Below are 72,089 nucleotides of genomic sequence, written 5' to 3' on the forward strand. Positions count from 1 at the left end.
TTCTAAGTTCTAGGGGACTGATGACCATAGATGTTAAGTCCCATAGTGCTCAGAGCCATTTGAACCATTTTAACCATTTCTTCAGTAGCATTTATTCGCGGTTTGAATACTATACTTCCGACAGAACTTAAAGACAGAATCACAACGTATGTAGACGACATTCTTATTGCAGAAGCTAACTGGTCTGAATACAATCTTATTCTTGAACAACTGTTGCAAACTTTTCGTGCACAAGGACTCACAGTTAATCTTAGCAAATCGCACTTTGGCAAAACTTCTATAAAATTTCTTGGACATGTAATTTCAGCAGAAGGCATTGCGCCTGACCCGGAAAAACTTCAAGCTTTACGTGACATTACTGTTCCTACGACGAAGAAACAACTACGGAGCTTTTTGGGTTTAATTAACTTTTTTCGTAAATTTATTCATTACTCTGCTTTAGACACCCCTAGATTATGTCAATTGACGGGTAAAACACTATTTGGTCCTGGGATAGCCAAGCACATTCTGAATTTGTTAACCTGAAAGAAGCTTTGTTGAATGCACCACTTTTATCACATCCAGATCTTACTAGAAATTTTTCCATTGCCACCGACAGTTCTAACACCGCTTTAGGCGTACAAATTTTTCAGGAAATTGAAGAAGATGGTACTACAGTAATTAAAAACATCACCTTTGCTAGTCGCATTCTGTCACCTGCTGAACGCAATTATTCTGTTACAGAACTTGAAACATTATGTGTTGTATGGGCATTTACGAGATTTCGGCATTTTCTTTATGGAAGACATACGACCGTTTACACAGATCATAGAGCTATACAGTTTTTACTTTCCGCTAAATTTCCACACGACAGATTAAGCAGATGGAAACTTTATTTACAGGAATTTAATTTTACAATTGTTCACATTCCCGGTACACAAAATATTGTAGCAGACGCACTATCCCGTTCTCTCAGCAACAATCAGCAAGACATCGCAACCAACTTCTGCAAAGCAAATTTCAGCGTCATGTACATTCAACAAGTTGCATTTGAAAATTTCATTTCGTCGTCGTTACGAGACATAGCACAAGAGCAGAGTAAAGACAACTTGTGGAAAGAAATTAAACACCTTTGGCAAGATAGGAATAATGTTACCATCAGAAACCATTACACTGTACGCAATGACATTCTGTTTCGCCGCTCTCATCCTGACAGCAACAATTGGTTATTATGCATTCCTGATGAACTGATTAACAAATTAATATGGTATACTCATTTAAGTTATGCACATTACGGAGCCAGAAAATGTTTTCTAATACTGAGACAGAACTGTTATTTTACCAACATGGAGAAACGTATTCGACGAGTTTTAGCGTCATGTAAAATCTGCCAGAAAGCTAAGTCAGTCACAACTTCACATATTCCTCCATTACATCCCATTGTACCTGTTAAATTGAGACACATGGCTGCTGTAGACATTTTTGGTCCGATTCCCAGAATTAATAGAGGTTTTTGCTACATCTTTGTCGCTGTTGAACTCACTTCAAAATTTGTTACCTTCACTCCGTTACGCAAAGCTACTGCTAAATCTGTTTCGAAAGCATTTATAAAACATTTTTTATTTCATGTAGGGCATGTATTGAAAGTAATTTCCGACAATGGATCACAATTTCGATCTGCTATATGGACATGTACGTTACGAACAAGAAACATTTCTCCGATCTATATATCCAAGTATCATGCTTCTTCGAACCCTTGTGAACGACTAATGAAAGAAATTGGTAAACTATGTAGAATATACTGCCATAAAAAACATATTGATTGGGACACACACATACTCTCATTCCAGGATGTAATTAATTCCATACCAAATGAATCTACTTTGCTATCTCCGACTGTTATACTGAAAAATGTTGAACCGCCTAACAGAATTAAAGAATTAGTATCTTTTCCTACATCTCGTCGACTACGACACCATGAAATAATTGACATTGCACTGAACAACACCAAAGGTGCCGCAGAGCGCAGGAGAAGACAGCAAAAACAGGTTTGTACACGCCGTGACTTTCACATTGGACAGAAGATATTAGTACGTACACACTATTTATCTGACAGAGGAAAGAGTAGATGTAGTAAATTTGAGCTTCTATATGCAGGTCCATATCGAATTCGCAGCATTCCTCACCCCAATGTAGTGCACGTCGAAACTCTGAGAACCAGAAAAAGTAAAGGCAATCACCATGTCTCCAATATTAAACCCTTTATTGAATGAACATACTTTATGATTTATCACACTGTAATGTCTTTTCCTGATTGTTATATGACCAATGATGCAATTATTTATATGAACACTTACTGATGATTATTACATTTTTTCTTGGCAAGTGCCCGGCAAGGTAAGGTTAGCAGGTCGCTTTTCTTGTCGTTACACATCAGACCATGCACATTTTTCCAGATAAACTTACACATTTTATGACCACTTATGCAATTATATCTATGTGATTACTTACTGATGATTATTATATTTTTTCTTGGTAAGTGCCCGGCAAGGTAAGGTTAGCAGGTCGCTTTTCTTGTCGTTATATATCAGACTGTGCACATATTCCATTTTTCATGTATGTCTGTTTTCCTGTTTCTTTGTATGCACTATGAAATCTTTAAGATATAACAAACACCAGTTGACTTTGACATTTTGTCTTATGTTATCTCAACATCGAGACTACTTTACTACTTTACATTTTTTGCTACTACTTTATGATACTCTGTGTACATTTTTGCACCTGCACACTGTCTATGTTTTTGACATATTACGTTTTCCGTCATGCTATGCTGTATGCTTAATTATATCACTAGAAACCAGTTTTTATTTAATGGGTATATGATTTAAATGCAAGACATTAATCATTGTTCATCATTTTCAGAAAGCAATAACGTGTAAAATAAATAAATGAAACAAACCACAGTGGATTACTATGAAATGGGAATTTCACCTTCGGAATGAACGAAAGAAGATGCATTACCTCGTCACGAAGACTAAATGGATCAGAATTAACAAACATTAACATGAATATACTATACACATCGTATGATAGCAGTCTTAACTAATTATTTTTCTTTCAGAATACGAGGCGATTGATGCAGGCTGTCAGACAGAACTACACATCTTAGTTTTAGTGATGAAAAATGCTAGAAATAAGGAACTCTATACCATGAATAGTTGTATGAAGTAAATGGTAATATGAATAATGAATAATGAATAATGAAGTGTCTTTTTGCAGATGATAATGAATGATGATGAATAGTGATGAAGAATATGGTAATAAGAATAAAGAAGTTTTTCTTTGCAGGTGATGATAATAATGAAGTTATGGTGATATGAATAATGAAGTTTTTGTTTACAGGTGATGATAGTGATAAATTTTATATGGCCACTAAACGCACCACTTTTAAGTTTTTCTTTGCAGATGAGGATAATGCTGAAGTTTATATATTTACTGTTAGTTAAGAAATGCTATGTAGATATTTAAGTACTTGTTGCAGTTCGTTTTGACAGTATGTCTTATGTCGCATGGGATAATGACTGAAGGTTTTGGAAAGGACAGCTAGAGTACATATATATTGAATACACATTTCATTACCTGTTAATTCGAAGTTCACTACTTTTCAGCATAATATGCGTTTCTTCTTTCAGCTTAATAATCCATTTTGTATTTTTTCCAGGAGAAGCTATTCATGAAATTAATGTGCTATAAGCAGTTAAGTATTGAACCTGTTCTAGTACTTGCATTTTTTTTACCCATTTGTGTGTGTCATTCATGAATGTGATCACATATACTCTACTTGTTTCATAACCTTGCTACAGCTGACTCATGACGAATGACGTTACTAATCCTTATTTGCAGCAATAAGTTAAAAGCAAATATTTTTATGCACCAGCAATTAATTATCGATCCCAATGCAATGCATTGCTAGCACAAAAAAATGTATTACCAGTCCCAAATAATGCTACCAGTTTAAGACAGTTCTGAGTAATACTGAATGATGTTTTCTAATTACAGACCTTGAGTAATAGTTACGGAGTGTTACATTTTAAATATGTCATATGTCACTTGAATTATGAGTTCTGAGTAATAGTAAATGATATTTTGTAATAATGCATACATGCTATGCAAATAATTTCTGTAAATAATATTTTTGTTGTACTCTATAAATGCTATGCTAATAATTAACTCTCATTTTGAATTATGACTTCTGATGATTTGTAACTGGCCAATAAGTGCCAATAATTATTTTAAATATGTCGTATGTCACTTGAATGATGAAAAATGTTTTGTACTATTCAATACTTGCTATATGTTTAGTAACTGGCCAATGAATGCTACTGTTTCTTATTTTAATTTTGTATTATGTCACCTACATGCTATTATATATGAATACTAGTAGCTTGATGCTACACTCATTAGCTCCTGTTTTGAAGGATGACTTCTGATGGTTTGTAACTGGCCAAAGAGTGCCAATGATTACTATAACTAGATGAATTATGTAAATGGTATGCCATTCATTAACTCTTGTTTTGAATTATCACTTTTGCATAATGCATAAAAATGGTTTGTAACTGGCCAATGAGTGCCAATATTTACTGTCACCAGATGAATTATGAATAATATTCTGTAATACTCCATACATAGTACAGAAATATTTAGTAACTAGGCAATGAGTGCCACCAATTACTCAAATCGGTTGATAGACTAGTGTAATTCTCAATGATGCCTAGCATAAGACTTAATGTCCTTCATCTTCTGACCTAATTACCAGAAATTACTGCAATATACGTTTGTCCTGTCTATCCTTATGATCATGGAGCACTATATTTGGTTTCTGCACTAATTCTACGTTGGTGAAAGAGTATGGTGTTGACACATCATGGTGTCCACCACCTTGAACAATGGAGATGTTATTATGGTTCCACTGTTTGGTGTACCTAATGTACTACCAAAATGATAACATTGAATATTCATACGACATTTCAGTGTCTTGGCTACACTGATTAATACTTCAGGGAAGAGAACTTCAGATTGTCTCACTTGGTGTTGTGCTTCTGTAGAAAGATATGGACTTTCAGTGCAGCTACGTGCAACCTACTGTGCTACAACCATGGTGCAATCCTTCTCTTTCCTATCCTAGTTCTTGTAAAATGGTAAAAAAATACTATAGTGCGTATGCACTTTATGTCATTTGTTAATATGTTTTGTACTCACTGCGTGTACATTTTGTCATTGCTAGGTATGTTCTGTACTACAGTGCGTATTCACTTTATGTCATTTGTTAAAATTACTTGTACTCATTGCGTATACATTTTGTCATTACCTGATATGTTCTGTACTACAGTGCGTGTGCACTTTATGTCATTTGTTAATGTGATTTGTACTCATTGCGTATACATTTTGTAATTGCTTGATATGTTCTGTACTCAGTTCATGTGCATTATATTTCATTTCATGTGTTACACGTATATATATGTATATATTCTGTGATTGTAAACTTAGTTAATTAAGAAAAATTTGTTGCTCATGGCAAGTCCAATTGACTCACCATCGCTGCCAAATTCCCCCCCCCCCCCCCCCCAGTGGAGGGTTATGTAAGAGGTATGCGCTGCCTGCGATATGCAAGGTATAAAAGAATCGCTGACCAGAGAGCAGTGTTGACTGAGTACGAACTGTGCAGCAGTAGCAATTAGTTGTTGCTAGTCGCTTGTCTGAGGTTGTCTGCGTTTGTCAGTCCTGTCTGGTGTATCATGTTGGCTGAGCCGGTCGCGGTGCAGCGATGCGGGAGCCTGAGTATTATTGTATAAGGTAAAAAAAAAAAAAGCAGCCTCGCGCATATCTAGTAATATTATGTAAACTCCCATGTATATCTTTTAAAAATGTCCTAATAATAACAAGCATTCATTTCAATTTAAAGAATTTAATATTTTTTTAATGCATGATCACTCTGATTGTTGCAAAAGAAAAATCATTTACTTCCTTTCATAAATAACAAATGTATAGGCCAGCATTGCACAGAGCTGTGCCGGAAAAAGCTATTGTAAGAGCAGATAGTTGGCGACTTTATCGAGGTGAGAATTTTTGCTTTTTATTCAGAATGATCTTACAGGGCCATGACGCAGCACTGCTGTCGTCCAAATTTTACCAGGTTACTGAATTTATTTTTTATTACGAGGTTTAGGAATTTATCTGTTTCGAGCTTACATTAAATGAGAAAAGAATTTTGTGGGTATATTAAATGGGAACCAGTTTTGTTCTGAGGTTACACAAAAATTAGAATCATTAACCAAATAATATTTATAAATAAAATTTTGTGGGGAGGTTACAAGGGCACAAGTTCCCAGTACAAAGACCTGCGCGCATCCACAAAAGATGGTGTTATGGATCTGGTGGAACAGCAACGGTGTGGTGTACTACGAATTGCCTCCCCGAGGTGTAACTATCACTGCTGATATTTACTGTCAACAACTAACACGTCTTGGGCATGGTGTCCAAGAACAACGACCAGGAAGACTGCGTGCTACTTGACAATAACGCCTGCCCGCAGTCTGTTAGACTGACAAAAAACGTAAGTTGGGTTGGGAAGTCATTCCGCATCCACCTTATTCAGATGATCCGCGTCCTTAGACTTTCACCTTTTCCGCTCTCTATCGAACAACCTTCAAGGAACTTCCTTTCCGGATGAAAATGCGCTCCGAAAATGGCTCGACGAGTTCTTCACCTCAAAAGCACATGATTTCTATATTCGCAGGATAGAAAGTCTCCTCAGCGTTGGCAGACTGTTGTAAATGCTGAAAGAGAATATATTATTGATAAATAAAGTCTCTGTTATGTGTATATACCGCTTTTTTGAACTTATGGAAAAACACTACGAACTTACGCACCAACCCAAAGCTTTCCCCTTTGAGTACCAGTAGTTTCTGCCTGATACCACCATTTCATTTTTATTTTTTTTAAGTCACAGTGCTTTTAGCGTGAACCACCGACGCTGTTGCAAGCCAGACGTCTGTTAGTACACTGACGTACTTCCAAGACTATAGTGTACTCTTTTTTTGTGGCCGTGTTGGGGAGATAATTGACAATGAAACTAAGTATATTTAAATTTATTGTAACGTAAATTAAATTAGAGTTTGTTCTATTGTTTTTGTGACTGATTTCGAAATGAAACCACTGGTTCAGTATGTAGGTTTGATACAAACTTTATTAAATTTTAGGCCCATTTTTGCTTTTTATTCAGGACTATAATTTGTTTTAGGCATTATGAGAGCATGGTTGTTCCGAGATGCGGGACTGTGTCTAGGAAAAATGATAATTTGCTTTCAAATACATCACATTAAATGATGAGTGGTTGAAAACTATATGTCCTAGTGGTTCCACAGTGAAACCACCTTACTAAAACATTTGATAGTTTACTTTTGGCCATTTTCTTCTCTTATTCATTGCTTACTACGATGTAAAGGTTAATTTTGCCAATTTGTACTTTTCTTCGTTGCTTACTATGATAATGAGGGTTACTTTTGTTAAAAATCTTAGGGATGTATATGTTTTCATGTCGTTGGCACTCAAAGAGTTAATGTTTCGAAAGGAACCTGATTCTTTCCTTTCACTATCTACAGGTAAATTTTAATATGGTTTACCTGTCTCTCACTGGACTGTGACAATAATTCACGCTATGGCAATATAATCTTCGGCCCACTTTTCCGCATGTGCTCGACGGCCGCATAGGCTGGTTATTAATTTTAGTCTGTTTCCTGGTTCCGCAACATTGAGCATTGAGTGTGTCATGCGGTTTCACTAAGTTTTTAATTTATTGGCTTTCAGGACGTGCCTATGCATCCATCTCAACAGTATAATTTCAATTATGTCGATTCGAACCTAAGGACACCACAACACCCAGTCCCCGAGCGGAGAGAATCTCCGACCCGGCAGGGAATCGAACATGGTCCCCTTTCGTTAGAAATTTGTTAGAAATGCTACCGAGTGGACATTTCACCCACCTGACGAATATCCTTCCGTGTATTATGCGCCTTGTTCTATTATTGGATTTCAATGGTTATTTCTGTTTACAAATTTATTCACTAGTGTTACCCTGTATTTATATCGATAAATTGAAAAGTATCCAATCATCTATAGGTGTTAATCACTCGTGATATAGCTGGTGATGACACGTGTTATAATTTCTGGTGAACTTGCCGTTCCTGTATCTATAGATGTGTATACATGTGGTTCAGAAGCTACATTTTCCTAGTGAGTCCCAATTGTTTTTTTGGTTTTTTTGTTTTTTTTTCCTTTTCATTACCGCAGTTCAGTTTTGAAAACAACATCTGTATCACTATTTGGTTCGTTGTGTATGAGAAGGAGAGAAAATCTGTTACCACCTCCTGGACCTACAACCTACTATACATATGAAATTTGCAGTCTACACGTTCCTCTTGACAGGCGATGTTGCATGTACTATATCGGTTCGCATACTGATCGAGCATGAGGTCAGAGTCAAGGATTATGATTAACTTAATTCGCTTATTGTACAATTGTCGTTACGATTTACGTTACCATCACTGAAAGTGTTTCCTTGTTATTAAGTTTCCGATTCAGGTAATTTATCTACAATTTCTTGGTCCTTTCTGATTCTTGTTGCAGGCACGTGGTACCATCATGTATTTACTGATTAACCTGCAATACTCCTATATGGTTTTTTAAATAATTTATTGTGTACTCTACAGTGTGTCAACCTTTACTATGAACGAAGCGCCGCCTTGTATACACAGAATCAGCCTTTTCGTATTTTTGTAGTAGCAATTACCCAAAGAAGTAGCAGAAGTTTAACCAAAGAGTTTCACTGAGATTAGCCATTTGTACGTTACCCAGTGAGTAATTAGGTTTCATGGGATCAGCCAAAGGAAAGCAGTTTCAGCCATCCATAAATAGCAAGGCCAGTGTGTTTCAGTTTGAAGACGTGAGGTCAAAGGATCCCACATCTAGGGAACAGCTGGATGTACCAGTAATTAATACGTCATATCCCATAACTTTTCCACTGACTTATCATTTTCGCGAACTAACTGTTGTATTCTGATGAATTTTTTTCTTTCTTTTATACTCTAGGCCTGTTCTAACGCACTTATTCATCCAGTTCCTCCAGTTCACGTCGTATTAGCCAACAATTATTTTACCATTTGCAGGGTAATAAGGAAGAGCAACCCATTATTGTAACGTTACTAATACTACTGCCTACGTTTCCAATAAATTACATAAATTTGCTCCGTTTTGAAGCAGGAACACCAGCTTTCATCCAAAGCTTTGATAGCTATCTTGTTTCATCTCATGTACAATTAATACAGTTTTGGAGCAAGCGGATACATTTTTGTGGCAGCGGATCGGTATTTGGTGACAAGTAGATATATCTTTGTACCAAGATGATACTTTTATGGGATTATATACTCTCGTCGACAAGTGCACTTCAAGCAATAGTGCCCATATGTTTCTCAACGAAGTGTGCGAATAGACACTCTAAGACAGAATACGACGCACCACAAAGGAATTATCCGAAGGGGACGGTTTCGGTAGATGTACATGTGCAGACAAACAAATGATTACTGTGGTATCGATAGCTACGATGCCACAATGTAGGTTGGCATTACGAGAGCGGACGAACAACGCCGACCACAGCGCCCTCTAGCCTACGCTGTGGAGCTCGACGAGTACCGCTCCACATTCAGCCCATTTGATCACGAGTAGACGACCAAGCAACACTGTTTTCTATTTCATAGAGGGGGAGCCACTACAGACTTTGCCTTTGTAACTTCTAGTAACTGTTAGCTTCGATACATAAACGGCTTCGCACCTACTTGCTCATCTGTACCAAAAGTTAAGTAATGTGTTGTATATGTTTATACACCAGTAAAGGTGCTTTAACTTTACTTGCAGTACCGAAGTACTTCACCTTTTCCTGCTCCTACTCTCGTCCTTCGCTCTCGCCCTATTTTTGCAGAAGAAATTCACAGGAGCAGATACAGAAATTACGATTTCAAAAAAACTGCATGATTTATCCGAGAGAAACAGTTTCATAAATTTAGCAAGTCACCAACGCATTGGTCCACTTCTACCCCTTTGCAAGCAGATGTTCGGTTTGGCTTTGACTGGTAGTCTTTGGCTGTCCTTCTGAGAGTTATCGTGCCAAATTCTGTCCAATTGGCGTCGAAGTCCCGAGATGGTTGGAGGTTCCTGCCCATAATGCTCCAAACGTTCCCAATTTGGGAGAGATCCGGTAACCTTGCTGGCTAAGGTAGGTTTTGGCAAGCGCCAACACAAGCAGTAGAACTCTGGCTGTGTGTGGGTGGACTTTATTATATTGATGAAAACTCAGTCAAGGATGGATTGTCATGAAGCGAAACAAAACGGGGCGCACAATATCGGCGATATATCACTGCGCTGTAAGGGTGCCACAGACGAAAATTAAGGGGGTCCTGCTGTGAAAAAATTGGCATGCTAGACCATCACTTCTGGCTTTCGTGCTGTATGGTGAACGACAGTCAGGCTAGTATCCAACCACTGTCCGCGACGCCTCCAGAAACGTCTACGCTGGTCATCAGGGCCCAGTTCGAAGTAGGACTTACTACTGAAGACAATTCTACTCCATTCAACGTTATTCCAGGGCGAAGAAGTATCTGGAGGCGTCCCAGGCAATGGTGGGTTTCAATCCGACTGTCGCCCACCATACGACATGACAACCAGCAGTGAAGGTCTAAGGTGCCATTTCTTTCCATAGTTATCATCTGCGGAACCCTTAGGCACGGCGATACGTGTACGATATTCTACGCTCCATTTTGTTGCCCTCTATGGCAAGCCATCCTGGGCTACATTTCAGCAAAATAATGCCCAGTCACATATGGCGAGAGTTTCTGTTGCTTGTCTTTGTAACTACCAAACCATACCTTGGCCAGAAAGGTCACCGGATCTCTCCCCAGTCGAGAACGTTTGGAGCATTATGGGCAGAGTCCTCCAACCATCTCGGGATTTGGCGATCTAACACGCCAACTGGACGGAATTTGGCACCATGTCTCAGGAGGACATCCAAGAACTCGATCAACAATTCCAAGCCAAGTAACTGCTTCCATGTGGGCCAGAGGTGGGCCAATGCACCATTTTCTTGCACAATTTGTGAAGCTCTTTCTCTGAATAAACTATCCAATTTTTCTGAATTGTAGTCATTTGTTTGTCTATACATCTATATCATATCTAGCAGAATGTCACAACAAGATAAGTCTTGTGGGAAAAATTAAAATGCTCAGTTAGCAAACTGAGTCTTACCGATGCCTTATTGGCATTTGTGTCGCATAACGCTTGTAGGAACAACCAAAACACTCATTCAGCTCATTCAGTCTTGCCTATGCCCGTCTGTTTTCCATGTGACATTTGATGCAGAAATACTGCAACCTAGATCCTTTGGGTAAATACTTTTGAAAATGACGCAAAAACTTTTTAAAGCATTTGGATAGTTTTGAGGATGTTCAAGATGGCTACAAAGTGATTTTCATTTTAATCTTCCATTAAGTACTTTTAGATGTGAAAATATTACAAGTTACACGCTTCACGTAATTTTTTAGATAAATGCTTTTGAATATGACACAAGAAGATTCACAGCGTTTGGACACTTTGATTTCGGCCAAAAATACTGCAAGTTGTAGCATGTATGTAAATTTTTGGATAAATTCTTTTAAATATACCAACAAAATATCAGAGCGTTCTGACACTTTTTAGAACAGCTGGAAAAACTGCATTTGAATCCTTCTGCAATATTTTGGGTATATGATTTTGAGTATGGTGTAAAAGAAATTGAACATTCGAATACTTCTGAGCACAGCCAAAAATACTGCAAGTTATACCATTTACATAATTTTGCGGTTGAATGTGGGTCAAAGAAAAAGTTAACGACCACAAATAGTGCAAGCAGTACCCTTTACTTAAGTCTTTGGATAATCCTTTTTGCATATCACAACGTTTTGGACAAATTCTTTTGAATATAACGCAAAAATTCATAGCGTTCGGATAATTCTAAACACCGCCACATTCATTGCAACTTATATCCTTAACGTAGGTTTTTGGGTAAATTCGTTTGAACATGGCACCAAAAATATTATAGCTGTCGGATATTTTTGAGTGCAGCCAGAACTAGTACAAGTTACATCCTTTACCTAATTTTTGGATATATACTTTCGAACACGTCACAAAAAACAGAGTTGCATAATTATGTGCACTTCATAAAGTACCATGATTACTGCTACCTACGCCATTTATATAATTTTTGGTTAAATATTGTGTGTTTTGAAGACGATAGTTTATGGAGTTCTGGAGGAACCTGAGTGATTTTTTTAATGTGGCAAAAAAATTCAGAGCGCTTGGATACTTTTGAGTTCGAACAGAATGTCTATAATATAACTGGGTTTTTCATTTTAATGGTCTTAATGTACTAAGCAGTGATTGCCTGTCTCATTTTGGCACTTTGATTGACTGGAAAAGAGGTAGGAATAGAAAAGGGGGGGAAGGGGGAGGAGGGAGAGTAGGTCGGAGCAGTGAAGGGATGTGGTATACAGGAAGTGGGAGAGGGGAGGGCGTAAAAGTGGCAGGGCTTGCCACATGATGTCATAGGACCCGTGACCTCATCACAAAATGTAAACAAAGTGGGTCAGAACATAGAATACAAGGAAGTATCACTACTCTACCATAAGTGACAAACATTCTTCATTCCCTCATGTCACCTTCCGCGACTCGTATAATGGGTGTGAGAACAGATCATTCTGTTAGCCATATGGTGTTAATCGAATCATGGCATCCGCATTCTGGAGTGTTAAAGGAGGCGTTACCTTGCTGAACAGTATGCAGCTGTGACATGTCGTTGACAGATGATTAGACATTCCAACATGTCCCAGCATCGTTTGCCTATGAGGGCGAAATGAATAAATATACCCCATTTGAAGATATAAGGCATGTTCCAATTGTAGCGAACTAGCAAGAGATATTGATGGATCTGATTCGCAGACGAAACTTTTCCGTGTTACTGGGAATCAACGGCTGTGTTTTTGCAACAATATCAGTCTGGATGCCTTGCCATTTTCGGTGTAAAGAGGTAATAGCCAGTCCCTGTGGTTTCTCGGCTCCTTAATGAGGAGATGCTCACAAAGAGATTGGCTGCTAATATGAAAACAGTGAAATTCTGAGAAGTCTGTTCCGCCAAGCCGTTGCCACAGTCCTGAGCGCATCACTACTCATTCGTACAATGTGGAATTGTTGAGCATCGGCAGTAACTCTGGCGGCTAAAGTATACCTGACAGCGGTATCCACTCTACAGTAACTGTTCACATGGTATCCTCTGATAAATCCGTTCTCCGAAGCTTCCCGGCGTCCGCACAACATCCAGCAGCCATACTCGACCAATACCTTTAGCTGAGTTAAAAGGAGTGACCTGTCCCCATCATGTCGTCTGTCTGTAATTCGACTGTTAATCTGTATTGTTTTTTAAATCACACAACTCTCACATGTGTATAACCTCAATGCTTCCAGTTAAGACACGTGCGCCACTTTGCTAACTTTAAATGAGTCAGATATACTCTTTGACTTATTTACATTGTCTGAACTGTATTGCGAAAAGTGTCTACCAACTTATAGTTTCCAAGAAAGAATAATTTCGATTGCTTCATTATTTTTTTTAAAAAAAAAAAGATAGTTCAAGTTACTGTGGTCCCTCATCGGCACTCGGAGTATATAAATCAATCTCATGAACCGCTGGAGCCAATCTACAGAGCAGTGCTTGTAAATATGTTGAAAATAGACGACGCCTTACAGCTGCTATTCACAATATTGACGAACACAGCACACAGGCCGGCTTCCTCCCACGACGACAAAAACAAAAACAATACCGTGCTTTCCAGAGAGACGATAATAGAGTTGACCAATGACGAAAATTACACTTACGGAGTTGTTTATTTTTTAGGTCAAGAAATTTTCGTTTGATCTGATACCATCTCCCATTTTGCCCATCTTGAGCTAATCTCTTCATCGTAGTATATTAACTACACCAAAAGCTCTGGATGATCTAAAATAATTTAATTTCTGATTGTCCTGTCAGGTTTTCTCCTCTGCTGCTCCTTCCCGTTCCAAGTTAACCGCTCACTCATTCATGACCAGTTGATGCAATAAATCCCGCCTGCTTCTAGTTAGGATTTCCTGCCGATTTCCTTCTGAGCATATTCTCTCTAGTACCTCTTGTTTTCGCACTTGGTCTATTTAACTTTTAAAACACATACACAGAGCAGACGTTCTCATATCAATCCCCAACTCCTACTTTCTTGCTTTCGAAATAGCATTTTACGATCAGTTGTGTCTCACCTGTGAAGTAATGCAAGCTTTCTTCAACATAAACAAGAAATCATTTGTCATCCATCCATTAGTAGCAGCTGAATTTAGTGGTCCCTCCCATATAGAGAATGAACCCAACCTCCACCGATAAAATTTCGGAGGTTGTTCAGGGAGTCTTTTCTGAATACTTAGGTATAACGGCCCAGTGGTCTCTTGTGGCTCCTTACAGAGTAATAGCATTTCGTTTGATTTCTTACCCACATTTATCTTTCTGCCTGTACTGTGCTGAAAATATGTGCATAACATTGCAAATGTCAACGATACGCGTTGTGGGTCTTGTATGGAAAAAAAACATGTCCCATTCACTTGCGATACTTGCTGGTGGCAACGGTAAAGCCCACTTCATAAATGGTTCAAATGGCTCTGAGCACTATGGGACTTAATATCTGAGGTAATCAGTCCCCTAGAACTTAAAACTACTTAAACCTAACTAACCTTAGGACATCACACACATCCATGCCCGAGGCAGGATTCGAACCTGCGACCGTAGCAGTGGCACGGCTCCGGACTGGAGCGCCTAGAACCACTCGTCCACGGCGGTCGGCAAAGCCCACTTACTCTTGATCGTCAAATTTGTATTCAGTACTGCTAGGTTCTCTCTAGGGTATGGTTTTCTAGCCGTGTTCGTTGTACCGTGAAAGTGATAAACACAGTATGTCATCTTAGGCAACTTATAACACTTAAAACACTTGATAATGGCACTTTGAAGCCGAAATCTTGATTGTGTAAGTGTAAATGTAACACTGTAAATAAACAACAGTCTAATGGCGGTACTGACTCTAAAGAAGTACGGATAGGTTTACTGCTGAAGTGTCGCCCGGTACGCAGCTCGTGTATGGGTTGGAAACTTGAGACTTTTTTGAGACAGCATACGTAGGAAAAACTTAGCACCTGTGCAGTGCAGTCCCATCCAAAGAAAGAGTGTGTAATCAGTCATAATCATGTTTCCCATCACGGGTTAATATGGCAAGCCTAATTACGATTCCAGTAATAGTAATCACAGGCATATTCTATGATTAACTGACAAGCCCATAAACTTAATCGGCAAATTTATACATTAATATCAATTGTCCTTAGTCACCTGGACCCACCAGTGTGTAGCCTAGGTAGAGGGCAATCGGATGGTTGGGTAGGGATCGTTTTTAGAATCTACGATTCAATTAAATTCAGAAAGCCACGAGATGGCGTAAATCAGTAAGGCTTGGAACCGTTGCTTTCAGATTTCACGTGCAGTCACGCAGACGCATATGTGAATGTTTTGCTGCCGCGGTCGTTGTCCTGGGGCCACGACAGGTTGCCCAACCTTAACGCCAGGAGGTCCGGGCACCCTGCGTCGACCAGAAGCCGTAGGAAAAGTCTTCACGGCAGGTCTAGTAAAGCTGACTGTAGGGACTGCATTATCTCGGAGTTTGTCCGATTCGAGAAAACCATGGAAAAACGCTCTCCGAGCTCATTCCCATTGTGGATGTGTTCCGTCCCCTTACACCGTTGCATAGTCGGTTCCTCATTCCATTGCAGACAACAATGCGGAACTCGCTGCTATATTTACCCACCAGTGGCTTCCATTGCATTGGAAGCAGGCTTGTGTGAATTACGTCGCTTTCCAATAGTACGCGCGCGGCTACTACGCTCGTGTTTATTACGCGATTACGTGACTAGCACCGGGAGCAGATGGTACCACGCTTTCAGCGTTGCTGACGTGGTAATAACTGTCGCCCCCCCCCCTTTCTCTCTCTCTCCCCCCCTCTCCCCTCTTCTCCTCCACTTACCGTAAGCGATTCTTCACGTGGGCGATCACGTGCCAATAGTTCACCTCGTTCCAATGAATATAAGTCTCTAGCATCAGGATGCTCTGTCATTCTTTGTTTTATAGTGTTACTATGTAGAAAACTTTCCTACAGAAGAACGGGTTACCGACCTGCAATCCATAACTGTGGGCTTATTTTGTTCCACAGAGTAACAGTGTTGGCTCGCATTTAATCTGTTTTTGACGGTGAGTTTACATAGATTCCTTTAACTTTTTTTGTCTGTCAGTTATTTGTAGGCTCCCCTCTGCCACTTTAAACAACATTCTGGCAACAGAAATACCTGTTGCACGAAAAGGTGTCCGATGTCTCCACTCTCAGGGGTCAGAAGATTTGCAGGGAAATTATAACAGTCAGGACTGCTGACTGTGTACTCAGTTTGCACCTTTTCAGAGTATTATAGCGCTACAGGTTCACAGGGTGCCGTGGAAAGAAGCAACATGGGGTGTCCCCGCAGCGACGTCAACTCCATCACAGTACATTTGGGTCTGTCGGAGTGTTGTTGCACTATTATGTGTCTTGTATTGAATATTACAGGCTTTTTCGCTGCTCTCAAGAAAGTTTCACATAAATGGTAATAACTGGGGAAACAAACAACGCAAATCTTAATTACAGTATTACTCTATAACGAGTCAACGAAGATCACGGATCCCTGATACCACAATAGCAGATGTCCCTTGAATAATCTCCGAAATTTTGTCGGAGTAGTTCTGCACTAATTTTGCAGTGAAACAATTGTCAAACAAACTGAAGCGCTGTTGAAGTTGTTAAGTTCTCTTAAAGTGTGCTTTGCCATGTTTTAATGCTACTGCTGAGGGGGAGGAGCACGCTACAGATTACTGATGCTGCACACACCACAGTGCGTCCTCCCGACCCAGGTCCACTCTAAGCCGCGGCCCACGCCCGGCGTTCGATCAGCACATGTGGCGTCCCGACGTGGCAGCCGTCTCCGCCTCCGCCGCCGCAGCCGCCGCCCACGCCAACGCCTAACATCTGGCGGACGGCCGTGGGCAGACGGGCGTCGCGCCGCTGTGACGTCACGCGTCGATACACTGCCGCAGCGGAGGCGGGGCCGTGTCAACGGTCTTTGGTGAACAGCTGCTAAGCAGAAGCGTTAATACTACAACTGGACTCCAACGGACACTAAGAAAAACTGCCTAGCTTACTCACTAGCATGATACAGTATGGTCTGTTGTTTCCTGAGGTAACACGCAAACGAATATCCAACGTGTGTCTCCTTTTTTAATTATCTACGTGCATTTGTACCATCGAAATCATAGAGTAATTTAGCAAACGTAGATTATCATGTCACCCCAAGGTGTCCAGCGTCCTGTAGAGTACATGCAACGACGAATCGCGGCCTTCATCTTGCACAGAGACCATAGTATCAGTACAAATCTCTGCACGAACATATATCACACTCAAACGCATTATGCTACCAAACATTATTTTCCCGCTGTACGTTGTACTGCCGTAGTCATACGAGAGCAACATTTGTATTTTTAACGTCCATTTGATTGCATACTACTATCTTGGAAAAAAAACCCTCGTCAAGTTTCGTACAGCTTGTCCCAGAACTCCCTGAACCCCTCTTGCTTTTGTGCAATTGGGGAACTAAATAGTTCCTTTATTGGTACCCTGTCTTCGAGCTCACGAAAATCATTGTTGCTGATAGCTTACATCCAGCTTTCGTTCCATAGATCCAAAAATAAGATGATTCTCCTTAGTGTGGAACATGTCAGAAAGACTAATACAAAAAACCTAGAACTTTTGAATATAATACTCGCTTCATTGACCCCTTTGTCAGAAGACTGTAAAATAATGTGAATACGTTGCAGTAAGCTAGAACTGCTAATACTTACAGAATTGTTCAAAATGTTCAAATGTGTGTGAAATCTTATGGGACTTAACTGCTAAGGCCATCAGTCCCTAAGCTTACACACTACTTAACCTAAATTATCCTAAGGACAAACACACACACCCATGCCCGAGGGAGGACTCGAACCTCCGCCGGGACCAGCCGCACAGTCCACGACTGTAGCGCCCAAGACCGCACGGCTAATCCCGCGCGGCCTTAGAGAATTAATGCACTGTCAGAGTGAAACATATTTATGCACTTTTAATAAATTTATCATACACAAAATAACTAATCCAGACTGTTGTGACCAAGTGCTGTCAAAACTGAAATCTGATAGGCATTTTTACTTAAGCTGGTCTAACAGTCCCTGTTCGGATATTCATCTATACAGTAGAAGGAGTTGCCTGTCAAAACGTGTTTCAAACTCTGTTTAAACTGCGCTTTATCTGAAACCAAGTTTTAAATGGTTTTTGAAAATTCATTGAAAATGTGTGTTAATGAATATTGTACACTTCTTGTACCAATGTAAGTGATTTTAGATAGATATGTTCTTATTTCTAGTACTAATACTGTATATTGAGCTATTGATTGGGAATAAAGACATATTATTTGCAACAAATTTCATTAAGGAATAAATATACTGAGAAGTAGTGGTTAGAATACCCAATTCCTTGAACAGGTTTCTGTATGATGTTCTTGAATTTACACTACAAATGAGTCTTCTTATACGCTTTTGCATTCTAAAAACTTTTGCTTGGTTTGATGAGTTACCCCAGAATACGATCCCATACGACATAATAGAAGAATGTAAACGAAGTATGAAACTTTCTTTATATTTACATATCCTACATCTGACATCATTCGCATCGCAAATACAAACTTGTTTAGGCTCTTCACCAGTTCTGTGGTATGCCCTTCCGAACTGAATTTATTATCCACTTGTAATCCCAGAAATTTAACACTGTCCAACTTTTCGATCCGCATCTCTTCATATGTTATAAACACTCTGGGAAGAAATCTCTTAGAGGTTCTGAACTCCATATAGTGGATCTTTTCAAAGTTTAATGACAGTGAATAAACTTAAAACCATTTTTTGATGTCAGTGACAATTTGATTAGCAGCCATTTCTAAGTCTGTACTTGCCTTGCTATTTATTTCAATGTATGTATCATCCATGCTATTTATTGCAATGTATGTATCATCCCCTACCACCATGAACCATGGACCTTGCCGTTGATGGGGAGGCTTGTGTGCCTCAGCGATATAGATGGCCGTACCGTAGGTGCAACCACAACGGAGGGGTATCTGTTGAGAGGCCAGACAAACGTGTGGTTCCTGAAGAGGGGCAGCAGCCTTTTCAGTAGTTGCAGGAGCAACGGTCTGGATGATTGTCTGATCTGGCCTTGTAACACTAACCAAAACGGTCTTGCTGTTCTGGTACTGCGAACGGCTGAAAGCAAGGGGAAACTACAGCCGTAATTTTTCCCGAGGGCATGCAGCTTTACTGTATGGTTAAATGATGATGGCGTCTTCTTGGGTAAAATATTCTGGAGGTAAAATAGTCCCCCATTCGGATCTCCGGGCGGGGACTACTCAATAGGACGTCATTATCAGGAGAAAGAAAACTGCCGTTCTACGGATCGGAGCGTGGAATGTCAGATCCCTTAATCGGGCAGGTAGGTTAGGAAATTTAAAAAGGCAAATCGATAGGTTAAAGTTAGATATAGTGGGAATTAGTGAAGTTCGGTGGCAGGAGGAACAAGACTTTTGGTCAGGTGGATACAGGGTTATAAATACAAAATCAAATAGGGGTAATGCAGGAGTAGGTTTAATAATGAATAAAAAAATAGGAGTGCGTGTAAGCTACTACAAACACCATAGTGAACGCATTATTGTGGCCAAGATAGACACGAAGCCCATGCCTACTACGGTAGTTCAAGTTTATATGCCAACTGGCTCTGCAGATGATGAAGAAATTGATGAAATGTATTATGAGATAAAAGAAATTATTCAGGTAGTGAAGGGAGACGAAAATTTAATAGTCATGGATGAATGGAATTCGAGAGTAGGAAAAGGGAGAGAAGGAAACGTAGTAGGTGAATATGGATTGGGGGTAAGAAATGAAAGAGGAAACCGTCTGGTAGAATTTGGCACAGAGCATAACTTAATCATAGCTAACACTTGGTTCAAGAATCATAAAAGAAGATAGATTATATAATGGTAAGACAGAGATTTAGGAACCAGGTTTTAAATTGTAAGACATTTCCAGGGGCAGATGTGGACTCTGGCCACAATCTATTGGTTATGAACTGTAGATTAAAACTGAAGAAACTGCAAAAAGGTGGGAATTTAAGGAGATGGCACCTGGATAAACTGAAAGAACCAGAGGTTGCACCGAGTTTCAGGGAGAGCATAAGGGAACAATTGACGGGAATGGGGGAAAGAAATGCAGTAGAAGAAGAATGGGTAGCTCTGGGGGATGAAGTAGTGAAGGCAGCAGAGGATCAAGTAGGTAAAAAGACAAGGGCTAGTAGAAATCCTTGGGTGACAGAAGAAATATTGAATTTAATTGATGAAAGGAGAAAATATAAAAATGCAGTAAATGAAGCAGGCAAAAAGGAATACAAACGTCTCAAAATGAGATCGATAGGAAGTGGAAAATGGCTAAGCAGGGAGGGATAGAGGACAAATGTAAGGATGTAGAGGCTTGTCTCACTAGGGGTAAGATAGATACTGCCTACAGGAAAATTAAAGAGACCTTTGGAGAAAAGAGAATCACTTGTATGAATATCAAGAGCTCAGATGGAAACCCAGTTCTAAGCAAAGAAGGGAAAGCAGAAAGGTGGAAGGAGTATATAGAGGGTCTGTACAAGGGCGATGTACTTGAGGACAATATTATGGAAATGGAAGAGGATGTAGATGAAGATGAAATGGGAGAAACGATACTGCGTGAAGAGTTTGACTGAGCACTGAAAGACCTGAGTCGAAACAAAACCCCCGGAGTAGACAACATTCCATTAGAACTACTGACGGCCTTGGGAGAGCCAGTCCTGACAAAACTCTACCATCTGGTGAGCAAGATGTATGAGACAGGCGAAATACCCTCAGACTTCAAGAAGAATATAATAATTCCAATACCAAAGAAAGCAGGTGTTGACAGATGTGAAAATTACCGAACTATCAGTTTAATAAGTCACAGCTGCAAAATACTAACGCGAATTCTTTACAGACGAATGGAAAAACTGGTAGAAGCGGACCTCGGGGAAGATCAGTTTGGATTCCGCAGAAACGTTGGAATAGGTGAGGCAGTACTGACCCTATGACTTATCTTAGAAAATAGATTAAGGAAAGGCAATCCTACGTTTCTAGCGTTTGTAGACTTAGAGAAAGCTTTTGACAATGTTGACTGGAATACTCTCTTTCAAATTCTAAAGATGGCAGGGGTAAAATAGAGGGAGCGAAAGGCTATTTACAATTTGTACAGAAACCAGATGGCAGTTATAAGAGTCGAGGGGCATGAAAGGGAAGCAGCGGTTGGGAAGGGAGTGAGACAGGGTTGTAGCCTGCCCCCGATGTTATTCAATCTGTATATTGAGCAAGCAGTAAAGGAAACAAAAGAAAAATTCGGAGTAGGTATTAAAATCTATGGACAAGAAATAAAAACGTTGAGGTTCACCGATGACATTGCAATTCTGTCAGAGACAGCAAAGGACTTGGAAGAGCAGTTGAATGGAATGGATAGTGTCTTGAAAGGAGGGTATAAGATGAACATCAACAAAAGCAAAACAAGGATAATGGAATGTAGTCGAATTAAGTCGGGTGTTGCTGAGGGAATTAGATTAGGAAATGAGACACTTAAAGTGGTAAAGGAGTTTTGCTATTTGGGGAGCAAAATAACTGACGATGGTCGAAGTAGAGAGGATATAAAATGTAGACTGACAATGGCAAGGAAAGCGTTTATGAAGAAGAGAAATTTATTAACATCGAGTATAGATTTAAGTGTCTGGAAGTCATTTCTGAAAGTATTTGTATGGAGTGTAGCCGTGTATAGAAGTGAAACATGGACGATAAATAGTTTAGACAAGAAGAGAATAGAAGCTTTTGAAATGTGGTTCTACAGAAGAATGCTGAAGATTAGATGGGTAGATCACATGACTAATGAGGAGGTATTGAACAGAATTGGGGATAAGAGGAGTCTGTGGCACAACTTGACAAGAAGAAGGGACCGGTTGGTAGGACATGTTCTAAGGCATCAAGGGATCACAAATTTAGCATTGGAGGGCAGCGTGGAGGGTAAAAATCGTAGAGGGAGCCCAAGAGATGAATACACTAAGCAGATTCAGAAGGATGTAGGTTGCAGTAAGTACTGGGAGATGAAGAAGCTTGCACAGGATAGAGTAGCATGGAGAGCTGCATCAAACCAGTCTCAGGTCTGAAGACAACAACAACAACATGTATCATCCGCAAACAAAAAGAACTTAGCATCTGACAATGTAACAGACGTGTAGTCATTAAGGTACACAAGAAAAAACAATGGACCCAAGATGAAAGCTTACGGAACATTATATGTAATTAATTCCCGGTCAGATGAAGACTGATTGCTTACCCCACAGGTATTTCGCAACTTCACCCTTTGTTTCCTCGTAGTTAGGTAAGACGGGAACCATTTCGCGGCACCGGTGGTGACACCATGATATTCTAATTTGCTTAAGAGGTTGCTGTCAACCACACAGTCAAAGGCTTTTGACACGTCACAAAAATGCCAGTAGCCTCTAATTTGTTATCTAATGGATTAAGTACATTCTCTCTTTCTCTACATCGGAACCCTTAATGAACCCACACTGCGACTTGGACAATACGTTATTTGCAGTCAGATGCTTAAGAAGACACAACCTGTTGAAAAAGCCTGAAAAAGTGATACTGAGTCGATAGTTTGACGGTATCTCTTTACCCATCTTCTTAGCTTCAGCCAGTCCTCAAATGTTCCGCTGATAAGAGACTGATCACACAAAACAGCTTAAGACAGAATTCAACTCACATGAGCACTCTAAGATTAACTTCATTGACATGTTATCATAACCACCAGAATACTTTGATTTTAAAGATTTTATGGTGGATGCTGGTGCTTTGGGAGACATGATTGTTCATTTCCATTTTACTGACGTTATTTGTAGAGACTGGTCTCAGATTTTCCATTGCACTGTTTATTGAACCTAATAAACCCAAGGTGTCAGTGACAGAAACAAAATTCTTGTTTAAGGGGTTTTCCAAAACTTCATGCACTTGTTACCAATGTCTCATTTATTTTTAGAGCTATCTTTTGCTCTTCTGTTTTGGTCCCACATGTCTCTTTCTCCACTATACCCCAACAGTTTTTATTTTGAGGCCAGATGTAATTTGTTTTTCTTATAATAACGCTACTTAGATTTCTGAATTACTTGCTTCAGTATTTTGCAGTATTCTTTGTAATGTGTTATAATGCTAACATCAAGGCTGTTTCTAGATAGTAGATCTAGTATCCTTTTTGTCCCACATGATATTTTTATTCCTTGTGTAATCCACGGCTTATTGTTAGACGTCTGTTTGAGCTGAGTTACCTTTATGGGAAAACAATTTTTAAATTAGGTAGTAACTATATTGATGAATGCTTTATATTTTGTGTTTGAATCAGAGGTATTATAAAAACCTATCCAGTTCATGTCTTTCAGCAGTCTCCCAAAATTCTCAGTTTTTTACTGATTTATTTTCCTACTGTACTCAGATTTAGTGGTTTTATGTCCTGAAAAGGTTCAACATTTAACACAAGATGTTGCATGTCATCATCAGATAGCCCATTTACTATTGGTTTTGTGATATGTCTTTTATCCCTAGATTTGTCCACAAAGATATTATCAGTAGAAGTATCAGGGCATTTATATACCCTAGTTGCAAAGTTCATAGTAGGAATTAAATTAAATGACAGTGTTAATGAATGCAATAATATTTCTCTGACAGCACTTTTCAATAAATTCACATTAAAGTCACCAGCAACCTTTATTTCTTTGCTTTTGACTATGAGATATCCGATCCCGGTAGCTGAGTGATGCCGGCATGGTAGCTCAGTGTGTTCGGTCAGAGGGTTAGCTGCCCTCTGTAATAAAAAAACTGAGTGAATGCATCAACGACGAACTTGAACGGATGTCTTGGGACGTCCGCCCTGAACAAATGCAACGAACAATATCGAACAAAATAAGATTTTAAAAAAAAGTTGGTGGAGCGGTGGACTGTAGTGGTCTCTTGCACAGATATCCATAGGTCGCTGGTTCAAATCCGGCCCGAAAGAACATTTAAAAAAAAGTGGTCAGCGTGACAGACTGTCAATCCTAAGGGCCCGGGTTCGACTCCCGACTGGGTCGGAGATTTTTCTTTGCTCAGGGACTGGGTGTTGTGTTGTCCTAATCATCATCATTTCATCCCCATCGAAGCGCAAGTCGCCGAAGATGCGTCAAATCGAAAGACTTGCAGCCGGCGAACGGTCTACCTGACGGGAGGCCCTCGTCACACGACGACGACGACGACTGTGAGATGGGACAACGGAGTTTCCAGATATTTTATGAAGAGGTTAAAATTTTCTGAAGGTGCTCTGTAGGTACTTACTATTACAGGTCTTATTATGGCACAAGCTTCTAAGTGCTGCTCTGAACAAAATTTATTACTATCAGTATTCTTGAAATTAAATCAGTTTCTGACAAATGTGGGAAATCCTCCGTTCTCCATATTTTCTCTACAGAAGTAAGATGCTAACTTGAATCCTATAACATTTAACATATCTATATACGATGTTCGGAGAGGCATATTATATCATCTGATCTGCTCAACTCTAATTCTTCAACGTAGGCAAGCAACTCATTAAACTTACCCCTCAGTCCTCGGATATTCTGATGCAATAAGGATAACTGATTTTGTGCACTGGCTGAGTTACAACTAGATGAACTTCATTGTTTTGTCAATTTTTGATTATCTCCAGTTTTACTCACGAACGTTTTGCATGAATTGTGTACATTAAAGTTTACTTTCTGGCTTTGTGTTTTATCAATGTGCACGTCATTTTCAACAAATTTTTGAACATGTTTTGTTTCTGTCGTTCCCTACCCTAAAGAAATTGCTGTTCTGTCACTTGTATCAACAGGTACTTACGTGATGCGGCTCGCCCTTCAGTTATCTGCCCTTAGCCCAGACAGTTTCCCTTTCCCATTTGTGTTGAGATGGACATTCCTATCATAGTCCCACCTACTCATAGTCAACAGGAGCAACACCAATATGAGACCGCATATCTGATCCAAGCAGCCGTTCCACCTCTAAATTAACTCTACTAACAGAAGAGTTTAAATGAGGCCAGTCATGGTGCCTCAGAACAGATGCAAGCCAAACACCTATATGTCTCGTTGCTGGAGCTATCTTTACCAGGTCAGCTTCAATTAAATAATTAGGGTTCCTGTCTATGCTGTTACCTGCCCTGCCCACTATTACTGTGGTTTCTTCCTTTGTGAAGTTTTTGCAAAGTGAACCTATATCCTCTATCACCTGACCCATACTTACACTAGATTTAAAAACACTTGTGACCGGTAACCTGATCTTAGTTCATCCTACAACAGTTGGCCAACACCTCCGTCATGTGAACTCTCTAACAACAATACTTTCTTCTTCTTCACAACTTTTTCGGACTTATTACTTCTCAAACACTTATTGAAAATTTGTTTTGTCCTGTCTACTCCTACATCTACTTGTGACTCATCATTTTTAGACTATGACAACAGATCAAACCACATTAACAACAAAACTGTCTGAGAAAGCCCTATTACTATTTCTTCTTTAACCTGTTGCCACTTCCCACCTCTCTTTTCCCTTCTCCCCCTTTTACGTTTCGAGATTTTGTTTTGCCTTATCTTGTTCCGCCTGAAGGACAGCGCTCTTCTCCTCTTCTTTCACTGTCTTCATATCTCTACAGCAAATCCTACACAACCAATGAGCATTGTTTATTTCTCCAAATCCCACGTCACTACAGTCACCCACATGAAATAAACTGCAATAACCCTCACATCACACCCCAGAACCAACAATCATACGGCAAGTCATACACTTCTCACTCATGGCAGAGACATTTCAGCTTTAGTCTAAATTAAACAAAAATAACTTCCTGGACTACTCAAGTAATATGTTATATTTCTTAGAAAGTTTAGACTTAAAGTTTGGATACTAATTCGGAACTTCCGAAGAAATAGAAACTATTAAATCTGTATTTCGTATGTGACGAAACGAAAGTAAACAAGAAACCGAGCCCACGCTATATGAGCTTTTCACTTATTTCCCATCTTTTCACTTTGGATACTTACTAGAGAGCCAAACTGATAGCGTGTAAGGATGTACTGTCAACACAAATCGTACTGTATTGAAATAATCATGTAGCTTACAGCACTCGATAACGAAAACAAAACCTAGGCTAAAATTCGCACCTGTGAAATGTTTTCTTTTTCCGAACAATACGCAAGTAATAGTGAAACCGTCAACATTTACTTATATCTGATATAATGCTAATTAATTTTGAGTACATTATGGAAGAGAACAGTGATCAATGTGTTACAAGTATTTACTATCAAAAACAGTCTTGATCACAATTTATTTATTACGGTGACCGGTTTTGACCACTACTGTGGTCATCTTCAGACCAATGAGTAAGACCAATGAAGATGACCACAGTAGTGGTCGAAACCGGTCACCGTAATAAATAAATTGTGATCAATACTGTTTTTGATAGTAAATAATGTTGCCTAAATTAATTGTTATTACACAATTAAACATTTATCTTTATGAGAGCTCTGGATGTACACGACTCGTCAACCGAAGATGGTACTTGATTCCTTCTGATAGCTTGTTTCAGTATTCCATTGTTTGAGTTATGAAAGCAAGGCTGATGTGGGCGGACTCAGTTACACCACTGTGGAACACTTAGTGGCGTGTGTGTGGGTGAGCGAACGTACACAGACGGTAAACAATGATAGGGATTTCGTATGTGACGAAACGAAAGTAAACAAGAAACCGAGCCCACGCTATATGAGCTTTTCACTTATTTCCCATCTTTTCACTTTGGATACTTACTAGAGAGCCAAACTGATAGCGTGTAAGGATGTACTGTCAACACAAATCGTACTGTATTGAAATAATCATGTAGCTTACAGCACTCGATAACGAAAACAAAACCTAGGCTAAAATTCGCACCTGTGAAATGTTTTCTTTTTCCGAACAATACGCAAGTAATAGTGAAAGCGCGTCAGATACGGCTTTAGTAAACTCCACGTCGTACAGCAACCCTGCCTGACTGTGAGAAACGTGGTTTTGTTTCGGGACAGTGTCAAATGGGCCACTTGGTGAACGTGAAAAAACGCCAGGCGAAACGTGAGGCACCGACTCAGTAAATTGAGCAATCCGAAAAACAGCAGTTGAATGTCAAGTACTTTGGCCAACAATGCATTGCCACTTTCAAAATGATTTGAAAATAAAAGGATTTAGATCGATATGTATGAGTGAATTACTTGGTGACGACACGGAGCAACAAGTTGCAGCCTGCCATGATCTGTTCGCACAATTTCCAAATGTCGTGTCTTGGTGAAAGGTATTATTTTCTGACGAATTTGCGCTTTAGCGCCGTTCACCGTGGAGGAATGTGATTTTCTGGTCTACATTTGCAATGGTGCACACAAGAGGCATTTAATCTTCTTGTCTAAGGATAATCCATAATGCCAAAGATTTTCAAAGGAACCCACTTCATGTTGTGATATGGGCCAAGATGTCCTCACAATATCTGTTTGGGCCATGTTTTCAAAGGGATACGTGAGTGGAAATTCTTATTTGGACATGTTACAGATGTGGATAATACCTTAGCTGTAATACAGGGGAATTGTGATGTTTTGTGGTTACAACTGCGCGTATCGCCAGCACACTTTGCTGTTGAAGTGCGTGAGTTACCACATCTCCAGCCCCATTGAAATGGCCACCATCAAGTCCAGACCCTACCACGCCCGAAAACTCATTATGGGGAGTAATCAAGCCGCTTGTAGCTCAACGTCCATAAGAAACTACTATGAAGAAATGCACAAGAAGTGGAGGAAGCCTTTCAAGGCATAACTCTTGAGATTCTCCGCAAGATGACAAGCGGAAATGGAGACCCATAGATATATGAGTGAGACACGATGCTGTACTTACAGATTAGCTAGATACATATTATTTACATTTAAGGACTCCATTATGCAATACACTGTTCTGACAAGGGTACAGGGATTTCTCGGACACACTGGTCGAAAAATTCATGTATACAAATCACACTTCGGAAATTTATTCCTTAAATAGGATGGAGATAGTACAAATAAGAAGCTACCGTTACAGACAATGATCCAGCTTAGCAGTTTTACTAACTATTCACTTTGATTCTAGTCCCTCATCATCGTTTAGATCACATGAAAGTAGAGTTGTTGCGACAGCTGTCGGTACTACAAATAAGTTTCGTTAGTACTATTTACGGGCGTAACAAAGATGGAGGAGTCAAGCTGATAATAATAGGTAATAGATACTATAGGTAATAGATACTAATGTACACAGTTCAAATAATATGACTGAAATTCAGAAGTGAAACGAATCAACCTATTTGGTGGCATAGGCTCGCACAGACATACACATACAACGGACTACCAACTGAATGTAACATTCCGTTGCTCATGCAGACACACCATAATAATCAAAATAGAAATTGTTCCCTAATGCATAACATATCTCGTTATTGGTTCTAGACCTTTTCATGTATTTCACACTATGACATGTCAAGTACATAAGACAATAAAAACTGTGAGATGGAAGATTTGTTTTTTCTTGCCAAACGTGACAAAATACATCTGGAGAATAAACTGTGTTATCGGCTATGGTGAAATGGCCCTGACTAGGCAATGTAATGATCAGATTGTGTTTTTATTATTAAATGATGAATAGGCATTAGTCCAGTGGAACCATCAATACACTTCACTTCCTCATTCTCTCACTCCCTAACGGCTCACTCAGGAAGGGAAAATTTATACGTTATCAGAATTGGTAACTTTCGCCACACTATAATGAGAAACAAATTAGACTGTAAAGTGCAATCTCGCACAGCTGAGACAGGAAGAAGTACACCGAAGTACTTACGTAAACAGATAGATGACCATGGCTGGAAAGAATACAGTCGCCAACCCAATAGGAAAATAATACGACCAAGTCAGTCTGTTATACAACTGCATATTTACGCACTGAAAATTTATTACACTTGTATTATGGAAAACTTTAATTTTCTTTAAAGATCAAAAAATTAATCTGTAATTATTAAAGTCCTTTAGTTCATTGTAAAGTAATTTAATATTAATACTTTTAACAAGTAATAAAATATGTGCTTCTTTGTAAACAATGGAAACGTGCTGCCTCACAATAATGTTTAGGTACATTACAACTCTGTTGACAAGAATAGACATCACGCAGATCACTTCCGCATATGCAATCAAAAGCATAGCGATAATTTTAAAAGTAACAGAAAGATGCTGCTGCAACACACGAATACATTAGCACAGGCAGTAACAAGTAATGACGAAAGAAATTTCAGACGTTTAGCTGCAGCGGAGCATTCAGTGAATTCAACGGCGACAGATGAAATCCTGTGCCAGACGGGGAGTCGAACCTGGATTTCCCGTTTTATGCCAGCAGTCGCCTTAGGCGACTTGGTTATCCGAGCACGTCCCCAGTGTGACCCAAATGTCCACATGCCGCATGATACAGAGTAGCTCCCCCTGGCCATTACTCCACTTGCTCGCAGGCTTACTGTAGTTCCGCAACAGTTCGGATACTGGTGCGCATCTACATTGAAATATCGCAACGCCATCTGTCGTGTATATTACCGTATTGGCCCAAAAATAAGCTGCACTTTCACCCTCGTAAAATTAGGATGCGGCTTATATCAGCTTCCTTGTCTTTTTACAAACAATTGCTGTAGAAAAATTAGGCTCATTTGCAACAATACGACTAGCGTCTGTATCCGAAACTGGCGACAAGGCCTTTTATTACGCAACTGTGCATACATTTACCCGTGGTTTATTGGCGTTAACATTGTGTCGGTCTACCAGTATTGTTTCGTTAGCTTATAATTCTGTTTCAGTTGGATACTGGCAAGAAAGCCTGATTTACGGTGATATGAGCGACCATTTAGACCGAACAGCATCATCAAGCCAAGAAATTCGGCGTATTTGTGATGCAAGCTTCAAACTTACAGTTGCGCGTTATGCGAAAACCACAAGCAACATAGAGACCGTAAGAAATTATGCACTGAACGAATCTAATGTTGACGTAGGGTTGCCTCAGAAGAAAAATGGAACAAGGCAATTTCAACGAGAAAATCATTCACAGGACCGAAATGTGGTAAGTATCCCGAACTTGAAGCTAATATTCTTGCCCATGTGCAATACAAGAGCAATGTTTGGATGTGTATCTCACGAGAAATTATCCAGCTGAAGGCCTTGGAAATAGCAAAATGGCTCTGGCTCTGAGCACTATGGGACTCAACTGCTGAGGGCATTAGTCCCCTAGAACTTAGAACTAATTAAACCTAACTAACCTAAGGACATCACAAACATCCATGCCCGAGGCAGGATTCGAACCTGCGACCGTAGCGGTCTTGCGGTTCCAGACTGCAGCGCCTTTAACCGCACGGCCACTTCGGCCGGCAAATAGCAAAAGTCTTAAACGTCCCACAAGGATAATTCCACGCGAGTATTGGTTGGTGTCGTCGGTTTATGCAGTGAAATGGACTTGCTCTACGTCAAAGTACTAAACTAGCACAGACAGATTTCGAGGAGAAGCTGATCAACTTTCAGCGTTACAACATCCAGTTGCGGAAGTGCCACTCATACCATTTTCATCACACTGGTAAAGCTGACGAGATGCCAGTATCTTTTGACATGCCGCGCAGTACGACAGTACACATGAAAGGCGCAAAAAGTATGCCATTAATAGAAACCTGGAATTAAAAAAATACAGCAACTGTGGTGTTAGCTGTTAAAGCTGATAGGGAAAAATTACCCCAGTATGACATTCTGAAGAGAAAAACCGTGCACAGAATAAACGTTCCTTTTCGCTTAGTGATTCGCTGCCACGAACAGGGCTGGACGTGTACGCAGCTGATGGTTGACTGATTGTCCACTGCTTGGAATCACAGACTTGGGGTGCTGCTTGCTAAGAGAGCCGCTCTAGTTTTGAATGCTTTTAAGGGACATGATACAAACATTGCAATAAATAGCAAATCAAGTGTAGGCTTAGAAACATCGGCTAGTAAAATATTTGTGGACATTAATCACTGGTTCCTAGCCAGTTCTTTGTTACTAAACTTTGAAAAACCCCAGTACAGAACTTGTAAGAGGTGTCCCACGAGTATATGCCTAACATACGATGACAAGCAGATAGAAGAAGTGGACAGTGTTAAATTCTTGCGATAATAAATTTAACTGGGAGGAGCACACCACAGAACTACTGAAGCGACTTAACAAATCTCTATTTGCAATGCGAATTGTGTCAGACATAAGGCCTATAAAAATGAAAAAGCTGGCATATTATGCTTACTTTCATTTCATAATGTCATATTAGATTATTTTTTGGGGTAATTCATCAAGTCGAGCTAAAGTTTTCCGGGCACAAAAACGTGCAGTGTGGTGTGAACTCAAGAGCATCCTGCAGAGGCCTGTTTAGGGAACTAGGGATACTAAATACTGCTTCCCAATATACACTCCTGGAAATTGAAATAAGAACACCGTGAATTCATTGTCCCAGGAAGGGAAACTTTATTGACACATTCCTGGGGTTAGATACATCACATGATCACACTGACAGAACCACAGGCACATAGACACAGGCAACAGAGCATGCACAATGTCGGCACTAGTACAGTGTATATCCACCTTTCGCAGCAATGCAGGCTGCTATTCTCCCATGGAGACGATCGTAGAGATGCTGGATGTAGTCCTGTGGAACGGCTTGCCATGCCATTTCCACCTGGCGCCTCAGTTGGACCAGCGTTCGTGCCGGACGTGCAGACCGCGTGAGACGACGCTTCATCCAGTCCCAAACATGCTCAATGGGGGACAGATCCGGAGATCTTGCTGGCCAGGGTAGTTGACTTACACCTTCTAGAGCACGTTGGGTGGCACGGGATACATGCGGACGTGCATTGTCCTGTTGGAACAGCAAGTTCCCTTGCCGGTCTAGGAATGGTAGAACGATGGTTTCGATGACGGTTTGGATGTACCGTGCACTATTCAGTGTCCCCTCGACGATCACCAGTGGTGTACGGCCAGTGTAGGAGATCGCTCCCCACACCATGATGCCGGGTGTTGGCCCTGTGTGCCTCGGTCGTATGCAGTCCTGATTGTGGCGCTCACCTGCACGGCGCCAAACACTCATACGACCATCATTGGCACCAAGGCAGAAGCGACTCTCATCGCTGAAGACGACACGTCTCCATTCGTCCCTCCATTCACGCCTGTCGCGACACCACTGGAGGGTGGCTGCACGATGTTGGGGCGTGAGCGGAAGACGGTCTAACGGTGTGCGGGACCGTAGCCCAGCTTCATGGAGACGGTTGCGAATGGTCCTCGCCGATACCCCAGGAGCAACAGTGTCCCTAATTTGCTGGGAAGTGGCGGTGCGGTCCCCTACGGCACTGCGTAGGATCCTACGGTCTTGGCGTGCATCCGTGCGTCGCTGCGGTCCGGTCCCAGGTCGACGGGCACGTGCACCTTCCGCCGACCACTGGCGACAACATCGATGTACTGTGGAGACCTCACGCCCCACGTGTTGAGCAATTCGGCGGTACGTCCACCCGGCCTCCCGCATGCCCACTATACGCCCTCGCTCAAAGTCCGTCAACTGCACATACGGTTCACGTCCACGCTGTCGCGGCATGCTACCAGTGTTAAAGACTGCGATGGAGCTCCGTATGCCACGGCAAACTGGCTGACACTGACGGCGGCGGTGCACAAATGCTGCGCAGCTAGCGCCATTCGACGGCCAACACCGCGGTTCCTGGTGTGTCCGCTGTGCCGTGCGTGTGATCATTGCTTGTACAGCCCTCTCGCAGTGTCCGGAGCAAGTATGGTGGGTCTGACACACCGGTGTCAATGTGTTCTTTTTTCCATTTCCAGGAGTGTATTTATTACTCAATGAAATTTGTCATTAAAAATATATCACCTTTTCATACCAAGAGCTCAATTCTTGGAATCAATACTACAAATAAGATTAATCTTCACGAGGATTTAAAGTCACTTACTCTTGTACAAAAAGGTGTGCGTTATTCAGAAACACACATTTTCAATAACTTGCCAGCAGCCATAAAAAGGTTAATAACCAATAAAATTGAGTTTAAGAGAAGCCTAAAGGACTTATTGGTGGCCAGCCACTTCTACTCTATTGACGAATTTCCTATATATAGAAGTACAATATAGCTTCTGCACCATTTCAGTACAGTAATGTGTTCATTGTAAATAAGTGTGTGTGTGTGCGTAAGTAGGATCTAACTTCTGCACCATTTCAGTGCAGTAACGTGTTCATTGTAAATAAGTATTGTAGTAGTTCTATTACATGTTTATTACCTTATAAATAAATAAAACTTTTTTATTTTAAATTCAGTGCATTAGTGTTTGTAAGATGATTTTTTCATATGTTGTTGTTGTTGTGGTCTTCAGTCCTGAGACTGGTTTGATGCAGCTCTCCATGCTACTCTATCCTGTACAAGCCTCTTCATCTCCCAGTACCTACCGCAACCTACATCCTTCTGAATCTGCTTAGTGTATTCATCTGTTGGTCTCCCTCTACGATTTTTACCCTCGACGCTGCCAATGTGGTGATCCCTTGATGCCTCAGAACATGTCCTACCAACCGATCCCTTCTTCTAGTCAAGTTGTGCCACAAACTTCTCTTCTCCCCAATCCTATTCAATACTTCCTCATTAGTTATGCGATCTAACCATCTAATCTTCAGCATTCTTCTGTAGCACCACATTTCAAAAGCTTCTATTCTCTTCTTGTCCAAACTGTTTATCGTCCATGTTTCACTTCCATACACGGCTACACTCCATACAAATACTTTCAGAAATGACTTCCTCACACTTAAATCTATACTCGATGTTAACAAATTTCTCTTCTTCAGAAACGCTTTCCTTGCCATTGCAAGTCTACATTTTATATCCTCTCTACTTCGACCATCATCAGTTTTTTTTCATATAGTGTTCATTAAAAAAATGACGATCATTCCACTTGGGACCTGTGGAACGTGCGTTAGCTTATTTGTTTCAGTTGTAAATATTTGTCATGTATTATTGTTTTTCTGACATATTCTACATCCTTGAGGACCTCCTCACTACGGATCAATTGGAATGTAAGTAAATCTAATCTAATCTAACTGCTGAATAAACGATAAACTTGCTGCATAAAAGGTAGATCCTGTCGTGAAGGAATGACTTCAAAACACAGGTACTAGAGGTGGCTGTAAACAAACCATTCAAGGACAACATCCAAAAAATGTATTCGGGGTGGGTCCTTTAAGAAGACCATGTCCTTACACTGTATGGTAAGATTAAGAGTAGATTCTTGCTTCCTGGTCCTCAGTGTCATCAGAGTCCATCATCAAGGGATTCGAGAAATGCTGCATATCGAACGCGCTGGACGGCAGTGAGGATGAAGTACTGCGGGAAGAGAAAGAAGAAAATGGCAGGAGTGAGAGTGATGAAGTGAATAAATGGCTCTGAGCATTATGGGACTTAACTTCTAAGGTCATCAGTCCCCTAGAACTTAGAACTACTTAAACCTAACTAACCTAAGAACATCACACACATCCATACCCGAGGCAAGATTCGAACCTGCGACCGTAGCGGTCGCGCGGTTCCAGACTGTAGCGCCTAGAACCGCTCGGCCACCTCGGCCGGCGGTGAAGTGAATACCGATACTGATAGTGATGAGAGTAAACGAGGCAAAATATGTTGCCAATGTGTTCTATCAAATGTTAGAACATATGTTTTCGGTTCATATCTAGGTCTTACATCTAAGTACAATAAATTTTTTGGAAATTTTTCTCCTCTCAATCAGGGTGCGGCTTATTTTCGCACAAAATCTTTGTCTTTTTTAATTTCCTCCCCAAAATTTAGGGGTGCGGCTTATATGCGATGGGGGCTTATTTTCGGGCCAGTAACGTGCCTGTTCTTTCGGACATGCATGTCCGGAAGGACAGACAACATTCATATCGAATACGTAAGACAGAACTATACACGAAGCTGCTGAACCAAGAGTAAATCATTTGACAGATATTTACTTTGATTTATGGTACGTTCCGAAATAGTTATTTCAGTATGTCAATTGTTTTTGAGAAGCAAATTTTACTACTCAAGCATTATGCCATCGTGACCGTCAAATCGAAAGTTTGATACAGATGGCAAAGTTTCGAACGAACCTCGTACTACTTTATCTCTGAATTGCTAATTTGTCATTTACATGATCAACAAATGTATTGGTTGGTGTCGTCGGTTTATGCAGAGAAACGGCCTCGGAATTTATTAAGAAAGAAGGTCATGCGTCCCAGTCAAATTAACAATTACGTAGGTTCTTAATAAGACTAAGATGGAGACAAAATTACAAAAACAGATTATTACTGCAGTGATATCGAGAACAAAACACTAGTCACTCTTTTAACAAGTTAAAATACCTACATTCGCTGTGTTTCCGTGCTCGAGGCTGGTTACATGTCGGGGTCGGGCATCTACGACTATATCCGAATGGCTTGAGAACTATGCAGACCCTGTGGCTCGGGTTGAATGGCTACCGGACTTGATTCTTGTGAAATAAATCTTTCCGTAACAGCCCATAGCTCAATGCAGCAGCACATGGCCTTATATGTGAATGGACTACATTCCACAAATCTTCCACTCCTAATCGTGATTATATGTGACAGTGACATTGATAGAGTTCAGACAAAACAAAGTTGTTAAGAACAGGCTACTATACTGGCTGCGGCAGTGTATGTAACGCTGTAACTAACCTGTACATAGTGCAATGTTACGAATAATTACGAACTATAACAAGATGACAATAAATGGTGTTTACACGTCAAATAATAATTCTTATTCACAATAGTTATATTTACAGATATTTATTGTTTAAATTACATATTGTATAAAATTGAAGAAGTACACAGTTATTTTCTTTCTTTTGCTACTGCCTTTATGCTGCATTGTGCGCAGGGTCAAGTACGGAATTGGCATGCTTAATTTTGAGGTTTGGGCGGATGCCCTTCTTGCCGCCACCCCATACCCCCCGGGACGGAATTAGTGTACCCCAGCTGTCTGTGTCTAGTGTAAATCGTGAAATAGGGTGAATGTGTTACAAATGTCTGCGAGTCGTGTAACTGAGGCAGGACGTGGGGACCAGCCCGGTATTCACCTAGTAGGATGTGGAAAACCACCTAAAAACCACATCCAGGCTGGTCAGCACACCAGCCATTGTCGTTAATCCGCCGGGCGGATTCGATCCAGGGCCGGCGTGCTTACCCGTGTCTAGCAAGCAGCGCGTTAGCTCTCTCGGCTATCCTAGCGGGTTGAAGAAGTGCACAGTATTTATATAGAATTGTGTTGAAATGTTGTTGTTAGATACAAGAAACTGAAAATTCTCTACTGTAGAGAGAGACATGTTGTGAAAATACTATTAGTGACAATTGTAATTTATGACCTCTACATTCGATAATTTTGGGACTGTTTGTGCAGAATAACCGTTTACAATATTGGAAATGTCAAGTACAGAACCCCCAAGCAATGAACAAGTTGGTGAGTAACCAGCGTCTGGGATAGTCAACTTGTTGCTACATTTATTCTAATTCACAATATTGATTAAACGTATAAATGTAATTTTTAATTTATAGAAAACTTTAAAAGTTTGCATAGGATGTTCACTTATCTCTATGTTCACTTGCTCCGTCTGATATAATTGGACTGTAAAATTTTCCTCTAAGTGCATAACAGACTGCTCGTCCTTTTGCTACTACCGAAAGATCGCCTCTCCCAATGATATGAGGCTAACGTTGAATTGAGGAAAATAAGATACCGCTTCCTGTTGATAAAGAGGATGATTTTTCTTTGTGTTGTTCGAATAGTTCCTGCTTAATGCCGATGTCAAGCGATAGCAGATTAAAGACGAAACAGTGCATGTGTAATATCCAGCTATCGATGGAAGCTCGGGACTAGCACATAATTTTCCGTAGTGCATCAGAGATACTGATATTTCGCCGGCAGTGTGAAGCACGCTGTCTCATCTGGAATATAACTTTCCAACTGAAGACAGTATTGAAACTGGGCGAGGAAGTGCTGAAAGCAACTAAGAGACAAGTAAAATTTCCAAAAATTTTACGGAAATTCTGTGAGGGCACAGGAATAAATTATGCGACCGCTGAAGATGCGCATTGATAACAGCCAGGTCTGTATAAATAAACAATAAAACATATACTTGTCATTCATCAGTACTATCGGTGTTTGCAGCCACTGAGTGCTGAACTGTAAATCATTACACGCCGAGAGATTAACAGAATTAAAACTTTACATGTGGCTAATATCTCTAATAGTCTGAAAGCAATGAAAACGCTTTGCGTCAAAAGAATTTGTCAGTCATGCACCATATGCTTAATAGAGCAGTCACACACCTTACCCCGTTTAGTAGCTTACGAACTTCTGCGTTATTTTGAATTTTTGTTATGTAAAGAGAAATAGTAATAATTGGTGCTATTTGCAACATGATTACAAGAAAATTCGGTACCTTTATTTTTGTAGAGTACTAAGTCTGTGGTATAGGAAAATCGCTTAATCCAGATTAGAAGGACAAGAATTCCGTCACTCACTAGCGTTGCATAAACGCAGAGTCATACACCTTGCTCCAAATTTGGAGCGAGGCGTTCTTTCACGTCGCCGTTATTAATACTGCAGCATTTCTTTCTGGGTATTTCAACCGTGAAGTCAAGGTTCGTGCAGTGTAACGATTCTGTAATATGCGTCTATTGTCCTCGGGAAACCACAAATAACTCTGACGAATGGGGTCGCTGCCCACGACAGTGTTTTCTGACCGGACAAGCGTTGCGTTACTTCCAGCTCACCGCACACCGTCTCTCATCTGGCGGCGAGACCGCTGCTCGCGTACACTGGCCTCTGCTTCGGCTATTAGTGGGTCCTCGCAGCCCACTCGAAGGCTCCGAAAAACTCTCCTTACGTAACTGACAGTCCTTCTGCCGCTCCCCATCAAGGACTAGTTCGCCCCGGTTCTCTGTTATTTTCTGCGGAACATGGAAATCCACGTCTCGTGTGCTCCCCAAGACCTTTCTTGAACTACATTTTGCATAATGACGAACGGAGAAGGGCATTTATGTAGAGGGTGTCCGGGCTAGAGGTATACAAAAACATATCAGTACCTATTAAAGTTTATACCTTGATTTGTCCAACATTGTACACAGGAGCTCAAACATTTTTCTGCATGTTGGTACACTTCAACGTGGATACCGTTCCGCTTCTCGCCGCATGTTCAAAGCTTGACTGGTGTTATGGCCTCTACTCCAGTGTAGATTCATTGTCTGTAATGTACCAAATCTTGAACCCTTGTTCTGTAAACAATGTCTTTGACACACTCCCAAGCACAGAAATCTAGCAGAGTCAGATCAAGAGAAGTAGGGGGCCAGACAATGGGATCTCCCTTTCGATCCAGCTTTCAGGAAACGTCTCACAGTTAAATGTGGTGACATCCCCATGTACTGGGGTGGGGAACCATCCTACTTGAAAATGACGTCGAGAGGCACCTGTGGAAATACATGGCTCGCCAAGGGGTTGAGATAGGTATGCCCCATCACTGTAGACTCCATAAAAAGGGTTATGTAATTCCAAACACACTTTGTAACACCCCACCCGTCACTTACCTGGTTTTGGTGTGTGTTCACCCCAGGTAATTGACTAACAGATCAACAGAGGGTGCAAAACTGCCGCAATATCGGATAACGCAAAGAAAGTAATAAGGCCCTGTGACTCCTGACTGAACTGCGGTGGCAGTGTTGACATTAAGTGATTCAGAATTGATCCCTTTTTAATTAAAAAGGGGTGCACATTCATGTTATATTCAGCTACTGAACACCAGATGCAAATGTTGAACATAAAATTAATTAAGAAAGTGACTTGGGATTTCAACTACTTGATTGAAAACAAATGCTGTAGATTAGCACAGATTTATTTTAACTCATGACCTTCAATCATCACATTACATGACTCTCCTAACAGGCAGTGGTAATAAATTGCGTTTCCGTGGGGTAAAGTGCGATAAATCAAAAGCAATTCCTATCGACTGACCCAGGCGTAATGTGAAGTGCGAGAAGAATTCTACAATACACGGCCCATGAAACCCTTGTGGAAACTTTGTCGACGTCATCCAACAAACTAATCAGTGACCGAAGCGGGCGCAATACCACCGAATTCAGCGTGGCAGAGCGGCGTCGTTGTGTGGACGTCGGACGACCTCGTGGTGCTGCAAGGCTGCGCCCGTCTATTCACTCCTAGCTATCTTGCTCAGTACATAGCTGAACCAAAACTTCCTATCTCCAAGCTCAATCGTTCCCTTTGCTAAGTCCTAAACTGTGGAGATGCTCACTCTTTCTCAGGCATGCTGAGTCAAGAACGCCACGTCCGCACTCTAGGCAAGCCGGGAACGGAAGACCTCTACGGAGACTTCTCCCAGTCCACTCTTTGCCTCGGTTTCCCCTCCAGCAAAATCACTTACGCCAACTGCAGCGCAAGTCGCGTTAATTATGTGTCGCTTCCCAGCCCCGACCAATGCCTGCTCTGGGAAGTGAACAAATTCCCACAAAATTTCCCTTCCTCTCAACTTCTGCTATTTGGCTCCTACCAGGCCACCCATCAAGATTAGCATCTGCACAACACCAAGTTTTCCGGAATTCTGACTCCCAGGAGAGTACTTCAAATTCCTTGGTCCTATGTTCCCATCGGAGGCCGGCGTATTTCATTCTGTCGCTCTTCACCTGATTTGCTTCAGACTCTGCGGACCGTGAATTCAGCATGAAGTTCCTATAGTCACGAACACGCATATTTTGACCTCTGTTGACCGCTCCACCATAGCTTTGTGTGGCTTTCTCACATGTTTCACAGAAAATGGCACGATGGACATTTATGAACAGGCATACAAGTTCTCCGTCTGTTTCCCGGTACACCAGCATGGAGTCGGGGTCAACCACCCACTCACTGTCACTCATCTTAAGGCAGCTGGAGGCCATGCACCATTACCGCTTTCTCAGAGCTTGAGCCGCCCTAAGCTGCCTATTGTCGCTTCCCTTAGCCACTACCCCGGCGGCCACGGTCAATTCTGAGTACTTCCCTGGGGTAAACTGGCCTCCAGTAAATCGACGTGTTTTCACAAAGTTTTCATGTCGTGTGAATTACTTTAAAACCATCACCCAACATTAATTATTCCAATACGTCCATACTATACCCTCTACAAGATGCATTGTGCCTTGTCAGTCATTTTTGTTCAGCCCTACTGTCCGCTCAATGTGAGTTAGGTGATCTTTAATTACTTCATGTAAGGGGCAGAGTTCTTGCCATCTTACAACTTTAACTTTTGGTGTGTCCCTTTCGTACTCAGTCATTTCTCCTGGAGTATCACTTCCCCATATTCGACAGTTTTGTCGGTAAATTTTGCCACATATGTCGAAGGTAGATTCATTACTAAACGCCACTGCATTGAGGCAGTCGTTGTTTTCGTCTATACGATGCAATATTTCAGCAGTAAAATCACATCGTCTGCGGTGATCCTCAGGCTTAATGTGATGCAAAAGTCGGAGTTTGTAAGCACGCAACCGGAGACATTTGTGCACAATGTCCTACACCATAGTACGGAGGACGATTACTTCCCCAATAGGTGTCTAGTTCATTTACGCGAGCTTCCAGCAAATGTTTTGCCCACTCGTTCCACGGTCTCATCATTCAGATGCTTTTTGGGGTATTTTCCAGCATTGTAAATCAAACTCCCCGTTTCTCGAAGCGTTCTGTCCCACTGATAAATGGATTCACATGTGGGAGGATCCACGCTCCATTCTCTTCTTGCACGCTGCTGAACACGCATTACAGGTTCTGACTCTGCTAATCATATCACACATAGCACCTTTCGTTGTGGCGTCTACACGTTGACTGTCAGGAGTATGTGTGCCTGTTGCACATTAAACATTTCTGCGCATGCGTGCGCATCTGCCATACGTTTCAGTACTGTTAAAGAAATGGTGAGGACCATATCGTCGAGAGTGTTTCTATCGATTGCGTATTTATCCAGCAACATAAAATTTCGAGTCCCTTCGTATTCATCATTTGTTTGTGTATACCTACAACGCCGGCTGAAGTGGCCGAGCGGTTCTAGGCGCTACAGTCTGGAACCGCGTGACCGCTACAGTCGCAGGTTCGAATCCTGCCTCGGGCATGGATGTGCGTGATGTCCTTAGGTTAGTTAGGTTTAAGTAGTTCTAAGTTATAGGGGACTGATGACCTAAGAAGTTAAGTCCCATAGTGCTCAGAGCCATTTGAACCATACCTACAACCCAGACATCCTGTATTTATCAATTCTGTGAAGATGCCTTAGCAATTTTTCATTATCGCTGCGAAACCTTTCTCGTCAGAGTCCTTAGATTAAAAGTTCTCGGTTAACCTGTCGCGGGAAATTCGGATAAAATCCCAAGCTTCCAATGAAAGCTTCCACCAGTCGTCGAGAGCAAAATCTGACTGTCGTGAAACTGACGAGTCTCCCTTTTTGTGCCCGGAGGACGGCATATGATTGGCTGGATTACGTTATGGAGATTATGCGTACTGAGGTGCAGCCCTCAGTGTCCAGAGATTATGTTTGTAGCCGCTGTCCAGCGCCGCTTGTAGCGCCACCACTCAGGTGGTGAACTCCTCTCTGATCTTTTTCTCTCAGTGCCATGATTGAACGCGTTGTTAAGTATAAAATGAAATAATGAGCAACCAGTTGCATAAAAGAAATTTAATTTCTTTATCAGTTTCGGGCATTATTGACACTCGCAAATAATGCGATAGGCATAGTCTTCAGAAAAAGGGCACCAAGTGCCCGAAACCGCTGAGGAAATTAAATTTATTTTATGCAACCGGTTGCTTATTTTTTCATTATATACGACTACAGTTGTTAAAGATGGATAATATACTAAACGTTGTTAAGTGTAACTCCAGTGCCTCGCTTGAAGTTGCTGTCAGTCTCTAATTTCCACTGCTTCCCTGTATCCAGATTTCCAATAGTTGGAAGTGTGAGACAGAATCCTTGTCTGTTCGAACATAATCTTGCGTTTATTCATTAGAATGTGCTCAATCACCGCTGATTTTTCAAAATTTCTGTACTGTTGGTGACGCTGATGTTCAAAACAGCGATCGGCATCTGTACAGCTTCCAGCTGCCGAACTCGCAAGAAATGATATAAATCACTGGTACTCTCAAATCGGGATTATCTTTAACAGGTCGTAACATTTCTATAACTTTCTGTGTAACGGGAAGGCCATATTGTTTCGTCTATTAACTCTCAGTCGAATAACAAAATTATTTTCGTTCATACTTCGCCTGGGCGCTTTCAGTTGATCAGTACAAAATGACACAAATTTAGTTACGATTAATAATGTTCATTTATGTTTATGCTGGAACCCATTTTTATTAGTCACTTCACTTAAACATATGCAAACATATCTATACTTCTAAAACGTCTCTGTCAGAAACGTTTCATGTAATACCCACTGTGTTACACGGTATTGCCATTCAAAATTGGCACCTCAAATTCCTGATGCGTTTCTTAGCTCATTCGGCGAGAAAATTGAAAGGTAGCACAACTTTATTTCATTCTAAATTAACTGAACGATGCAGGCAGCCTGTAATCCAATAAAAGTATTTACATATGCTTATTTATGTTCCCACGCAAGCCACAAATCCTATCTACGTAGCTTACATGTTGTGCTTCTACATTTCCTTTCTTTGCTCGTACTCTGTGTGTAAGACTGAGTGAAAGCTCGTGTTTTTTTTCTTTTTTTACGTCGGAAGTGAGTAATAGCGCAGCACTTTACTGTAGTCACAGTGTGGCTATGTTAGTGTCTTCAGCCAAGGAAAAGGGGTTTATGCTTTCTTTGTAAATTTGTGGTAAGATCTTATGGAACCAAACTGCTTAGATCATCGGTCCCTAAGCTTACACACTACTTAACCTAACTTAAACTAACTTACAGTATGGACAATACACACACACACCCTTGCCCGAGGGAGGACTCGAACCTCCGATGGGGGGATCCGCGCGGACCGTGACAAGTCACTCGAGACCACGCGGCTACCACGAACGGCCCTTTCTTTGTAATCAGCCAACCGTACTCAGTTCGGTAGCGGAAGGGACCCCTTGGGTCAGTTCCAGATCCCTGGAGAGTTTAGTTGTTCTGAGACTGTGCATAAGCACTTGGCGCTGGGTGGTTGGTGAGTGTGCATCGTGGCTTTAGGAGTGAGATTTGGGCTTCGACTTAGAATGAGAGTCTGTAAGCCTTCAGGTTAACTGAAGTATTTTAACTGATTTTCTTTAACAGCGTTAGGCTCAGAACTATATTTCACTGTTTGCGCACAGTAGGCAAAGTTGTTTTACAGCATAGGCTCAGAATTATATTTCATAGTTTCTGCAGAGCAGGAACTGATGTTATTTGCTGAGGTTCCAATAGAACGGTTTCTCCTAACTGTGTTGTCACTTTGGACTCGCATTCTGGAGGAAGACTGTGCAAACTCGCGTCCACCCCTAAATCGCTTCAGTCAAATTTCGGGTTGTTTCCTTTGAAAGGGCACTGCTGATTTCCTTCCCCATCCTTCCATAATGCGAGCTTGTGTTCCGTCTCTAATGACCTCATAGTCGACGGGACGTTTATTGCTTCTCCTCCCTCCTCCTCCTCCTAAGCGTCAAAGCATGTGTAACTGTATTCTCGTCTGAACGCAATTTCATTTCTTGTTGTAAGTTCATTTTTTGTTATAAATTCGTTTCTTGTTGTAAATTAATTCCGTTTTGTTAATTCATATCTTCTCGGTTTCTTTCTTTCTAGATTCCTTTTAGGTTCTATTAGTAATCTCATAACTTTGCCCTTTGTTTCACATCACACAGTAGTAAATTCCTTCTAAGCGTTTTCAGCGGTCCCCGATCGTACTTCCCATAGCAAAACCCACTCAGTCATATTAGGCCTTTTTCGTGAGATTTTATAGTGGTAACTTCAGATATTGAATACTTACTTTGTTCATGTAGACCACGTGCTCAGATGAATCAACTGAGTCCTCAGCTTTTAGTATTCATCGTTTGCTTGCTTCCACCGTAGTTCATTTTATTTTCTAATTGTGGCGCGTATCTAATTACTTAATTTGTTCATATATATATATATATAGTTTGCAAATGTCCGCTTCACTGAATCTGCCATCCACATGGCATATTTTTTATATAGACTTGCTTTGTCTGAGGATACTATGTGCTGCTATATCGGAAGGCAGGACTCTCTTGATCATTAATTACGTGTTGAAGGGCTAAGTTCATTTGATCTTTGTAATTTTAGTGTGAGTCTCGTGTGCGTGCGTGAATTTATCCTATCGTTCCTATAATTTTGGATGAATTCTCCTTAGGCGTCCCTCAACACCCAGCATGCTGTTTGTTAAAACGCTGCCACTACATAAATACAGGCAACGGCAAACTGTATTAATTTTATTTCTTATTCAGTATCTGAACATGTTTCTTATGAAAATAAAATGAGTTTAAAGTTTAATGACTGTTTCTCAAAGCAACCCCTCCCCCTCTTCAGAATAATCCTAGTGCATCCAGCCTGGCGTTTCCGAAAGGCAACACTTCTTGCAGGTCCAATAATTTCGTGTTTTTCAGTGAGAGTTGCGACTTGCCCTCTTATTAAACTTCCTGGCAGATTAAAACTGTGTGCCCGACCGAGACTCGAACTCGGGACCTTTGCCTTTTGCGGGCAAGTGCTCTACCATCTTAGCTACCGAAGCACGACTCACGCCCGCTCCTCACAGCTTTACTTCTGCCTGGTAGGAGACGAGATACTGGCAGTAGTAAAGCTGTGAGGACCGGGCGTGAGTCGTGCTTCGGTGGCTGAGATGGTAGAGCACTTGCCCGCGAAAGGCAAAGGTCCCGAATTCGAGTCTCGGTCGGGCCCACAGTTTTAATCTGCCAGGAAGTTTCATATCAGCGCACACTCCGCTGCAGAGTGAAAATCTCATTCTCTTGCCCTCTTATTGCTTTTCACTCAGAAAGAACATGCCACGTGATAAGCTTGATTTCACCTGATGAATTGATGAAAGCAATCGATGTGCGTCAATGTCAGTAATTAATTGGCTTCTTACAATTAAATTTTCCCCACTCATCTGAGCGGCTACCCTGAATAATCGATAAAATACGGAATATCTGAGCAGACCTGGTAGTTTCCACGTTTTCAAATAGTAAATCCAACGTTCAATAACCCATTTATAAGTTCCCCCGGCTAGGATTTTAATCTAATCAAGTTCACAGAAATCATTTACTTCATGTCACATGTAGTAAATAACATATTCACTTCTTCTTTTCGTCGACATCAGACACGTACTGACGTCAAAAGGCACGAACTCCACTGAAGATTTTGCTCGGTTTATACAGACGCCCAGGAAAAGCACTGTGCGACATAATGATATGGAGAGTTGTTACTGAAAATTTTGAGTTGTTTGTTCAAGACATTCGAATTCTCTGAACTCTGAAATTAAACGAGCGCCATAACAGATGCTTGTGAAATTAGTGGAGAAAAGAAACTGACGTAAATTCAATACTAAAATGCATATTTTTGGTAACTTGAATTGAATTTTTGTCTATATATCAGATAAATACTTATTGATAGCCGAAATTTTCCTTCATAAACCTGTCTGTTCTGAGAAAAAACAGTTTATAAATCTCTTTTTTATGCCAAGAGCTTTAGTTGATAGTCATTTTGGTATTAAAGCTACGCGATTAGATTTCATACAGGGCTCATTTCTTCAAATTGCTATCCGACTTTGATATTTGTGACGAAGTAATGAGTATATAGGCCATCAATACAATGTTACGTATTTTGTCAGGAACAACACTGATTTCAGTACCATCAACTTGGCACCCAATTCATGTTTTTCCAATCGAGAAATGTCTTACTCTTCTGGTTGTGGAAGGGCTGTTACCACACATTCGACAATCATAACATGTTAAACTTCTACTAGAGCAGGATTTAGCGAGATTTTTGTGGCTAAGGAGGCAAAAATTGGCGAAGTTTATTTCCTTGTTCAATAGCTTCTTTCCAGGACAAGCCTAACAAAGCACTCCACCTTCACATGCGCATCCATGAAACCAACATTCATAGAGAAAAAGTTTGCATCAGCATCTACAAAATCTACACTTCAATAAATTTCTTTATAATTGTGAAATTGCAAGTTTTCTTGTGTGTCTGTTGTCGACCAATCCAACACACTAGAGCAACTCTACAGCATTCCATACATGTCTCGAGGTTTTCATAAAAATGAGCTGTAGAATACCTTATGCCAGATTATTACATGTATTTCCATAAATAAAAGTCACTTGCTGTGGCGCCAACACTAAATTCGAAGGGCACGATAATAAATGTACTACCAGCTGCTTAGAATTCAATTACTCATTACAATAGACCTGAAAAAGAAAGGGAAAGTCGTAGGCATCGTTGACTGGGAGGTCCCAAAGGGTAAGGTTAGCCTTCTAGTCCGACAGGGTTTTTTGTCTTCCGCGCGACGTGGCTCCATCTCTCGCTGAATATGAAAGTTGTCTTAGTGTATCTGTTGAGTGCAGGTAACTATAAAGGATGTGTATGGACCGTAATGTCACGTTTTTGTTGCATGATGATGAGACGAGGGATGCGGTTGAAACTCGGTCCCGTGTCATAGCCTACTCCTCACCAATAGCACCAAGGGTCTGCCCTGCTTAATGTACCCACCTGACGGGCAGATCATCATCAAGTGTCATAAGCCCTCAATAAATGAGACACTGAGGAGAGATTTGGAATTTCATCCAAAATCTGATGCTCAGATTTTTACGCCATCATCTTTCCTCACCTTGCTGGCCAAATACTAGTGACAATTTCTTCCACGTATAGGATTCAAAGCTGATACCTTCGAGTCGAAGGCCACTACAAGAGCTTGCTTCAGCGATTCCTTCTGCTAAATTTAACGTTTATGCAATGAATTCTCTGAAGCTACACTGAGAAACCGTAAGAAACCTTTCGGTTCTGGAAGTGAACAGAAGCCGGCCGCTGTGGCCGAGCGGCTCTAGGCGCTTCAGTCCGGAACCGCGCTGCTGCTACGGTCGCAGGTTCGAATCCTGCCTCGGGCATGGATGTGTGATGTCCTTAGGTTAGTTAGTTTTCAGTAGTTCAAACTCTAGGAGACTGATGACCTCAGATGTTAAGTCCCAAAGTGCTTAGAGCCATTTGAACCATTTGAAGTGAACAGAAACCAAATTGATTTTTGGCAGGTTATATCTTTCTCGAAGGACTGCATGTAACATTCGAAACTAAGAGAAAACTTCAAAAAGGATGGAAAGGAGGAAGACAACACCACTGAAGACAACAAGTGATTCCTATTAATAGTACTGATGTAGTGAAAGAATCAACATGAAAAAATGTACTTTAAATACTGAAAAATAGAGATGCAACGGAGAGCTGTTTTGTCGGATATCAGATACCAGATATCCGCTATCCTTTAAACCAAACACCCAAGTATCCAGCAGTCAAATATTCGGCTGAATAACGCCACGAAACACGTCTGAGCGAGCCTATGGGAGTCTGCTGCAGAGAATAGTATTCGGATGAGCATCTCCGTTCTTGACTGAATCGAGCAAATGACACATTGATTGATGGACTTGACTATTTGATTTATTGTCTATTGAGATCTGTTTCATCTGTTGTTATTTTAGGATACTACTTGATACTCGACGGTTTAAGCGAAAACTATCAAGCAACCTATTATATAAGGCAATATGCACACCCCAATAGGCAATACAGTCGATTCTTGAACGCTGCATAATAACTGCAGACAATATTCACTACTGCCAATGATTGCACAAGTAATTAATTTTTCTTCTCCTTTCCTTTTTATTACGGTGAGGAGACCTGTTCTGCAACCTTGGGAGCGTTCTTCAGCTGGCTCGAGACATGCAAGTTAACTTAGAAGGACCAGGCTGCCATAAATATGTTTGGCCCTGAAAGTAGCATTCAAGCAGGTATATTACAAGGATTTCGCCATGTCCCGTCTCTGCACAGCAGGCGCAATGAGAGCAACATGCGTTCCATGAAAACTGCACTCTGCAAAATGCTAGGACGAATCCTCTTTGGAGAGATAAAAATCTAAAAACCAGATGTACCGCTCAGAACTTGAGAGGGTGGTATCAGCCATTGTTTCTGCCCATGCCAGAAACGAATGTTCGTTTAAATCTGAGTAAAGAGGACTGTGATTGACTTACAATTATTATGTCAGTAAAAAGCACATTTCTCTGCGTGTGTCAAAGAGCAAGTGTATTGATTGGCCACGGTTAGGAATGAGTCATGTAGCGGGACAGATCTGACTTCCTTTCCGCACCCCACCACTACTGCTATTTTTTTTGTTTTTTCATGAGTTTTCTGATTGGTTTGATGCAGCCCACCACGAATTCCTTTCCTGTGTCACGCCTTTCATCTGAGACTAGCAACTGCTACATGCATCCCCAACAATTTGCTGGATGTATTCCATTCTCTGTCTTCCTCTATAGTTTTTAACCTCTATGGCTCCCTCTAGTACCATGGAAGTTATTCCCTTATGCCTTAACAGATGCCCTGTCATCGTGTCCCTTCTCTTTCCTGTATTTTCCACTTATATCTTTCCTCGTCAGTTCTGGGGAGAATCTCTTCATTTCTTACTTTATCAGCCCACCTAATTTTCAACATTCTTCTGTCGCACATCTCGATTCTCTATCGTTCGGTTTTTCCCAAAATCCATATTTCACTACCATACACTGCTGTGCTCCAAACGTACATTCTCAGAAATTTATTCCTCAAATTAAGGTCAATGTTTGATACTAGTAGATTTCTCTTGGCCAAGAATGCCCTTACTAATCTTCTTTTTACGTCCTCCTCGTTCCGACTATCATTTTGTTGTCTAGGTAGCAAAATTCCTTAACTTCGTCTGTTTCGTAATCCCAATTCTGATATTAAGTTTGTCACTCTTCTCATTTCTACCACTCCTCACAACTTTCGTCTCTCTTCAGTTTACTTTCAATCCATATTCTGTATTCATCAGACAGTTCATTCCATTCAATGGAACATGTAATTCTTCTTTTCTTTCACTGAGGATATCAATGTCATTAGTGAATCTTTTCTTCTTGCTCAAAAATGGTTCAAATCGCTCTAAGCACTATGGGACTTAACATATGAGGGCATCAGTCCCCTAGACTCAGAACTACTTAAACCTAATTAACCTAAGGACATCACATACATGCATACCCGAGGCAGGATTCGAACCTGCGACCGTAGCAGCAGCGCGGTTCCCGACTGAAGCACCTAGAACTGCTCGGCCACAGCGGCCGGTTTGTTCTTGCTCTCCGGGTCTTATTGTTCCCTGTTGGTTCTTGTACATATTGTATATTATCCGTCTTTCCCTGTAGCTTACGCCTACCTTTCTCATAATTTCGAACGTGCACCGTCTGAGATTGTCGAACGCTTTTTCCAGGTTGACAAATCCTATGAACTTGTCTTGATTTTTCTTCAGTCTTGCTACCATTATCAACCAAAACGTCAGAACTGCCTCTCTGGAGCCTTCGCCTTTCATAAAACCAAACTGATCGTCATATAACAGATCCTCAAGTTTCTTTTCCATTATTCTGTTTATTATTCTTGTCAGCAGCTCTGATGCACGAACTTTCCTGCTGATAATATTCGAACTTGTCGGCGCTTGTCATCTTCGGAATTGAGTGAATGATGCTTTCTCGAAATTCTGATGGAATATCGTGTCTCATACATATTTCAACCAACATGAATAGTCGTTTTGTTGACACATCCCCCAGATCTTAAGTCGTCCAAAGCTCTTTTCATTCCTGACTGTAATACTGGATTTCCCCACATCTTCACTGTGTACTCCTGTTTCCTCTTCCATCACGTCATCAGACGATGTCCTCCCCCCCCCCCCTCCCTCCCTATAGGCCTTAAATGTACTCTTTCCATCTATCATCTCTCTCCTTTACATTTAACTCTGAAATTCCCATTGCACTATTAATGTTAGCATCCTTGTTTTTGATTTCAAGAAAGGTTGTTTTGACTTCTCTGTACGCTGAGTCAGTCCTTCTGACAATCGTATATTTTTCAATTTCTTCACGTTTTTCATGCAGGCATTTCATCCTAGCTTCCCTTCAGTACTTGTTTATTCCGTTCTTAAGTGGCTTGTACTTCAGTGTTCTTGAATACCCCAGAACATTTTGTACTTCTTTCTTTCATCGATCAGATGAAGTATTTCTATTGTTACCCACGGTTTCTACGCAGTTACCTTCCTTCTACCAACGTTTTTCTTTCCAACTTCTGTGATTGGTTTTTTTTAGAGATGTCTGTTCCCTACTACCTTCTGAGCTATTGAAAAATATGTAAAAATCTGCCAAGTTTCGTCACCTCTAAGGGTGACTTCATGAAGTCAATCTTGTCAAGGTGTATAGAAAATCTATGCAACCGGTTGGCAGATTTTTACATTTTTTCAAATTTTCGTATAAGGTTGCTGCAAACGTCAGCCATTTTCAATGTTCTGAGCTATTCATTATTGCTCTGTCTATAGCTCAGAGAACTTAAAGCTTATCTTTTCATTCCTTATTAGTTCCTAATCCCACTTCTTTGTGTACTGCTTTTTTTCTGACTGGTTTCTTAAACTTCAGCCTATTCTTCATAGTTACTAAATTGTGATTTGAGTCTATATCTGCTGCCGGGTACGCCAAACAGTCCAGTATCTGAATTCGGAATCTCTGCTTGACCACGATATAATCTAACTGGAATCTTCCCGTATCTTCCTATATTTTACTCTTGTGATTCTTGAACGAGGTGAAATTTACTGCAGAACTTAATCAGTCTTTCTCTTCTCTCACTATCAAGCCCATATTCTCCTGTAACCCTTCCTTACATTCTTTCCCCTTCAACCGCTTTCCATTCCTCCATGTCTGTTAGATTTTCGTCTCTTTTTAAATACTGAATTACACAATCAATATCCTCATATACTTTCCCTGTCTCTTGATCTTCTTGCGACATCGGCATTTATACCTGAACTATTGTCGTCGGTGTTGATTTTTCTGTCTGTTGCGATGAGAACAATTTTCACTGAACTACCCACAGTTAACTCACCCTCTGCCCTAACTTCTTACTGATGATGAATCCTTGCTGCCGTCATACCTTTTTCTCCTGCTGTTGATATTACGTTATACTCGTCTAACCATACATCCTTCTCTTCTTTCTATTTAATTTCAGTGATCCCCACTATATCTAGATCGAGCCACAGCATTTCTCTTCAGATTTCCAAACATCCCTACCATGTTGAGACTTCTGAAATTCCACAGCCCGATTTGCAGTACGTCAACTTTCGTTGACTATTCAATCTTTTTCTGATCATCACCTCCACGTTGGTAGTCCCCTCCTGGAGATCCCAGTGGGGTTCTGCTTCGGAATCTTTCGCTAATGTAGAGATCATCACGCAACTTTTTAAAGTACAGGACACACTTCCTGTAGGTACACATTATCTGTCTTTTACGCAGTGGTTGCCATTGCGTTCTGCATCCTCGCGCCGTTGATCATTGTTGATTCTTCCGCCATTTAGAGGCGGTTCCCCACTCCAAGAGCAAGAGAGTGTCCTGAACCCCTGTCCGCTGTTCCACCCTGTTTGAGAAGACCGTTTGCAGACGAGAGTGACTTTTTATAACGGAATTCTTCGACTCCAGTGCTAATGATTTTTGTTCAAAATTTAAACATATCGAGCTTCGAACCCGGGACCCAAGACGGTATGATTACTAATCAAAGGCCATACTACGTGTGCAATTTCCACTATTGGTTAATCTTGTTAAAATACGCAAGAGTAGGGATTTGTTAAACTTGTTTACAAATTTATTATTGGTTGAAACTCTAACCTAACCTAACCTAACCTTGGCTGAACAGCCTGTTTCAGAGAGTAAAGCCAGAATACACTATGTGCGAGACCACAGAAGATGATGCTTGCGTGAAGGGCACCAGCGAGAAGACACTACACTTTAGGTAGCTACAGAGAGGGATGTCTCCATCCCAGAGCAAAATACAGAGGTCGAGCTGGACTCAGAATTTCTAGCCGCTACAGCAGCCGCCTTCCACAGTCATACCATTTAAGAGCGGTAATCATAAAGCTGGCAACACAATCACCATCCCGGGCGGGTGCGTGACTAGATAATTTACATCAGGGTTTAACTGCACAGTTTTAGCTTTTTGCAGCCAGTTAGTTGCCACCATCATCCACTTTGACGATTCTTTTGGTGCTCGAACTTGTTTTTACGGAGTGCTTTCTGCAAATTAGTAAGCATTTTTGCGGCCACTGGCCATGGGCCGCAACCGTGATATGGTTTCACGTTATGCTTTCATGTGTCTGCCCATATTTCATAATCGCGACCCTTCGCCCACTTATTAAAAGTTTTCATGCTTAATTCAGTGGGTCATTCGTTTGTTTGATGTTTTATGGCAATAAACCATACTTTTATAGTGACAGCTAGTTTCCTTTTGTAGTTACATGAGCCCTTTCATTAATATATCCGTGTGAGGCGTGGTACCCGTACTTTCATGTTTAATTGGGCTATCCCTGTCTTCAATAAAACAGAGACATCCAGCGTGCGATATTACTTGTCTTGAATTTGCATGATCTTATGGGGAGCTTCCCTTTGCTGTAGGTTCCCAGGAATCGGATTTGTGGTATCTTAGGAGTACGCTACACAGTTAAACTGACATTTCACATAGAAATGTGGCGACTAGTGTGCAGGATTAATTACCGAAATCTCGCGCTTTTCAGATTTACACAGACAAAATTTTTAGATCAACAAATCCTACTATTTGAATCATTTGCATGTTGATTGCATTATAAAGAACACCGTAATAATAAAAGACCTTCAAGAATTTAATCGTCAGTTGCTTGCACTGTACTGATTTGTGTTTTTCTGTTAGCAAAGGATGATGGATAGAGTCCACCATTGTCCTGAGTTTCGACGTTTTTGGGGAACTGTTTCAATGTGTTTGCGTTTGTAGTAGGATTTCATTATGTTTCATGGAGTGTCTTTGTTAGGAATTTGGTTATTAAGGGCAAGTGCTTGTTTTGGGCCAGTGTTCAGTTGTACCAAGGATAAACGGTGCTCATGCACGTAGTTTGGAAAAGATGAGTCCAAACCCCTAGGAAAGAAGCTAATTAATCTTTAACTGTAAACCGTGAGCTTGATTTGGCAGTTCACATAGTACTGAGATTGGGGAAAGTACTGAGAGCAATTTGGAAGGGTCATTAGCGACGGACAGTCAATTAAATAACTTGCAGAGTGACAGTGAACAATCCGAATCCGAGCTGTCGTGTGCGGCGAGTGTGACAGTGTCACAGAGAACAGGACTCTGTGGCCGCTGAAAGCGAGGCTGCGACACAGTGTTTCGTCGCTGCCACCATTTGATCTTCAGTCCTTCTTGACTGATATGGCATTAGAGAATAAGAAACAATGCGATAAGCTGTACAAGATATTGGAAGAACAGCGGCTAAAAGCGGATGAGCATTACAGAAATAAAAAATAAAAAGTAAAAACGGAAATATTTTTTAAAAACACGAAAAGAACGATTTGTGGTTCGAAAAGCTTGACAGACAATTCAAGGAGGCTAGCGAACGTTTCAAGAGTTTAGAACTGCAGAAAACGCTCATGTACAGGGGTGTGACGAAAGGAGGTCACACTGAACAAAAAGATTGGGGAAGAAATTAAGAAATCCAAAGAAAAGACAAAACAGATAATTGAGGAACAAATCAGTACTTGAGACAGTAAATTAGACGCGGTAACACAAGAAAGGAAGGGCACAACCGATAAATTATTCAAGGACGAATGAATGGAAAGACAATGTCACGGTCGACGTAACATGAGTCAACAAAACAAGCAGAGCGCTAGTCACTACGTAGTGATGCAAGTACAGATAGGATCATTCCCTTAAACGTTTAATAGCAGGGAGAAATGAGAAGCTGTCCAATTTAAAGAAATACGGACAGGCTTCAACCGTAGCAACCGTGAATCACCGTAGAATTGTTTAAGGAAAGACAACGTAATGGTGGTTCAGCAGACAGCATGAAGATCGGAGATACTTTCATGAGTAAAGAAAATTGGCAGAATGAAGAGGAGAAATTACGTCAAATAACATATAGACTCTGTCGTATATGCGGCGATCCTGTACCACCACCTGTGAATGTACATAGTCAGCTATGCCGGTAGGTACAGCTCATCATGAAATTAGAAAACATTTCGCTTCCGTACAGTAGTACAGTTCCAGGACTTCCGAGTGCATAGTCTGGCGATTATAAAACCAGTTTCATTTGCGCACGTCTTCGGGAAGAGGCAGCTGCCACGATTCGAGTGATTGCGGCGAAGTGCTGGACATTCGAGGAATTCGAACAGGCATTCCAGCACGAATTTTGGACACAAGAGAAGTAGAAGTGTATCAGAGTAGGCATTTTGATGATTGAGACTTATATGTGATCACAGTTTCGTAGTCTAAATCAGTACATTAAAGAAATAGTCAATACAAACTAGTTTTTGCACACACCATTTGAACAGAAAGAGCTAATGAGGATCTGCTAAACAAAATTACCAAACAGAATTCAATAAGACATTACATTGGCAGGTCGCGGAATGAATGATGCAGAAGCATTTTCGCATTTACTTGACAAGATTGGTATGATCATGAAGTTGATGTCAGAGAACCCGTGTACTTTGTGCAAACGCAATATGAGCCACCAGGACAGTGATCACCAAACGCTAATTGCCGAGCGAGACATCCGCCTTGTAAAATTGGCAACAGATAGAACAGAAATTATCTTCGTGGCTCATGGACGCCGCCATATCGGGCAGCCTAGAGGTGAAATTACGGAGGTCGCAGATCAGAGAAGAGAGGCTATGGAATTTATTAAGATGAGTAACCAAGGTCCACGCCATAACCAGAGAAACGAGAGGCATGACTGACTCGCGTCCTTGGCTCCGGAAATCATTAACGAGAATGTAAGGGAAACAAAGATACTAGATGTTGATATCCAGGAGCTTCGACAAATTCTGTTAGGGGAGGAAGAAGAGGAAATTAGTATTAGTTGCCATTACGTAAACTTAGAAATAGGCAATAGGTTGTTACAAGGTATTTTGGACACTGGAAGCCAGTTATCGGTTTTGGATAGATGTGTAGATGATGTCTATGACAAGAACTGGCTCTGGCCAGTTCTAATGGTGAAAGACGTGAAGACTCGTGCTGCTGTTTGTCATACTCTGCTGAAATCAAAGAACAAGTACCGGTTGACTTGGGTGTCAGGGGCACAAATTCAGAGTGACCTTCATGGTAATCCAAAGACTAAGAGTCCAAGAAGTATTAGGTCTAGATTTTATGCACAAATAAGAGATGGTGGTGCATTTTATACTGGGAATTGTTGTAGCGAGAGTTCTGAACCAAGAAGTGAACTTCCATGTTAGTAATTGCACAAATAAGGATGGTGGATTGAATTGTGTAGCTCTGAGAGTTGTAGGTCTGTATGGTAATGAACGGCTAAACGTAGAGGATAAGATTACCAAGAAACTTCACCACAAGGAATCCCCAGTCGCGAAGAAGGTACTAGCGAGGGTACTTCACGCAATTCACGCATCTTTTCGGATGCACCAGGTAGAATACGAAGGTTCCGGTGCCAGTTTAAAATAAAGGAACACCGAAAATTTTTCGTTCAAAATTATCAACTCCCATGGATGTACAAGGAGGAGCTACAGGAGGAAGTATGGGATGTGCTACAAGAGTGTGTTACTGAAGAAGCAGTCAGCTTGTACGACAAACCCATACTACTTGTTATTAAAAATTACAGGTCTACTAGGCTGGCGTTCGATTCTCAACAAATCAACATGATCATTGTGACAGAAACCGAGAGGCTAGAAACATTAAAGGAGCTGCTGCAATGGTTCCATAGTGTGCGTGTATGAACATTAGTGATCCACGAGCTAGTTGCTGGCAGATTGAACTGCACCCTGCGTGTTGACAGCTACCAGTTAAGAAAGTTGCCGTTCGGTCTAAATGTGTTGTCAGCTGCCTCTTAGTGAGCTGATTTCCATGAGCCCAAAAACTATGAGAGACAGAGTGACGCTGAACGTCACTAACAAACACGTCACGGAGAATACGTGGGAAGAACACAGAGTGTTACTGGATCAGTAGCTTAGTGCTTTCAAGGAGATAGGATTCCTGGACGAAGTAATCTCTGCAAACTGTATCCGGCCATAGCGAACTAAACTCAAGCCCATAGAAAACCATCCAGTAGCGAGAACCAAGAGGCAAGTAAGCTCCTTTCTGGGGCTAATTAACACCCACAAAATATTCCTAGAGGAAACAGACGCGCCGGCCGCGGTGGCCGTGCGGTTCTGGCGCTGCAGTCCGGAACCGCGGGACTGCTACGGTCGCAGGTTCGAATCCTGCCTCGGGCATGGGTGTGTGTGATGTCCTTAGGTTAGTTAGGTTTAAGTAGTTCTAAGTTCTAGGAGACTTAAGACCTAAGATGTTGAGTCCCATAGTGCTCAGAGCCATTTGAAACAGACGCACTACAAACTTGTGTCAACTGACAGGCAAGAACATGGCATGAAGCTGGACAGAAGAAGAGCAGCGGAATTTTGAGTAGGTTAAAGAAGCATGACTAAGGGCTCCATTTCTGTTCAACACCGATCTAAGAAAGTAATTTTGCATGTCCATGGAAGCATCACGTACTGGTCTAGAGGTATATCTTTTCCAAGAGATAGAAAAAGATGGTGTAATATGTAAACAAACAATAGCGTTTGGCAGTCAAATTTTAATAAAGCATAGAGAAGCTATCCACTGATCGAACTAGAGGCATTGGCAGTAGACTGAAAGTTCAGCAAATTTACATACTTTTTGATGGAAAGAATGACAAAGTCTACAGTGACCATAAGGCTTTAGAATTTCTTATGAGTGCAAACTTCCCCCATGAACCATGGACCTCGCCGTTGGTGGGGAGGCTTGCGTGCCTCAGCGATACAGATGGCCGTACCGTAGGTGCAACCACAACGGAGGGATATCTGTTGAGAGGCCAGACAAACATGTGGTTCCTGAAGAGGGGCAGCAGCCGTTTCAGTAGTTGCAGGGGCAACAGTCTGGATGATTGACTAATCTGGCCTTGTAACATTAACCAAAACGGCCTTGCTGTGCTGGTACTACGAACGGCTGAAAGCAAGGGGAAACTGCAGCCGTAATTTTTCCCGAGGACATGCAGCTTTACTGTATGATTAAATGATGATGGCGTCCTCTTGGGTAAAATATTCCGGAGGTAAAATAGTCCCCCATTCGGATCTCCGGACGGGGACTACTTAAGAGGACGTCGTTATCAGGAGAAAGAAAACTGGCATTCTACGGATCGGAGCGTGGAATGTCAGATCCCTTAATCGGGCAGGTAGGTTAGAAAATTTTAAAAGGGGAATTGATAGGTTAAAGTTAGATATAGTGGGAATTAGTGAAGTTCGGTGGCAGGAGGAACAAGACTTTTGGTCAGGTGATTACAGATTTATAAATACAAAATCAAATAGGGGTAATGCAGGAGTAGGTTTAATAATGAATAAAAAAATAAGAGTGCAGGTTAGCTACTACAAATACCATAGTGAACGCATTATTGTGGCCAAGATAGACACAAAGCCCATGCCTACTACAGTAGCACAAGTTTATATGCCAACTAGCTCTGCAGATGATGAAGAAATTGATGAAATGTATGACGAGATAAAAGAAATTATTCAGGTAGTGAAGGGAGACGAAAATTTAATAGTCATGGGTGACTGGAATTCGTCAGTAGGAAAAGGGAGAGAAGGAAACATAGTAGGTGAATATGGATTGGGGGGAAGAAATGAAAGAGGAAGCCGCCTTGTAGAATTTTGGACAGAGCATAACTTAATCATAGCTAACACTTGGTTCAAGAATCATAAAAGAAGGTAGTATACCTGGAAGAATCCTGGAGATACTAAAAGGTATCAGATAGATTATATAATGGTAAGACAGAGATTTAGGAACCAGGTTTTAAATTGTAAGACATTTCCAGGGGCAGATGTGGATTCTGACCACAATCTATTGGTTATGAACTGCAGATTGAAACTGAAGAAACTGCAAAAAGGTGGGAATTTAAGGAGATGGGACCTGGATAAACTGAAAGAACCAGAGGTTGTAGAGAGTTTCAGGGAGAGCATAAGGGAACAATTGACAGGAATGGGGGAAAGAAATACAGTAGAAGAATAGGTAGCTCTGAGGGATGAAGTAGTGAAGGCAGCAGAGGATCAAGTAGGTAAAAAGACGAGGGCTAATAGAAATCCTTGGGTAACAGAAGAAATACTGAATTTAATTGATGAAAGGAGAAAATATAAAAATGCAGTAAATGAAGCAGGCAAAAAGGAATACAAACGTCTCAAAAATGAGATCGACAGGAAGTGCAAAATGGCTAAGCAGGGATGGCTAGAGGCTTGTCTCACTAGGGGTAAGATAGATACTGCCTACAGGAAAATTAAAGAGACCTTTGGAGAGAAGAGAACCACTTGTATGAATATCAAGAGCTCTGATGGCAACCCAGTTCTAAGCAAAGAAGGGAAGGCAGAAAGGTGGAAGGAGTATATAGAGGGTTTATGCAAGGGCGATGTACTTGAGGACAATATTATGGAAATGGAAGAGGATGTAGATGAAGATGAAATGGGATAAACGATACTGCGTGAAGAGTTTGACAGAGCACTGAAAGACCTAAGTCGAAACAAGGCCCCGGGAGTAGACAACATTCCATTAGAACTACTGATGGCCTTGGGAGAGCCAGTCATGACAAAACTCTACCATCTGGTGAGCAAGATGTATGAGACAGGCGAAATACCCACAGACTTCAAGAAGAATATAATAATTCCAATCCCAAAGAAAGTAGGTGTTGACAGATTTGAAAATTACCGAACTATCAGTTTAATAAGTCACAGCTGCAAAATACTAACGCGAATTCTTTACAGACGAATGGAAAAACTGGTAGAAGCGGACCTCGGGGAAGATCAGTTTGGATTCCGTAGAAATGTTGGAACACGTGAGGCAATACTAACCTTACGACTTATCTTAGAAGAAAGATTAAGAAAAGGCAAACCTACGTTTCTAGCATTTGTAGACTTAGAGAAAGCTTTTGACAACGTTAACTGGAATACTCTCTTTCAAATTCTGAAGGTGGCAGGGGTAAAATACAAGGAGCGAAAGGCTATTTACAATTTGTACAGAAACCAGATGGCAGTTATAAGAGTCGAGGGGCATGAAAGGGAAGCAGTGGTTGGGAAAGGAGTGAGACAGGGTTGTAGCCTCTCCCCGATGTTATTCAATCTGTATATTGAGCAAGCAGTAAAGGAAACAAAAGAGAGGTTCGCCGATGGCATTGTAATTCTGTCAGAGACAGCAAAGCACTTGGAAGAGCAGCTGAACGGAGTGGACAGTGTCTTGAAAGGAGGATATAAGATGAACATCAACAAAAGCAAAACGAGGATAACGCTATGTAGTCAAATTAAATCGGGTGATGCTGAGGGGATTAGATTAGGAAATGAGACACTTAAAGTAGTAAAGGAGTTTTGCTATTTAGGGAGTAAAATAACTGATGATGGTCGAAGTAGAGAGGATATAAAATGTAGACTGGCAATGGCAAGGAAATCGTTTCTGAAGAAGAGAAATTTGTTAACATCGAGTATAGATTTAAGTGTCAGGAAGTCGTTTCTGAAAGTATTTGTATGGAGTGTAGCCATGTATGGAAGTGAAACATGGGCGATAAATAGTTCGGACAAGAAGAGAATAGAAGCTTTCGAAATGTGGTGCTACAGAAGAATGCCGAAGATAAGGTGGGTAGATCACGTAACTAATGAGGAGGTATTGAATAGGATTGGGGAGAAGAGAAGTTTGTGGCACAACTTGACTAGAAGAAGGGATCGGTTGGTACGACACGTTTTGAGGCATCAAGGGATCACAAATTTAGTATTGGAGGGCAGCGTGGAGGGTAAAAGTCGTAGAGGAAGACCAAGAGATCAATACACTAAGCAGATTCAGAATGATGTAGGTTGCAGTAGGTACTGGGAGATGAAGAAGCTTGCACAGGATAGAGTAGCATGGAGAGCTGCATCAAACCAGTCTCAGGACTGAAGACCACAACAACAACAACATGAGTGCAAAGTTAACGTATGGTCGGCTCCTCGTTGGCCATAAACCTTGTCGAGTATGTACCATGAAATGACAATGTTACGGCAGTTGCCCTGCACAGAACACCCAATGAGTTAAGCCATGAAAATGATAACGAACTTAATGAGGCAAGTTTCGATATTCTAAACATGGAAGGTGTAGCTTTTGAGCGGTTTATAGGGCCCATACTTGCTGCTATTGCTTAAGACGAGGATAAGGATCCCATCTTGCGCAATTTCGAATGGAGATGGCAAGATGGTGATGCGGCAAACCTCAGACTATACTACCTGGTTAAGAATACTGTACTATATACTTTACTATCCATCTGGATTAACCTCAACGAAAGTAATCGGTTGGTGTTTGCGCCAGGTGAATTGCTTAATCAGCTGAGTCACCTGAGTCACACGCATTTCAGACCAAGCATATGTTTCTGTATGAGTCCGTGTATTTTAACAATACAGAGAGGCACACTCTGAAGATGTTGCGTGCCCTGTTAAAAGGCGAAATCCGTGACTACTGCTCATAGTGCATCTATGTATCCCATAGTGCCAAAAGGTTTGTGTGACATCTCCGACTTTGATGTTTTAGGCCATCTCCCTCGTTCGCGTAGAGGACACCAGTGTGCTTTAGTTGCTATGAAGCTTACTTCAAAGTCTGTAGCTCCCACCCCACTGATAAATGCTACTTGCGAGACAGTAACCAGCGCTATCGAGAGACATTCTCTCACTCTACATCTACATCTACATAAGAACTCCGTAAGCCACAGCACAGTGCGTGACGGAGGATACCCTGTACCACTACTAGACATTTCCTTTCCTGTTCCACTCGCAAATAGAGGGAAAAACTATTGTTTATATGCCTCCGTATGAGCCCTAATTTCTCGTATCTTATTTTCGGGGTCTTTATGCGCAATGTATGTTGGCGGCAGTAGAACCATTCGGCAGTCATCTTCAAAAGCCGGTTCTCTGAATTTTCTCAATAGTGTTCTTCGAAAAAATGTCGCCTTCCCTCCAGGGATTCCCATTTGAGTTCCCGAGCATCTCTGTAGCATTTACGTGTTGTTCCAACCTACCACTAACAAATCTAGCAGTCCGCCTCTGAACTGCTTCGATGTCTTCCTTCAGTTCGACATGGCATGGATCCGAAACAATATGCGGTCGCCTTTACCAATGAACTACACTGTCCTAACATTCTCCCAATAAACCCAAGTTGACCATTCGCCTTCCTTTCCGATCACAGTTCTTTCATGCTCATTCCATTTCATATCGCTTTATAACGTTACGCCCTGATATTTAAACGACTTGACTGTGTCAAGCAGGACACTAGTAATCCTACAATCGAACATAAGAGTTTGTGCTTCTTAATCATCCTCATTAACTTATATTTTTCCACATTTAGAGTTAGCTGCCATTCATCACACCAACTAGAAATTTTGTCTGAGTCGTCTTGTATCCTCCTACAGTCACTCAACTTCGACATCTTACCATACACCACAGCATCATCAGCGAACAACCGCACATTGCCGCCCATCCTGTCCGCAAAATCATTTATGTGTATAGAGAACAACAGCGCTCCTATGACACTTGCCTGGAACACTCTTGACTATACCCTTGTCTATGATATACACTCGCGGTCGAGGACAACATACTCGGTTCTGTTACTTAAGAAGTCTTCGAGTCACTCACATATATGTAAACGTATTCCACATGTTCGCACCTTCGTTAACAGCTTGCTATGGGGCACCATTTCAAATGCTTCCCGGAAATCTAGAAAAATGGAATCTGCATATTTCCCTTCATCCATAGTTCGCAGTATATCATGTGAGAAAATGGCAAGCTGAGTTTCGCATGAGCGATGCTTTCTAAAAACATGCTCATTCGTGGACATAAAACTTCTCAGTCTTAAGAAAATTTATTACGTAAGAACCGAGAATATGTTCAAGGATTCTGCAGCAAACTGAAGTTAGGGATGTTCGTCTGTAATTTTGCAGGTCCGTTCTTTCACCGTTCTTATATTCAGGAGTCGCCTGCGCTTTTTTCCAGTCGCTTGGGACTTTGTGCTGGCGAGAGATCCGCGATAAATGCAAGCTAGGTAAGGGGCCAGTGCCGTAGTGTACTCTTTGTAAAATCGAACTGGGGTTCCATCCGGATCTGGTGACTTATTTGTTTTCAAATCTTTCAGTTGTTTCTCTACGCCAGGGATGCTTATTACTTTGCCGTCTATACGGGAGCCTGCCCGATGATCAAATAACAGTATGTCTGTACGATTCTAATGTATGAACGATTTCTTGAACGCGAAATTTAAAACTTTGGCTTACGTTTTGCTATCTTCAGCTACCACAGGGAATGGAAGCATTAGACCCGTTTAGTTATTACACATAGGACCAGAATTTTCTTGGGTTCACTACGAGAAACTATGCTAAGGTATAACGGTGGTAGTTGCTGTATGCTTCACGCATATATCTTTTCACAGACGCACGAATCGCTACTAACCTCTGCTTGTTGTCATTTGTGCGTTCTCTTATGATCCGAGAATGCTTCGTCAACATCTCCCGAATTTTGTTACTAAACCATTGTGACTTTTCCACCCTTCATCCATTTACTGGACACGTAACTCTCCAGACAACAATCTTCTTCAATTTTACCTATAATCCCTCAATCTCCATCTTACTGGAACTAAGTGACGTCAATTCACTCTCTAAGATGCTGACAGGCGCTTATCTGCTCTTTCTAGCAAAAACACTCTCTTAGTCTTCTTGATTGTTTTATTAACTTTCCTAATCATAGTTGCTATAATGACGTCATGATCGCTAATCCCGGTTTCTAAACTGACATTGTCGATAAGATCCGGTGTCTTTGTAACTACAAGGTCTAAGATATTTCCATTACGTGTGGGCTTCAGACATACTGCTCAAGACAGTACTCAGAAAACGTGTTCGAAAGTAAATCGCACGACAGGCTGTCTGTAACCCCCGCAATGAATTCATAGACATCTCAGTCTATAATTGATCGGTTAAAGTCATCCAACTAGTATTGCATGATCTGGGCACTTACGCGCTACTGGCCGCAAACTTTCTTTGAATGATTCTAGGACTGTCACAGCAGAAACTGCTGGCCGGTAAAAACATCCAAGCGTCAACTTGGCTTCACCTATACCTGTTATATGCCACCAGATAACTTCACTGTCGCACCCCGCTTCGACCTGAGTAGAGACAATATTTTTATCAACTGCAGTGAACACTCAACTTCTCCCCCCCCCCCCTCCCTCTTCCCGTGGCCTCTTATCTGTCTTTCCACGACTCGATAAATATCTCAGAGCTTTCCACTTCGGGTTTCAGCCAGCCCCATTTTGTTGACCTTCATGGAAAGTCATCATGGGCCCACATTTCAGCAAGATAATGCCCGCCCGCAACCGGCGAGAATTCCTACTGCTTGTATTTGTGCTTTCCAAACCTACCGTGGTCAGCAAAGTCGCCGGATATCTTGCCAGTTGAGAACATCTGGAACATTATGGGCGGGACCCTACAACCATTTTGGACGACGATCTAACCGCGACAATTGGACACAATTTGACACGATATCCCTCAGGACGACTCAATCAGTCAATACCAAGCTGAATAAACGCTTGCAAAAGAGCCAAAGGTGGACCAACATGTTACTGACTTGCTCAATTTGTGAAGGACTTTTCTGGAATAAATCGTCCAATTTTTCTGAAACTGTGATCTTTTGTTTGCCTGCACAAGTAGATTACGTCTATCGAATTCCGTACTTGTATACGAGGATAAGTGAAACTGCTTATTACCTTTTAATGCAGATAAATTGGTGTTCTCTCACCATAATTTGCCTGTGGTTAGTAAGAGAACTAATTTATTATTTTGTTAAAATGATTAATAAACGATGTTTTGATGGCACTGTGATTTTATCTGTGTTTAGACCATTTTATATGTGAATTAAATAAAGTCAAATTTACGAAATTTTCATAATTTATTGAAAATGCAGCTTCCACCAGATGCTGACCTGGTATCTAGTATCGAACTGGATAGTAAAATTTGACCAGATAGGTCTGATACTGGATACTTCCTGGCTATCCGTCTCATCGCTAATTGAAGCACTTCATAGAGCACATCACATCTATTTTTAACAGATATAACAGCTACAGACATTCGTTATTACCCGTTTTGTTGTTATAATCAGTTTTACTTTAGTTTTTGTCATTTCTTTTCATTTAAAAAGTGCGTCTTTGGTTTGAAAATTAGTCTAGTTAGATGTTTTTGACACTTTGATTTGGTAAATATCTGGTGATTAAACCTTAACTTTTTTTATAACGCTCCCGATATCTCTCTCATATCTTGATTAAGGTTAATACTTGCACACGAGTGTATTATCAGCACTAATTTATGGCTGGAGCGTCCTAATAATAGCTCTTCAGCAATAATTTTCTATAGGTTATCTTCTACGCGTCATTATTATTGTTCTCAGGAATTCGTACCATTTTTCCACCTTGATTTATTGAAAGCTTTCGGCGGCTCACAGATTCCATGATGATGTCCTTTCTGCCAAGGCTAAGTACAGATTCAGGATCGCTTCTCGTGATATTTCTTTTCCAATTATTAGGAAGAGCTTCTTTTGTTCTAAGACTCTCTGAAAGCTAGGTGTCGATCTGTTAAGCCACTACCGGAAGCCACGCACAGGATCTTGGCGACAATGGGATAGGCAGCAGTATACGGCCGCTCTAGACAACGTGCGTGACTGACCTCCTTCAGGACAAGGCTGGCTGAGTGTCGCCTCTTACCTTGCTTCTTACCACGCTCGTTGCCAGTGCTGAAGTGCCGCGGCGAAGCGATTTACATTTTTATGCCTACCCGCTGTCCCCTTAACAACACGACGTAATGTTCTGCTGCACCGTTAACATTTAAATCGCTACGATGGAGGACGAAACGTTCCCTCCCCTGTTTCGTTCTGCTCGAGGTAAACACTTATTATCTCTTCTGCTTTAAGGCATCTTAAATTTCGACAGAGCTGCGCCAATGCTCACTGTTGAATTTTAAACAATCCATCTGATATACCACACGCTTAGATAATTCAATGGAATGTCTCCTTGAAAGAAGGCAGGAAGACTAAGTGTTCAACTTCCTGTTGACATCAATCGAATTTACAGGAGTATTGGACAAGCATGGGTAACAAAAGGCTTTTTCCTTTTGAAATGAATGATTAGGCTTTCCACATTGAATCTTTGATCTCTACAGAAACTCCCTGAATAATTAAAACTGTCTGCCAACCGGGACCTTGCGTTTCGCGACTGTGATATCCGGGCACGATTCACGAATCATCCTCACAGCTTCACTTCTATATTTCGCAGAATTTTTCTTGGAAACCTACCGGGACTAGGAAGAAAAGATGCTGAGGAGAAATGGCTTATCCCTTCTTACGTTAGGAAATTTTATGGTAAGGTATACAATACATGTAATTTCGTTGTAATGCGTCGTAAACTGAGATAAAAACTGGCATTTTGTGAGGATGTGTGTAAACGTTTTTCTGTGGATAACAAAATAATCGTCTTCTAAATCGAAAACTGACGGAAATATTGAATACGAACATGCATATCCAGACAGCAAACATTCTCACTAACACTCAAAGTAAATGTTTACCTCCAGAGATTATATCCTGTTTTAAAATAAAACATACCGTAAATAAAGGAAATAACAGCTTATGCCAGATGTTCTACAGGTCCAGTCCTATTCAGTGTCATTCAGCAGACAAGCCGCCTATCCCCAATGCACAGGGAGACATGTACTGGAATGTGCACCACACCAAGCAAGTCCAGAACACTCCCGAGACAAGGTTGCTTACGTTTGTTTTTCTGTTAGTGCTCTTCTAATAAAGTGTTACATAGCAAAAAAATCAGCACATGGAGTATAAAAAAGTGAATGAGGACTTCGGACGGTACAGTGAATCACAAAATCACAGTAAATGAAAAGAGAACACAAAAGAAAAGATAGAACAAATAAATTATAGTCCCATATCACCAAACGCTTTTTGCAACAATATCTTCAGGAAACTGGCAAAGGTGTCGCTATATTTCTTCCGCGTTTCGTCCTTACCGTGTTCATTCCACAAATATTCCAGGAAATCCAATTTACCAGACATTTTTAGGGAGAAGATTGCGTGAATTGTGTATCCAGGTTGAAGAATTTTTCTTTGTTTTGGGATAGGTGTTCCATTGTGGTACTATGGCGTCTGACACCATGACGTGATTCATAGGGGCCCTGTTTATCAATCGCATTATGGTTCAAATGGCTCTGAGCACTATGGGACAACATCTGAGATCATCAGTCCCCTATAACTTAGAACTACTTAAACCTAACTAACCTAAGGACATCACACACATCCGTGCCTGAGGCAGGATTCGAACCTGCGACCGTAGCGGTCGCGCGGTTCCAGACTGAAGCGCCTAGAACCGCTCGGCCAGACAGTCGGCACTCGCATTATGTCGCTTGCAGTGTCCCAGATGATACAAAATTTGCGGTACACAAAACGTTGTACGATTGTGGTCTCTGCGGCATACACGTCGCGGTCACTTGATTGGGGTAGGCCTATTGAATAGAGTTTGGAGTTTGTTGGAATAGTGCAACTGACGACCTTCTAACACGTTGCGCGCACCCTCTCAGGCGGAACCTTAGAGGCTAGGTTCTGCCACACAGTGTTCCACTTGTGTTGTGGCAGTCGCAACTCCCATTTATTCCGGACCAGAGATCCACAAGTGCGGTAGCGATGTCGCTAACTCTGTCGCCTCTTAGTCACTATGTAGAACGTGGCTGGTTTCGCGCTAAAACCGACGCACGAAGTTCAGCGCTTAGGGGATGTTGCCGATTTGGACTGGGCATCCAGTGATTATGGCCGGAGATTATGAAATGATCTTGCGTTGGACTATAAGAACCTTTGTTAATCACGGCTTTGGTGCTTTTGATAAAAAGCGCCGCACATTTCGCGTGTTAGTCTATTAACTCCAGTCCGCCGTCTTCAAGATTCAGGATGCAAGTTTGCATTGAGATCGTGAAGATGCATCCCCTCCGCAACATCCAATATATGGCCTGTTTAATCGCACACGCTATTTGTTTGGTCAATGGCAGAACTTGAGCCACGTGCCAGCTCTTCGCTAGGAAGCAGGTTTTAGTAAACATCCGTTCATGAAAGTTCAAGGCCCTGACCGAGTGTATTCTGGCTACCGCTCTGATTTTATGCAGAGTGGTACGCCAGTTGAGCGCCTCCACTCTCTGCAGGTTATCCGTCATGACGACTCCGCAGACTTCGTGCTGTGTTCGGACCCAGAAACAGTTCCGCTGAATATCCCACCGGCGACGTTTGACGGGTAGTATCACTGTCTTTGCAGGATTGACAATCACCCCCGTTGCCTTCTCAAACTGGCGGAGTACACTGTATAGCCTGTCCACGTCTCCTGGCTGTCCCATGAAAACTCCGAGGTCATCGGCATAAGCCCTGCAAATCAGCAGTTCGTTGCATATCATGACCCCCCGGCATTCGTTGGATATATGTCGGAGGAGCTGATCTAATGCTACGGCGTAGAAATCATCGACAGTTTTCATCCTTGCCGTACTGACCTTGTCATCGGAATTTTATCACTCAGGCAGTTATTGATGACGACTATTGAAGTGGCGTTTCCAAGCATGTTCTGAATGACAGTCGTGAACTTGGTCCCAAATACCATTCTGGTCATTATCTTCTTCAGATAAGCGTGACTAATTCTATCAACGCATTTTGGTGGTCAATAAGTAAAATCGCTGCGTTTCTCATCCTTTCACTTGCAGCACATGGGATACAATCTCTGTATGCCAAAACAGCGTGGAATATATTTCTATCCCGTACTGCACACGTTTGCTGTTGGCTGACAATTTTGGCATTACCTGGTTCAATCCACTGGCGACATACCGCGCCGTTATTTTGCAGTCGCTATTGAGAAAAATAATTGGTCATAAAATGCCAGTGTTTGGGGTCGTGGAATGAGCGTAATGCAACATTCCCATTCTAGATTCCATAAGCAATAGAGATTAATGTATCACCTAAGATATTAAAATATTTCGCATGAAATTCAACAGTGATCCCGTCAAGCCCTGAATACTTTCCCCTGGGACTCCCTTTGATGGTATCCTCCAAATAGTCACTTGCAGAAAGCTCATTGATTTGTAATCGATTAGTCCTCGTTGAAACATGGGGAACGTTTTGCAGAACATTTGCCTGTGCTTCGGAGGCTACATCGATGTCGCGAGAAATAAATTCAAAATATGCGCAAATTTCTCGCCGTATTTCCTTCATTTCATGGCTTTGCCGATAGTCTTGTTTCCTCCAGTCTTTTATGTATAATTTTTCGCAACGTCTGCTTTCTCGGTACCAATGATACATGGAGCGTGACTTCCCATGTACAGCACCAACGGATTGACTCCTCATGACTGTACCCTCCCTTCGGGACCTCAAGTCGTTTAAAAGTTGAGCCTTAAATCTCTTAAAGACCGGAAGTAGATCAGTTTGTCCCGTAACCTGCTGAGCTAGATCTTGTAAACACCTCCGATGAAACTGCGCCGGTGTCCTGCGCCAGTAAGCTTTCTGAAGACTTCAGTTGATCAGAAACATCAGGATGGCAAGCTTTGCGGTTATAACCCACCATTCATGCCTATTTCTCACAGTGCGCTGCTCCAGGAGTAGTGTTTGCCACGAGGTGTTAAAAATGTTCAGTTAAATGGGCGTCGTGCAAAAGGCTACAGTTGAGCTTCCAGGTGTTCTTGCGACGTGGAGGTCGAGCATAAGGCAAAGTCATCTGGCAGAAATAACTGCAGTGATCTGCAAAGATGATGGATATAACTTCAGTGTCATTTATGTGTGCCATAAACGTAGGCGACGCATACACTGAAGAGTCAAAGAAACAGGTACACCTCCCGAATATAGTGTATGGCCCCCGAGAGCACGCAGTGGTGTCGAAACACCACAAGGCACGGACTCGACTAACGTCTGAAGTAGTGTTGGAGGGAATCGACACCCTGAATCCTGCAGGGCTGTCCACAAAGAGCACGAGGGGGTGCAGATCTCCTCTGAACAGCAGGTTGAAAGACATCCCACATATGCTCAAAAGGCTGTTCCTGGAGCCACCCTGTAACAATTCTGGATGTGTAGGGTGTCGCATAGTCTTGCTGGAATTGCCCAAGTCCGTCGGAATGCACAATGGACATGAATGGATGTAGGTGATCAGACAGAATGCTTACGTATGTGTCACCAGTCAGAGTCGTATCTAGACTTCAGCGGTCCCATATCACTCCAACTGCACACGCTCCACACCATTACAGAGCCTACACCAGCTTGAACAGTTTCCTGTGACGTACGTAGTCCGCAGCTCGTGGTCTAGTGGCGAGCGTTGCTGCCTCTGGAGCACGGGGTCCCGGGTTCGACTGCCGGTCGGGTTGGGGATTTTCTCTGCCTAGGAACTGTGTGTTAGTGTCGTCCTCATCATTTTATCATCATCATTCGTGACAATGACTAGATTGTGTAAAAACTGGGACTTCATACGGGCGCTGATGCCCGCGCAGTTGAGCGCTCCACAAACCAAACGCTATTATCATCACCCTGCTGATGTGCAGGGCCCATGGATTCATGAGATTGTTTCCATACCCGTACATGCCCATCCGCTCAAAGTAATTTGAAACGAGACTCATCCGACCAGGCAACATGTTTCCAGTCATCAATGGTCCAATGTCGGTGTTGTCGGGTCCAGGCGATGCGCAAAGCTTTGTGTCGCGCAGTCATCAAGGGTATACGAGTAGGCCTTCGGCTCCGAAAGCCCATATCCATGATGTTTTGTTGAATGGTTCGCACGCTGACCCTTGTTGATGGCTCACCATTGAAATCTGCAGCAATTTCCTGAAGGGTTGCACTTCTGTCTCTTCAGTCGTTGTTGGTCCCGTTCTTGCAGGATCTTTTTTCGACCGCAGCGAAGTCGGAGAGTAGATGTTTTGCCGGATTCCTGATATTCACGGCACACTCGTGAAATGGTCGTACGGGCAAATGCCCACTTCATTGCTACCTCGGAGATGCTGTGTTCCGTCGCTCGTGGGCCGACTATAATACCACGTTCAAACTCACTTAAGTGTTGATAACCTGCCACTGTAGCAGCAGCAACCAATCTAAGACTTGTCTTATACCGGAGTTGCCGACCAGAGCACCTCTTTACATATCTCTGTATATGAATACGCATACCTGTACCAGATTCTTTGGCGCTTCAGAGTATATTCTGTCTAGCCGACTATGGCTTGTGTTGTAAAAATAGATGTAGTGTGTTTTGTCTGGATTCAGGGCACGCCACGTGTCTTTAAATTGGAAACTGTCGACTAGAGCACAAAATTATGGAGATCTTTTTGGCCGTAGCGCTTGATCTGTATCACTGAGCACTCATTAAAATCATCACTTATGACAATTTGGTCGAAAGACGTTCCTGATTATAAAAGTTTCGTCTGCGGCTCTATCGTAGAGCCGGCCGCGGTGGTCTCGCGATTCTAGGCGCGCAGTCCGGAACCGTGCAACTGCTACGGTCGCAGGTTCGAATCCTGCCTCGGGCATGGATGTGTGTGATGTCCTTAGGTTAGTTAGGTTTAAGTAGTTCTAAGTTCTAGGGGACTGATGACCACAGCAGTTGAGTCCCATAGTACTCAGAGCCATTTGAACCATTTTCTATCGCTAGAAGAAGCGTAAACATTGACAAAAACCGTGTTGTTTATTGCGCAATCAATCGCGTGACCATTCGGCAAGCCGGCCAGTGTGGCCGAGCGGTTCTGGGCACTTCAGTCTGGAACCGCACGACCGCTACGATCGCAGGTTCGAATCCTGCCTCGGACATGGATGTGTGTGTGATGTTCTTAGGTTAGTTAGGTTTAAGTAGTTCTAAGTTGTAGGGGACTGATGACCTGAGATATTACGTCCCATAGTACTCAGAGTCATCTGAACCATTCGGCAAGAGTTAAACATCTTTGACATCAGTGCCGGATCGAGTTAAAACAGCAGTGCCTGTCTCCATTCCTGAGTCTACATTTGCAATAATTGTAAAATTAGTGATAAAATCTAGGGCTTCACAGGTCATTTCTTGGAAGAATGCTATGTGACACTTATTATCCAGTAGAAAGTTATTCTGTAGGCAGCACATTGTGCTCATGTGAGAGCGATCTAGGTGCTCGTAAAACAATAAACTGGTAGCCAAGATCGCAGGAATTCTTTTTATTCCACGATTACCGGTTTCGGCGAAACTAAAGCCGCCATCATCGGATATAGGGAGGACAGAATACACTATAA

The sequence above is a fragment of the Schistocerca nitens genome, chromosome 4, assembly GCF_023898315.1.
Source record: "Schistocerca nitens isolate TAMUIC-IGC-003100 chromosome 4, iqSchNite1.1, whole genome shotgun sequence".
Taxonomy (NCBI): Eukaryota; Metazoa; Arthropoda; class Insecta; order Orthoptera; family Acrididae; genus Schistocerca; species Schistocerca nitens.